The following is a 70166-nucleotide window of genomic DNA, read 5'->3' as shown; positions in this document are numbered from 1 at the left end:
ATGAGCTCCGCTTTTGCAATATGTATGAGCTAATTATCCGTATTATAAAGGTACACGCAGCCAAGGAATAAACGAGATTAGCTGATCATATGTCAATGACAGGTGTGATCGTTTGCTTTTCTCCCGCCGTTCGACAACAATTGGTGACCCCCGACGTGGCCTACCAGGAAGGATCGCAGCGGCGAAGGTATTCGGATCCTTAAGCAGTGGGGATAGCATGCACCAGGAAAAGAAGGTGCAGGTGCTCTACGTGACCTTACAGAAGGGCCTAGCCGATACGGGCCGACGACGTCCTTTAAGGCTGCAACAGCGTGCTGACAAATAGGTATGGGAAGGCAAGCGGTTTATGAATTATTTTCTTGCTTTTTTAAAAAAAGGTGTCAGGTATTTTCTTGTTTTTTGAAAAGAAAGCGTCAGGTTAAGGGGACAGACTTGCAAAAGGAACTCCCCGAGTTATTAGCGTATGGGTATGCTAAAGGGTTATTTCAGAATCTGCATTTAGTGTATGATCTTGCTGAGTGGCGTAAATTTGGAGATGCAATTTTTCAGGGAATATTAGATGGGGATAAAACAGCTAAAAAATGCGGGAAGTGGTGGCGTATGGTTTATAATGATTTGTTGCTACATCAGGCAGAAAAGGAAGCGGCAGAGCAAGCTAGTGCTGTGCAGGGGAGGAATAAGAATTATAATGAATGGTCAGATTGCCCGGTGCCCCCTGCTTTGTCCACCGTAAAGTTGCCGCCGGCCTCCGAGCCTGCATTGCTGGTGGCTGCGGAGCCGAGTGCCCCGTCTCCCGGCATGTCTCTATCAGACGAGCCGCCTGCATCGACCATGGTGCTACAGCCGGCCCCCTCGACCTCCCTTTGCAATGAGCCGCTCCCTGGGGCACAGAGTGACCTGGCGGAGGCCGTCGCGCGGGAGCGGAGGGGGGCTTGGGCTGCGCTGGCGCGGGCTTGTTTAGAGGCGGAAGACGGTGAGGCGTTGGAAGCGGTGCCACAGGCGGTGCTGTCGGTGGGGTATTCGCCTAATGCTGCAGGCGGGACACAGGCTGCTATCAGTGCTTTAGATTGGAGGTTGTTGTCACAATTGCGGTCTACGGTCAGTCAGTTTGGAGTAAAAAGTGAGCCAGCGAGACAGATACTGGATTATATCTGGAGTACTCAGGTTTTGTTGCCATCTGATTGTCGGGCTATAGCTAGGTTGATTTTTTTCTCAGCACCAACAACTGCTATTTAATGCTTATTGGGAAGAGATGTGCCAACAGAGCGTTGTGATAGTTAGGCAGCCCGGAGATCCCTTGTATAATGTAACTGTTGAAGAACTTTTAGGGATGGGTCCTTTCATCCGGACGGAGGCCCAGGCTTTATTAGGACCAGTTAAATGTAGGGAGTCAATGTATCTGGCCAGGCAGGCTATGGATAAGATCAAGGTGCCAGGTGGGCTGCCGTCTTATATGGGAATCCAGCAGGGAAGAAATGAGGATTTTGGAGCGTTTCTAGATAAGGTAGCCGGAGCCATAGAGAAGGCTGGAGTACCAGAGTACATGAGGGAAATAATGCTAAAACATTGTGCACTTCAGAATTGTAATGCTACAGCTCGTGGCATTCTAAGTACTTTGAGGAGTAACTGGACAATAGAGGAGGCGTTACACAGATTATCGAGTGTGCCCACGGGGGCTCAGGCTTTCATAGTTGAGGCTATTAAAGAGCTAGGGGCAGGATTAAAGGCACAGGCTGAGGCTTCCCAGAATCAAGTGTCAGCAGCTCTTGCACCCTTACAAGCGTCTGCGGTAACCAGTGCAGGCCCAAGCACCTCTGTTAAATGTTTCCGGTGCGGCATTAAGGGACATTTGCGACGGAATTGCCAAGCTGTCGGTGTGTGGTGCCAGAACTGCCGCTCGGACAACCACAACACCGTCACCTGCCGTCGCCGGTCAGATTGCATTCCTACAAGTCCAAAGGAACAGCTTGGGTGAGATGAAGGTGCCTTTCATACAGTTAAATGAAATCAAATCCCACAGTCTGAGACTCGGTTTCTCCATCTGCAAAATGCTATTGATATTTATGCTCTACGGTAAGACCTGTACAGCTATGTTGTACAACTATGAATTACTCTTGATAAACTTATTCAGTGTGCTTGAATGTGATACTTTGAAACCTGCAGTAAACTCAGAACAAGAGGAAAAAAGAGAGAGGAAACATTATGGCTTTCAAGTAAAGTCAGAAAACAAGTTACAAACAAAAAAAAGTACCTGACCCTTCCTGCCTTGAAGGAAAATCAAGCCTCCAAGGAGTTTTACCTATCTCTACCTTTCTGCTGAGGGTTTTAAAGTTTCCAGAGCAGTTCTAAAAGCCTCATTAGAAATATCAATAATGATTTATCACCGAAGCAGTAGCATGAACAAGCCAGAGAGAGAACAAAACAGTCTCCACCAGAGCACTCAGACTGCAGAGAGCTTTCTGCATGCCTGAGCTTCAAGGGTCTGGATGCTCCCCAAAGATGGCCAAGTATGATTCACGTGGGGAGCAACATGGGAGGGCATGTCTCTCTCTCTCCGTGTGCCCATTTCCCATGTACTCAATTTCTATTTAAATACAGCATCGGACATTTCCCTGCCTCTCCCCACCACATTCTCTTGGGACAAGTGTGCCTTCCACACACTGCACACCTGAACTGTGCAAACCATAGCTGCTGGAACACAGCCAGACATGGTTGACAATGGAGCCAGGCACCATTTACATGACAGCTTTTCTACAGTGCAAACCAGGCCCATTGTTACCTATGCAAAAAAAAAAAAAGCCCTAAATGGAAAGTTCCTGTCCCTTGACAGCCACCCCTTCAAGAGCAGAGAAGGGTCTAAACCAAACTCTCACCTCAACAACACCATGCCAAATGTCTGCGCAAAAAGCATCAGGCTCTCTCCACATTTGTCAGTGCCACCATCAAGCCAATGATGTAGGGCTGGGATGGAGGCAGCTCTTTTCTCCTCCAGAAAACACAAGAAAATGGGCTAACAAGTCCCAGGGGCTCACGGATTTAGTCAGCCTCCCTCTTTATCAATCATTTTGTAGCTCAGGCCCCTTTGGCCAACAGACACAGAGCTGCCCCTCTGTACTAATCCACAACACTGACAGAGCCGAGAAGGGCTTTAAAAGGCATTCAGCAGGCACCAATACTTGGACCACACACTTCCCAAGGTACTAACAGCAAATGCACCTGCTACACTTATCTGCTGGCAAACCTCATGAACGCGGACAAACCAACTGTATACTCCTTTTGGGTTTACCCTTAACCTAAGTAACTGAAGAACCACTGCATAGTCAGATGCACCTGTCCCCTGTCACCTCCATTCACAGACAAAAGCTGGTGTTATTTCATGCTGCATTAATTCCCTTCTGCAAGATAAACAAGCAGGTCCATGCCTGTCAACCAGTACCTCCACTTATTTTTTATCCTCCTACCAATTATTTCTGCACTGTGAGAGAAGTATGGGGAAATATTTCATGCCAGAAAGTTTTCAAAGGCAGCACTACTCACTAATGAGGTAGCTGACCTCAGCAGATCTAAGGGTTGTGGCTCTCATTTGCTCTATGATATTTCAATTCATTGAATGAAATTTCTATGTCCCTCATTCCACCCTCCTTTCTCTCCCCCCCCATCCTCCAGCTACAGCAGCTCAAGTTACCACCTATCAGCCCAGCTGTACTACATGCAAGTCTAAAGCCTTTGCAAAAAAACAGCAAATATGCAAAGTCAGTGCCAGAAGTAGCATCTGCCACAGAGCAACCTTAATATCAGCACATTGGAGAAAACAATACAGGATCACAGCTGAGCCCACACATTGTAGCCACAGAATGTAGGCCACCCCAACCCACAGAATGATACAGCAGTAAAAGTCTCCAGTGTCATGTTCGTTTTTATATTTACTTGTTGGAGTAAAAGCCCATTTTAAACCCTTGAGGTAATATAACACATGTTGATACTATCATAGCAGCACAACCACAAACAGAAACTATCTGTAAGCAAATGAAAATAAAACAATCACACAGGGGGTCTCTGAGCAGGAGGTCTGAATGGTACCTGATTCTGCTGCTTATTGAAGAGGGACCTCACCCATCATAGGGGTAACGGAACCAATACAAACACAGAATCACAGAATGTCAGGGATTGGAAGGGACCTCAAAAGATCATTTAGTCTAATCCCCCTGCAGGAGCAGGAACACCTGGACCAGGTCACACAGGAGTGTCTTGGCAGGGTTTGAATGTCTCCAGAGAAGGAGATCCCACAACCTCTCTGGGCAGCCTGTTCCAGTGTTCTGTTACCCTTACTGTGATGAAGTTTTTCTCCTGTGTTCCAGCTTGTACCCACTGCCCCTTGTGCTATCATTGGACGTCACCGAGAAGAGCCTGGCTCATCCTCCTGACACTCACCCTTAACATATTTATAAATACTAATGAGGTCACCCCTCAGTCTCTCCTTCCCTGTGCACAGGTGGCAAAGAAGGCCAATGGCATCCTGGCTTGTATCAGGAATGACGTGGTGAGCAGGACTAGGGAAGTCATCCTGCCCCTGTACTCGGCATTGGTGAGGCCTCATCCCAAGTACCATGTTCAGTTATGGGCACCTCAGCACAGGAAAGACATGGAGGTGCTGGTGCAGATCCAGAGAAGGGCAATGAGGCTCATGAAGGGCTTAGAAAATCAACCCTATGAGGAGAGACTGAGGGAGCTGGGGCTGTTTAGTCTGAGGAAAAGGAGGCTGAGGGGAGACCTTATCGCTCTCTTCCAGTATCTGAAGGGTGCTTACAGTGAGAGTGGGGCTGGTCTCTTCTCACTGGTGAGAAGTGACAGGACAAGGGGAAACGGCCTCAAGTTGCACCAAGGTAAGTTTAGGTTGGATGTTAGGAAACACTTGTTTACAGAAAAGGTAGTTAAGTACTGGAATAGGCTCCCCAGGGAGACGGTTGAGTTGCAGTCCCTGGATGTGTTTAAGAGCCATTTGGATGTGGTGCTCAGGGATATGAGTTAGCAGAGGGTTGTTAGAGTTAGGGTGCTGGTTAGGCTGTGGTTGGATTTGATGATCTTCAAGGTCTTTTTCAACCTGGGTGATTCTATGATTCTATGATTCTCCAACCTAAAGAGACCCAGCTCCCTCAGATCTGTAGTCCCCCAGGTTCTCCTTATGACCCTTCTTGTATATGGGAATTTCTTCACTAGCAGATTTAATCAGCAAGATCAGTGGAGATCGATTTCCACACACCCTAGATAATCCTTGGAAGGTAAGCAAAACTGCCTTACAGATGGGCAGGACTGGACTCTTGCCTGTCTGGGCCATCAGTGAGATGCAAACTCTCAAGGACACAAGAAATCTCACACTATCCTACCAAATGATGCATTGGTAAGGCACCAGAACAAGTAGTCGAGGGATGTGGAGTCACCATCCCCAGAGGTGTTCAAAAACTGTGAAAATGTGACACTGAGGGACATGGTTCAGTGAGCGTGGTGGGGCTGGGATGGACTTTTTGATCTTAGAGGTCTTTTCCTATCTGTATGATTCCATAACTCTAAATCAACCTGACCAAAAATCATCTAAACTACTTAGAGCAGCACGATTAGGCATGTTTCCAAAAGCAGCCACATACCTGCCAAGGGACAGAAAATGACTAAATTAACAAAGGCCTTAGGTATGTAAATAAAATAAAATGACAAGGACACAAAGAAAAAACTATACAGCCAATCTCAAGCAAAATACAAGCAGTCCTGGTGTTGGCTATCGAGATCACTGTGCATCCACATAAGTGTAGCACAGGCCAACTTCCAGTTCTTAACCAGGCTCTTTGAGAGATCAAGCCACACTTAAATTAGCATCATCAAAAGGATCAGCCAATATACTAAGTACAAAACTGTAGGGTTATTCAGCCCACTCACCACCCCAAAAAACAAACCCCAAGTTCATTCTGTACCCCCACAGCATAAATTATTTTAGCACTGCACCCAGTTCAGAAAGGATATATTAAAATTCCCACTTTTTTTTTTTTTTTTTTACTTGAACAAACCATTTATCTTTTACGAAACTCGCTCGCAGAGAGAGTCTTGAGTTAGCAAACTCATTTTACCAGAAGACAATCATTTGCTTTAATTTTGCAGGGCTTTTGTCCCCAATAACACAGAGACAGGAGGAATGCTGCAAAGATGTTTTTCTAGAAGAGAGGAAAAGTCATTAATTTGTATGTCATTGCACGTTGTTAATATGAAAGTGTTTCTGGTACTGATAAAAATTTCCATTACTGGATCACCTTCTACATTGTTGCTACATAGATTCTACATTTAGTATTTTGACATTGCCAGTCACCAATGCACTTTGGGATTCTTAGGTACTCAGCCCCTGCTGACAGCTTCAGTGTTAGAACAGTGGATTTCCACATGATGTGAGCCAGAAGAGCATCACAAGGGCTCTTGAACACAGCATACCAAGGCCTGAAATCATCACAGAACGGTGTGTGTTGAAAGGGACCTTTCTCCATCCAGATGAGGAAGAGAGCAGTCATCTGGGCTGAGGCCTGTCCAACCACAGCACTCAGTCCTGCACCTCTCAGACATCCAGAGGTGCTCTGGGTTTGTCTCAAAGTGAAACACACCTATTTGCCCTTACAGTCAACAGCACAAACCTTATTGCTGTGTTACAACTACACTGAAAAGAAATTCTATCTACCTTCCTCTTGAAAATCCCCCTTTTACAGCCCACGCCTTTTAACACACAGCATCCTCCTTGGAACCATGGACCCAATAGCACTCCAAAACCAATATCTGAGTCCAACTAAGGTCCTTCAAAAAGCTGCTAACATGTAGATTTTGGTGATAATTTGATGAATGGATTTGTTGAACAAATTGCTTTTACTGTGTATCGATAAAAACACAATCAAAGCTATTTTTATGCCTAGAAACCTAAATCTTTGGCATGGCTTCCTATGGTGGCTTCTCTGAGGTCTGCAAATGGTTAAGCTCACAGTACAGACTTCTCTACAATGAAGCAGCAGTAAAGGAATCCTTCTGCACTAACATGATACTGATGGAAATCAAGTAGATCCAATGCCACTGCTGTTCTCTCCAGCTTACCTGAAATGAGCTAACGAGCAGGTAAGTTCCTGCAGGAATGGATAGAACCACAGCAGCCACATAATCACAATGCCTAATTCCCTGTGGACATTCAACTAGAAACTAAATGGCCACCAGCCAACATGGGTTTGCATGATTCATATGTAGTGAAAGAAGCCCTGTGGCTGGAGTTAGAGATAACACACAGGATGTAAGGAAGAGTTGTTGGCTAAACTTTCAATGCCCAGCACCAAGATGAGTTTTAGCCCTATTTTCATTAACACCATGAATGACCTCTGAGTACTGTAAACAAATCAGCAGCTTCCAGGGCCTACACAGTGCAGCAGTAGCAAAAAAAGCCACTGACTTCCTTGTCTTGGACTCCCACCACAAACAAAACAGGGCTAAAACAAAGGTGAAGCTTTATCTACCAGCAGGGATTTCAGAGTTCATTGCAAGAAATGAGATTAGGATTGCAGGTGTTACATTTAAGGCACAGAGTGTTGAAAGACCAGCCCCTTACCCACACCGTATCACAGACCTCAAGCCTCACCGTGTACATAAGGATGTGCATGACATACCATGACACTGAGTCCTGAGCCTTCAAACACTCCTGAACACAAGAAGCAATCGCAGGGAGATTAGACCACTAGAACAAGAAGCCACAGAGAGAAAAGTGAAGGCGTTTTTTGAGTAGCAGCTACAAAGTGCCTGATTACTCCACTTGCTCCCCAAAGACTTGCTTCCTACACCCACACACCCCCTGCAGACAATGTTTAAATAACTACTGAAGAAAACAATCCCCAAACTCTTCACATAGTTCAAATACTTCACCTAAAAGGAATTTTTATTCTTACACCTCAGACTGCACCAGCCCTCAGCACAACACACATGTTTACACCGTGGTGCCTGAATTGTGCACACAGAAGGCATGGAGCTGCAGAGCTGCTCATGGGCCTGGGACTACAACAAGGAGATGTGCCAGCTCTGAGTATGTTTTCCTGTGAAAAATGCCATGCTGGTCCTCCACTTACTCTTTTAAAGTGCCTTTCCATAGTCTACATGAAAAAGAAGTCCTCCTGCAGCCAAGAGACACGTACCTGAAAACCTATGTTGCTTCTTTCCAGGACTGGAGCTCCAGAATATTTCTACCTTGCCCCAGAGAGACCATATTACTAACAGCAGCAGCCCCCCAGCAGTACTCAGTCAAACCAAGCAGAGAAGCTGTGTGGCTGAATGAGGTCTTCAGGGTTTTAGAAACATCACTCTCCAAAGAGCATCAGTTGCTCTCTGTTACAGTACTGCTATTTATAACCTGGAAAAGCCTTTCCATCCCAGAGAGCCATATCATCTCCTTCCAACAAATGGACTGCAGCCAAACTACTGCAGAAACCTTCCAAGAGAATAGATCAAGCCTTGCATTCCTCAGCAGTGATACTCAATAAAAATCCATTCATCTCCTTGGGATGCAGACAATTCATGTCTCAGATGAACATCCTTTGTGTAGGGTGGCAGGGTTGTATTTGTTTCCCCAAAGACCTTCAACTGCTCAAATGCAGCCATAACAGAGATGAACTCTGAAAGCCCAGAAGTACAGGAAAAACAAATGGCCAGGAACAATTATAACCAAATTATGCTACAAGACTTTCTCTTTCCCTTTCTTTCTAACACCTGACAATCCTTGTATAGGGGTAACAGTAGCAAAAAGAAGTGATCCATCATATAGAAAGAATTAACAGGCTGCACCATTGCTGCTCAAGCTCTCAGCACTGATCTCTGCAAAATATTTTGGGGAAACATAATGCAATTTGGAAAATGCTGCATCTTTCACTACCCCTTTTCATCTTGCTTTTCATCAACGTAACTTCTGAATGCCTAAAACTCTAACAGAACCACCATAGCAGGTACAGCCCTTTCCTGCAGCAGAACACGTTTCCTGTCCCATAAGGTACACTTAGTTCAACAAGACTGGGGACGTTTGCCTAAGGGACTTTGGGACAGTCCCCTACCACTGACAACTTGGGGTCATGAATATGCTCGTATTTCCACAGGGACTGGCCCTACGTGGGTTCCAGCATGATATGTTCGGTCTCATCTGAAGGCAGAAAATAGCATCCAGCCTTCATAGTAATTGTAATTGTGTGTTTCTTACTTAGTGGTATTGTTTTGAAACTTGCTGTGTTATAGAATCACAGAATCACAGAATTATCAAGGTTGGAAAAGACCTAGAAGATCATCTAGTCCAACCATTACCAATACTTCCTGGCTAAATCATATTCCTCAGCACCACATCCAAGCGTTTCTTGAACACTCCCATGGTTGGTGACTCCACCACGTCCCTGGGCAGTGCATTCCAATGCCTGACTACTCTTTCCGAAAAGTAATACTTCCTAATGTCCAGCCTGAATCTCCCCTGACGCAGCTTAAAACCATTCCCTCTAGTTCTATCACTGATTACACAAGAGAAGAGGCCAACCCCCAGCTCACTACAACCCCCCTTCAGGAAGTTATAGAGAGCTATAAGGTCTCCCCTGAGCCTCCTCTTCTCCAGGATGAACAATCCCAGCTCCCTCAGCTGCTCCTCATACGGCCTGTGCTCCAGACCCCTCACCAGCTTTGTAGCCCTCCTCTGAACGCGTTCCAGGGCCGCAATGTCTTTCTTGCAGTGTGGGGCCCAAAACTGAACACAGTACTCAAGGTGCAGCCGCACCAATGCTGAGTACAGGGGGACAATTACCTCTCTGTTCCTGCTAGTAACACTGTTTTTGATGCAAGCCAGGGTGCCGTTGGCCTTCTTGGCCACCCGGGCACACTGTCGGCTCATGTTCAGCCGAGCATCAATCAGTACCCCCAGGTCCGTTTCCTCAACACAATCCTCTAGCCATTCTGCCCCAAGCCTATAGCGCTGCCCAGGGTTGTTGTGGCCAAAGTGCAGAACTCGGCATTCGGTCTTGTTGAACCTCATCCTGTTGGCTTTCGCCCAGCTCTCCAGACTATCCAGATCCCTCTGCAGGGCCTCGCTACCCTCAGGCAGATTGACACTCCCTGCCAATTTGGTGTCATTCACGATCTTACTGAGGGTGCACTCAATGCCCTCATCCAAGTCATCAATAAAGATGTTGAAGAGGACAGGTCCCAGCACTGACCCCTGGGGAACACCACTCATGACTGGTCTCCAACAGGATTTAACTCCATTTACCACCACTCTCTGGGCCCAGCCCTCCAGCCAGCTCCTTACCCAGCCAAGAGTGTACTCATCCAAGCCACGGGCTGCCAGCTTTTGTAGGAGAACAGCATGGGAGACAGTGTCAAAGGCTTTGATGAGGTCTAAGTAGACCACATCAACAGCCTTTCCTTCATCTATTAGACGAGTCACAGGATCATAGAAGGAGATCAGATTGGTCAAGCAGGACCTGCCCGTCATGAACCCATGCTGGCTAGGTTTGATCTCCTGGTCATCCCACACCTGCCTTGTGATCTCCCTCAAGACAATTCGTTCCATTCCCTTCCCTGGCACCGAGGTCAGGCTAACACTTACAACCTTTCTTGTAAATGGGAGTCACGTTGGCAAGCCTCCAGTCTTCCGGCACCTCACCCGTTAATAGGGAGCGCTGAAAGATAACAGAAAGCGGCTCAGCGATCACCTCCGCCAGTTCCTTCAGCACTCTCGGGTGAATCTCATCCAGACCCATGGACTTGTGGCAGTCCAGTTGGAGTAGTAATTCCCTGACCGCTTCTTCAAGAATCACAGGGCGTTCAGTCTGCTCCCCAGACGAGACTACCAGGTCAGAGCGTGGGGAGCCCTGGGAAGGACCGAGACGACTTTTAAAGACAGACGTAAAGAAGGCATTCAGAACCTCTGCCTTTTCCTTACCCTCTGTAATCACATTCCCAGCCTCGTCCAGTAAAGAATGGAGATTCCCCTTTGTCCTCCTCTTACAGCTGATGTACTTGTAAAAGGGTTTCTTGTTTGTTTTTACCCCAGTGGCCAGCTTAGATTCAAACTGGGCTTTTGCCTCTCTGATTTTCCCTCTACACATCTTAACAGCCTCTTTGTATAGAGTTATAGTATATATATAACAAAGAGTTATATATATATATAACAAAGAGTTATATGTAACTCTTTGTTATAGATAATATTAGTAATAGTTTGACATAGTGTGTGATTTTCTGTTTTACCAATGCAGTCTCAAGAATTAGAGTTTTAGGCATTAGCTAGGATGTTGTGTGCTTCTTCTATTTTAGTAATAGATCAGATGTGTATTAAACAGGATTTGATGTAATCCATGCTAGAATGTACAGGAACAGCTCTCTCGGTGTTTTAGTACTGTTTGGTTACGATGTTATTATCCTATTAATTAGCTTTTCTTAATTTGCAAAGACAAAACCTGGATAGGAATCCCAGACAAAGAGATGACCCTGTATCATAGAATAGATACCTCTCTTACATCCAACTAATTGGGACTTGAAAATATAACCATGCATCATTTTAGACAAAAGTGCACGCTAATAGAACTAAATTTGATAGTTTATTCTGTTTTCCAAGCAGGTGTTCCACTTGGGCTCTATATCATGCACTGGCCATGCGGATATGGTGTACAACTGGAAGAAATCCTTCAGACCCTGAATGCAGGAGAGAATCTGTGATGGGTGAGAGAGGAAAGGTGCACTTTGAAGCAGGGGACGCCCTGCTGGCACTACCTGTCGCATCCACCACCAACATGGTTTGCTGTTTCTCAAGGGTCAGTAAGTAATAATGCCCCTAGTGATACTCTAGTACATTTTTCCTCTAAAATTGGTTCTATTTGACATGCTATTCCATTAAATTGCATGATCATTAATCAATTATTAGCCCGGATAACTCAGTCAGTAGAGCATGGTTATGAGCATCTTAAAAGCATTTATTGCACAAATTTTAGTGGTCATTAAAAAATCAATGTATCAGAGTATATGAAAATTGAAGACTTTTCCAAATCAGTTACAGATTAACACAATGGGACCCTCACAGATTTATTTTCAGGTTGCAGAAACTTAGGTTGCAGTACAAACATATTTGTTCTTTTTAGTGGGTTTAACAGTAATGTTGTTATGTTGTATTTGACTTGTCTCTTTTTTCACTTTCAGAGTATTGTCAATCAAGGCCTTGATTGAGTTATCATAGTTATGTTATTAATATAAGTAGTGTTGTTATTCTATAGGCAGTATCTTGAAATTGTTGTAATACAAGAAGAATTTATGGAGCAGCAGCCATGGATCAAGATAAGGAGTTCACAGAGCAGCAGCTACGGGGCAGGATAAAACTACATGAGAACTAATTGAACAAATGAACTGAATTGCTTGTTAAATATGGTTAGTCGGTCGGTAAACTGAGCCTTTTCAGCCTAAAAGAAAACGGGGGAAATGTAGAGAGTGTTTTTTACAGCTAGTTAGCTGAGAAGGGTCGTAAACACGGTGCAGTTAATCAAGCAGCCATACCACCTGCAAGGACAGTGAGAACAACAGGATGCCCTGGGATGGTGAGAAACTAGCCATGGTTCTGTGAACTCAGCAAGGGAGTAGCTTTCAGGATGATAACAAGAAGCTGCAAAGATACTTGGGGATGGTATGTAATTGGGAACCAATGATGAGCTCCGCTTTTGCAATATGTATGAGCTAATTATCCGTATTATAAATGTACACGCAGCCAAGGAATAAACGAGATTAGCTGATCATATGTCAATGACAGGTGTGATCGTTTGCTTTTCTCCTGCCGTTCTGCAACAGGTGCTGTTCTTTAGAAAGCTCTGCCTGATTATGCACATCTCTCTGCATAGAGTTGGGCTTCTTTTGACAGAGGGCCCTATTACAATCTTGAAAAAAAACACAGAACATGATAACTGGAAAACTCACGTTGTAAAGCTAGATAACACCAATTTTTAACAAAGCTTGCAGCTGCACTTCCCCACAGAGAGCATGGCAAAGCTTTGATGACAGGGCTTAACAGACTTAGGAAAACTCACTGCAAGAGACTGAATGTGTCTCACTTTGTCCATTCTTCATAGGTGCCCTGCCCGCAGCAGGAGCAGAGCAAGAGGAAGACTGAATCTCCCCAGTACTCTGAGGTACTTTCTCTGAAGGATGTGCAGGGACCCCTGTTGGCTTGCTTACTTCTTGGCTTGCTTACTTCTAGGCTTGTCACCTCTGGACCCACCTCCCTCTGCTGCTGCCTCTGCCTTATGCTTCTGAACAATGAGACCTTGAAATACTTAAGCTCTAGGCCAGCTGTTCAAGGTACATAATGCTGCTAGCAGGCCTGGGTGCTTTTCACAAGCTGGAGGGGCAAAGCAGTGTGTTAGAAACAGCCTTCTAGTGGATACACAGAAACACTTTGCTCCCCCTGCAGGTTTCTGCACTGAAGCTGACATGAACCTAACAGTGGATGAGCAATGGGTATTTCTGAATTCTCCCCATCCCTGATTCTAGGAGGAGCCCAAGCTCCTGCCTTCGATGCCCAACTGTGAATTGGCCCTTTTGCTAAGCTTGTGCCACATGAAAGACTGCAGCCATATTGGGGATGTTTAATGTAAACAGGCACCAAATTACACGACAACACAAGCCATATACTCACATCAAAGCTCTGGACTCTGAGGTTTCTCCATGTCCGTCCTAAGTTTCCACGTAGTTCCCAGAGAGTGGTGCTCAGGTCTTTGCTGTAACAACCCAGAGTGGAGAGCTGATTCCTTCTCTGGGACATTTCTGTAGCTCAGGATGCTTCAGCGTGCACTCAGCTATGACAGTGACTGGGAAGGAATGGGGCTGCTGCATTCCGTGTCTGCTCCTATGAGCAGCTTAAGGTTACAGTGGGGGCATAAGCTCAGGTTGCTGTAGCACACTGAGCATCGTTTCAGCAGGGTAGATTCAGTGATATGAAAGTTGGTTGCCTTGTTTTACTAACCTGTAATTAGGAGGGCTGCCAATCAAGAAGTTGCTTTTTCCATGCTGGGAGAATTGTGTGCATGTTCCTTTCAAAAAGCTATTTTTTGAATTCTAATAGAAGGGAATGCAATTAAGTAACGTGAGTTTTTGAAAGTAGAAGTTGTCAGTTTCCCTCCATAAAGACTGCTCTTTCAGAAGTTGTGCTCTTGTGAATGTCCACAGCAAGGCCTGTCTCTCTTTCAGGCTCAAGGCTGGAAGTGACAGACTGGAAACCACAGCTCAGCAACAAAGCAAAACGAATGAAGCCCCTCAGGACAACCTTCAAGCCTTTGCTTCAGTAAGCTAGTTAAAAACCTCTGTGGGTTTTGCAAGCTCCTGAGACTAGTTAAGTAATTCTGTGAGGAAAATGCATGATGACATTTTCCTGGAGGGCCTAGGAGAGCTGAATTCCCAAGCTGTGCTGACCATAGGCTACTCTGAAAATCCTGCCATTCGTTATTTCCCCATGTTTGTGGTTTTGAGACTTGCCACGATGCTATGGCAAGCCGTAGTTAACACTAGAGAAGGTAAGGGTTTACACTAACATGCTGGTGTAAGTATTTTCAGGTTTAGATCTGCTTTAGTTGTGGTATCGAAGACCTCAGGCTGCACGTTAGACATTCCTCCTGCATTAGAGGTATTTGCCAAGTTTGTAGAACTGCACAGCACTGCATTAAAGTGTCTCACTGTCCTTAACGTGGTTAGAGTTGTTATAAAATAGTATTTTCATCTGAGGCCTATGAGAAGCAAATGATTCATGGATTTGGTCTGGGGAGGTAGGGAGGTGACTGCAGGCCCTGTGCTGTACTGATACTGGCAAGAGTGGCAATAAGGTGTGAACTTCAGGAAGAAACACTGCATATACAAAATAACAAAACTTAATTTTTAGTCTTTATTATTAAAGCATGTAAAAAAGAGACCAAAAAACCCACAAAACTAGTGGGATATGTGATCTTGTTTCTGTGAAACAACCACATGAGGCTGCTTTAATGGCAGTGATTGCCATTCTCAGTGAGAACTCCAGGTTTTTATCACAGTTTTGATGAAATTTTACTCTTCCTGTGCTTCAGCCTTGAAAAACAGTCACTCACAAATGTATTTACTGCCAGAAGCGGTGACACAAGTAAGAAGGAGGATATTTCTCTCTGGTAAAATGAGACTTGTAGAGGTCTGGTAGAGAGACATGATCAAACTTTTAGTTGCAACTCCATATATTCCATTTGAAAATCTGCAAGTCATGTATTTATGTCAACTGAAAATGGAGTCATAAAGAAAGCAAATAAATGATATATTTTTTTTTTTCAATCTTGAAACCTATTCTTAATTTTCATTGTTAAAATGGGAAGCATAGCTGCATCTTTTTCATTTAGAGTAAGCCAAAAGGAATTCTTTCAGCATTATCAATAGAAACTAGCTGTTAATCCAGCTGAGGATTAACAGACCATGTGCATGAGATACAGTGTGAGAGCTTCAGACTGGACCAGGAACAAGCAAAACTGTATTTAAGCATACACATTGGCTGCATAGGGAAGCAAGAGTGTAACATCAAAAGCACCACCTCAGCTCCAGCTCTCCAACCTAGACAGAGCTGGAGCTGCTATAGTCTCTACCTGCAACTGCCCAGTTCTCTTCAAAGCCCTGGAGCAAGCAATGCAGAAACATGCTATCTGCCCAGCCAGATTTCCCAGCTTGTAAACACATCAGCTGCAAATCAGGCGTAGTAAATCACCTGTGGATACTGATAGGACAAGGGGAATGGTTTGAAACTAAGGCAGGGGAGGTTTAGGTTAGATATTAGGAGGAAGTTTTTCACACAGAGGGTGGTAACTCACTGAAACAGGTTGCCCAAGGGGGTTGAGGATGCCCCATCCCTGGAGACATTCAAGGCCAGGCTGGATGTGGCTATATCCAGGGGGGTTGAAACTAGATGGTCATTGTGGGCCTTTTCAATCCAGGCCATTCCATTCTATGATTAAAAGATTCTATGACCAGACAACACGCAGCACACAAGCCTTTACTGCCATTGTTACTCTTCAATAAGCAAAATACACACAGTGATTTAATAGGGGAAAAATAAAGACTGCAAAAAGAGAGCTTCAGACTGCCATTTTGTACCTCAGAGCTGCAAGGATTGTGAGCTAAATTATCCAGCCGTATTGTTATGTCAAAGGAAAGGTGAGTCTTTAGCAGACTAACCCAAATGCCAATGCTTACGCAACACTTAAGCCACACTTAAGCCCTTACTTGAAAATCTTACTGTGCTACGTGGATCTAGTACTGGGTAAGAGAAGAGGAATCACCTCATGCAGACAGCAACAGGAATAGCAATTGCTCAATGGTTCTTAGAGAAAGCTCCAGATTATCAAAGAGAACACACTGAGAATATGAGGAACTGTGACAGGAAATACCAATTTCTGAAGAAAAATAAAAATTAAATGGAACTATTTGTTTTTAACAGGAATGAATTAAAAATATTATTCAAAATCACCCATATTAAAGATTTAATAAACAGTATGAACAAAGGTGGAGGGGGGGAGGGGAAGATGGGAAAACTGAAGACAGAAAGCTGACAACTGGTTTAGTAACAGGTTAAAAACGCGTGCTTTGAGATCCCTATTAAATAATACCCACAAGTAGGGCAAGAAATAACCCTGCAGACGGTTATCCCCGTGACTATTCCAAAGGCAACGGCCCCAGGACACACCGTTGCCAACCGCTTTCTGAGGCAGCCGAGCCTACAGACGCGCACACTCCTGCTCTCCGCGGGTGTGTATCCTCGATATCGCTTCATATCGCTTAGTAGCGCTTCATATCGCACGTATAACGCATACGTGGGGCTCCCGGCTCCGGCTGGGAGCCTGAGGCTGCCCTGCAGCCTGTGGGTTGGGCCGCGGCTTCCTGAGCGTGCGCCGTGTTTCCGCGTCCTGCTCGGGGCTCGGCCCGGCAGAGTTTTGAGACGACATGAAGAAGATACTCAGCTTCGTAAAGAAGAAAAAACGGGATCCGCCGCCCGGCAGCGCCGCCTCGGCGTGCTCCGCCGGTGCGTACGAGATCCGCCGGAAGGAGCTGACCAAGCTGCACCGAGGGGCCGCCGCCGGAGACCTGGCCCTGGTGCAGCAAGGACTGAAGAAGCACGACATCGACGAGCGCGACAGGGCGCAGCGGTAAGGGGGGCGGGCCGGGCCGGGATCCCCGCTGCATGACCTGGGCACAGAGGGCTGCTGTTAACGGGGGCCGCGCATGGCTGGGACGGCCGGTAGAGGCCGCTCCGATGTGCCCTCCCGGCCTGGATCCCTCGTAGGGCTGCTCGGCATTCCTCCGAGCTGAGAGCTCTGTTGGGGGCTGGTGAGAAAGGGCAGCGATAAGGCTGCTGGCTTCATGAAGGCTTTATTGCTTGCGAAGCTGATGGTGGTTCCTTTAGGTTGTCATATTCCCCAGTGCTTGGTAACGGCTGCTTTTGGGTGACGAGGGGCTCCTGCACAAAGTTGTGTTTGTTACAGTTACATTACTCATTCGAGCTCTTTGCGGTACACTGTGCTAAATAAATAATAAATACAGTGCTCAGATCAATATTGTCAGGCTTCTATTCAGAGGTGAAGGATCTTGTATACTTATTTGGGAATTTCTCAGTGGGGACAGTCACCCTTGAGTTGTTCCATGTCTGTGACAAGGCATGATGAGTTATTTGACGTTCTGCCTGTTATTTCGTCCTCATCTTCTCTGCCTTGGAGGAAGCTGGTCTTATGGAGGGTACTCATCAGCCTGCCCGTGATGGGAGCTGTTAGGACAAGAGGGAACAGCCTCAGCTTGCACCAGGGGAGGTTCACATTGGATGCTAGGATAAGCCTCTCCAGAGAGTGGTTGTGCACTGGAATGGGCTGCCCAGGTTGGTGGTAAAGTCACCGTCCCTGGAGGTGTTCAAGAAACATGTAGATGTTGTACTAAGGGACATGGTTTGGTGCACGCTGGTAATGGAATAAGCTTGTTTTTATTTTATTTTGTTTATTTTGGGAGGTAATTGGGATAAAGAAATGCAATTTGCCCTGTTCATGTACCACAGAGTGAAAATATTTATTTAGCTGTCTGTTTCAATTTACACGTTTCACTTTTAGGACACCACTGCATCTTGCTTGTGCAAATGGACGTGAGGATGTCGTTACGTTTCTAGTAGAAAACAAGTGTAAGCTAAATCTTTTTGACAGTGATAACAGATCTCCACTGATGAAGGTAAGTAGAACATACTATGTTGCTGCAAGTAGGAATTATTGATTATGTATTAAATGATGTCTTTCCAGATTCTTTAAGTAAGTCTGTGTAGAAGCATGCATGCTGTAATCAGTGTGGCTTTGGCGTGCGCTAGCTAATCTTGGCAGATGCTTTTATATTCCAGGAATGGGAAGTTGTAGTAGTAGTGACACAGTGAAATATGACTGCTGGAAATTTTACCTTTTTTTTTGTGTGTGTGTGTGTGTTGTTTCCAGGCAGTACAATGCCAGAAAGAAAGATGTGCAGTGATCCTGCTAGAGCATGGTGCTGATCCAAACCTGGCAGATGCTGGTGGCAACACTGCCCTTCACTTGGCTGCTGTAACTCCTAACACATTTCTAGCAGGGATGTTAATTGAGCACAGTGCCCGTATCAATGCTCAGAATAAGGTACATTTCGATATTCAATAGAGAAGTTCAAAAAGTTGCATTGATATTTTTATTGTAGATTTTTTGTTTGTTTCTTTTGATTTTTAACTTGAATTATTTCTGTTCTTTCAGGACGGATGTACTCCTCTTACTCTTGCTATCTCTGAAAATCACAAAGAAATGGTAGAGCTCCTTCTTAAAAAAGGAGCTGATGTTCACACTCGAGATCCGTGTGAAAGGTGAGGAGATGGTCTAAACTCTGCAGGTCACCTTAGTTGTCTTCAGGTTGGACTGATGGGAGGGATGGGAATGAGCATTGAAGTAGAAAGACACAGAGAAAGAGCTCATTGAGTGACTGGCGAAAGCAGGTCTCAGCTTGGCAGGTGACATGCATTATTGCATGTTTTCTGCATTGAGAACTGCAAGAAAACATTGTTTCTGGTAGCCGCTGTGGCAGGAAAATTGCTGTTGTGCCAGCAACATTGCTGTTATGCCAGAGAGAGTTTTTCAAATTGATGCCAAGTTTGTATGCAAGTGTTGTTAATATAGAAGCTTTTTTTTCTGTTCATAAAGTGATTTTATTTTTCTTTGAGATTGAGCAAATGGGAATTAAAATAATTACAATGTCTGACTAAGTTGTATGGTTTGTCTTGTATTTTGGATGCTGTAGAACCCCACTTATGACTGCAGCGGCCGGTGGGGAGCTTAAGTTGGTAGAAATGCTTCTTCGCTATGGCGCTGAAATTTTCCATAAAGACGTTAATGGATGGACAGCTGAGGACTATGCTATTATTCATGGAAATGCTAGGTAAACTTTTAAATTTATTGCTAGGTTTTTAGTTATCAGTGTTGAGTTTGAACCTTTTTGGTAACAGCACCAAGTTTAACGGTGCTATTTTGAAGATGTGTTCATTGACATCTTCTCACGTATACTGTTCATGTGTCTGGTGTTAATTTGAAAGTTGAGAAAAGGGCTTCTGCTCAAAATTCTCTGTAAGATTTCAAGTGTTTGTTTCTAAGCTGATGTCTGCCTGCTATACACTATTAAAATGTGTCTGTAGCCCACAGACGCAGAAGTTCAACTTGAAAAACTGAAATGTTTGTAAATTCTTCTCAAAACAGAACCCTTGTTATTACTGTCTTCAGTTCCACTGACCAGGAACCACCTGTTTTGTTTCAGAGGAGATCTAGCTGTTATTTCTTTTGTTAAATTACTAAACAGTTTAACTCCTCCTACACATAAGTATTTTACCCATGGGTGTTCATTCATAAGAGTGGTTGTATTTGTAAAAACTGGACTGCAAAGGGTACCGAGCAGAAGTAAATAACTTCATAGATCTGGATGTGCATCTATAAAATAGATGTGTCCATTATATTTGAGTATGTTACGGTTTGCAAAAAGTAGAGTATGTTACACTTACTGAATATGAAAATTGTTTTGGCTATGGTTATGTTTAGGATGGATAGTATAAGGCTCTTATTATCCCATTAAGTGTTTATGTAGCTATGGGATTATTTTTCCCAAATGCATTTCCTTTTTTGCTCTCCATAGTCTTAGTAAAACATTGGCAGAATATGCAGACCATGAGAACGCAGGGGAAGCTTCTGCAGGTGCTAAAGGAGGCATCCCTGTGCCAGTGACTCCTCACCAGGCAAGAGCTGCTGGCTTTACGTTGGGTGCAGCTGCTTCGAGCAGAGGAGGTAGGATACTTAACTGTGGTAGAGCTAATGGGCAGAATCGTGGTGGCCCCTTCCTTAGGTTGGTTTGCATCTTTTAAATTCACCGTGCTCAGTGTGGACTTCAGTGGAAGCATCAGGTGGACTGTAATAAGAAGTGTTATGAATGTGTTTGCTTGCTTCTAGTTTACACTGCATCTCCACAGGCTGTGGGGACAGTTGTGATTTGTGTGCACTACATCCATCTGCTCATACAGTTGTCACTTTCAGCACATCAAGTTGCCCATTTATTTAAATTGTCCCTTTAGCAAGGGGGAGGAGGGAAGAGAAGAAACAAAATAGGTTAAAGTAGCCTTGTTTTATGGGTGTGCAATTTTTCTTAGAGATGCTCATTTAGATTGTTGTTCAGAAAATCCAATTGCAAAAGCTGTAGTTTCATCCCAAATAGTAGTTTTATCTTCTGTAGCAGCGAAGCAGCAGATGAATTGCAAGAAGATGCATCTTTTGTTGATTACCACTGGATTTCTGTCACTTTGTTTTAATTTTAATAGTTTCACCTGCATAAAGCTCCTTTTTTGGGAGACATAATTTCTCACCTTCAATTACAATTGCTTTTGTTTGTGTTGTGGAGACGTAACAAAAATTGTCTTGGAAAAATAACTTCATAAGCAACAACAGTACATTGTTTGTATACACCGTATCTTTTTGGACATGGTTTGATTTATAATCAAATAATGTTTTTTTCAATTACTTTTATTTAAAAAAGAAAAAAAAAAAACAACTGAGAAAGACTTTGTGATCCAGAAAAACTGTTACATTTTCTCATTGCCTTGTAAATAAAAGAAATACATTCCTTCAATGAATTTGTAAAATCCAGGCAGCGTTTATAAGCTCAAATTGCCCTAAATGAATCTTAGAAAGTTGCTATTTTAGTATGAATGAGATTGCCTTGCAGTTTACGTTTCAAGCCCCAACGTACGAGGTTTTATTTGTTCCTTATTTTTAAGGATTTTGTGAGAATCATGTGTCAGATGGGCAGCAGACTGTTCAAACACAAGTCATTACTTTTTTATTATAAAGACTGAGAAATATGATCAAAGAATACATGGCATATTTTTTCTTCCTGGACTTATCCCAGATGGAAGTATAGATTTTAGACCCAAGTGATGTTGCCTTTGACTTAGGAGCAGTTACTTTGAACTAGAGAGTGGTTGAAAAAGTTTCTTCGTAGCTTGGTTTTGAAGTTTTGTTTGCTTGTTTTTCAGTGGGGCTCGATACAGTTGGTTTAATCATTGAAATACTTTTTTTTATCCAAATCCACTCAGTTGCTACCTTCCATGCACATAGATAGTTGCTCTGGTACCCCATTGTAAGGACTAACAGGCCTGGGTTAATTTAAAATATGTGATTTGAGGGTTTCTTCTTCCAAGTAGAGGGTACATTTAGACTAGATATCAGGAAGAAATTCTTTACTGTGAGGGGGATGAGACACTGGAACAGGTTGCCCAGAGAGGTTGTAAATGCTCCCTCCCTGCAAGCATTCAAAGCCAAAGGTGCATGGGGCTTTGAGCAACCTGGTCTAGAGGGAGGTGTCCCTGCCTATAGCAGGGAGTTGGATTTAGATGATATTAAAGGTCTGTTCCAACTCAAACCATTCTGTGATTCTCCCTGTGCTCAGTCTCTTAAAGATGACACCAGCATGAGGAGTAGGAGGGAGCAGAGAGAAAGTTCAGTAGCGTAGTAGAAACAATATTGGAATTAATTCTGCAGTCTCTGATTGCATCCACACCCTGAATCATGAGAGTCCTTTTAATATGCCACAGTAACAGTCTTAAAAGTGTCCTTTAGAGAAGCCGGGATGTTGAGAGAGAGACCAGAGAAATACCCACTTTGGAATTCTTTTATTGTCTTTTGCTCTTCTGTTTTATTTTTCTGCTATCTAAAATTTTGACCTTATCCTTTCTGCTACTTTTGTACTTTCTAATTAGAAGAGGAGATTCTGAAGAATGTTGAACAGGTCAGCATTTTTCAACAAGTTTGCTCATGATTATTTGGATGTCAGAACATGAACCCTTTTATTAATCACGTACAGATTGGCTTCCAGAACATATTGAATGACCGATCTCTTAGATTTTAAGTAACAATTTCTTTTTGAGGAAAACAGTAGTTGTGCTATTTCTGTTTCTAGTATGTTTGCAGTGACAGTATGTTTGGCCACTGCAGCACATACTAGTGTATTGTTCAGCGTTTCCCTGAGTCATTTGCAATTGGACTTGATAATCTTTTCCAACCTTAGTGTTTCTATGATTAGAGGAATTGTCTCAGCATTGTAAAACTCTTTACAAAAGTAAATTATCACTTCTGTGTGATTTTTATCTCCTGAGGTCAGATAAAACTTTTCCTGTATTCCCTCTTAAGGAAACAGAGAAAAGCCAGAAGGGATGAGAAATCATCTTGAGGTTCTTTTCAACCCAAGCCATCCTATGATTCTTTTAAACTTTCTCTTAAGTGTATGTTTCTGATAGTAGCTGTTTTTCCACAGCACTGCATGTGTATGTGATAAAATCCATGTAAGTAGGACAACCTTCTGCTCCAGAGAAAAGTAACAGATTTATTGTGAAAGAATTTGATGTCAAGGTAGTGTTCCACAGTTTCTCTTTTGACACACAGATGTACACATGCACACAAATGCATGTCATAGTCACAGCGCATTCTCCCAGTGCTGTAGCTTTGTGTGTGTGCTTTTTGTATTTTCCAAACTTGTGAGATTCCGCATTTATTCTGATGTCATTGTTGTCTGTCCTTTCCATGCCTTTCCCTTAATGGATATAGAAATGCAACGGTCCCCTGAGCAGACTCTGAGAACAGGAGAATCGAGTGAAGGTATTCATTCTGCACAGCAGTATTTTAAATACCACACATGTCTTGTGATACACAAATACTTATTCATCATAGGTGCTTATTATCTTGCAGATCTGTATCTTGATGATTTAAGATCTATGAGTTAGAGTGGATTTGGGGCAGCTTTTGTTTCTTTGCATGTTTTGCATGAGTCCCTTATTACTGAATTCAGCATTTGCTTTTATCACTTGTGATAGTGTTGGTTTTGGGGTTGTTTGTTTTGTAATCTGTTCTCCTCTTGCTCAGAAATGGTGATATAGGCTTCAGTTAAAGTGCAAACGGGTCCCTGGAGACTAGATCTCATTTCTGTGTCAGTGCATCATGGCTGTGGTTTTGGTCTAGCTGAAAGCTATCTCATCAAATTCCTGTCTCGCCTTCTAAAGGATAGCAGGATCATTGGCAGTATTTATATGTTGAAAGCAAAAGTGTAGGTAATTTAATGAGCTGTTTTCCTTACTTCTAGTGGTACTCATTGAAGATGTAACTGAAGTCGTTCGTCCAGAGTTTAACTGTTCCACACAGCAGCAATTTTCTGTTCTGTGTGGAAAGTTAGCAGATAGAGTCATAGTACTGAATTAGTTATTTAGCTTTACATACAGCAGGATTCCATTAGCATTTAAGAATATTCTGTGTTTTCTGTAGTGGAAAACATCAAAAATCAGATTGTTAGCATTTGAACCATTTAAGATGCCCTCAGATGGGAAGTTTCAGCCTCTAGCTTTTTTCTCCATGAGATTTCTTTGAACATTTATACTGTACTGCATCTCAGAAAGCTGTGTTCAGATCAGGGAATATTCTCGCATACTGTGTTTAGGAAAGGCAAAATTTGTACACTCATTTGTAGGTTGTTAGTAGTAACCCTTCTTTTTGTTATAATATTTAACAGTTCAGAAACTTCAGGAATTATGATTTCTATGTGGAGATCAGATATGTCTGTTTTCCCTTCTGTGCTGGGAATCAGAAAGTCCTTCTATTATGTTTTAGTTGTTAAGAGGTGTTAGCGCTTCAAAAATTGTGTTCCTAGACTGCAGTTTTCATTAGAACGGTGACCTAAAGGATTTACTGCAGGGCGCTCTCATCAGGGTTGCTAATGATCTGAAGTAAGAGCGATTGTTGGATATGCTTCAGCACAGAGCTGGCATTCAGAGGGACTTCAATGAGCCAGGGCAATAGACTGGCAGGCATCTTAAGAAATCCATCGGGGGCAAATACCAAGACCCATTTGGGGTGAAAAAGCCCCTTCCTACAAAACATGATGGGACTGCACGGCAGGGGAGCAGCTCTGCTGAGAAAGGACACAGACCTGACAGAAGGCAAGCTGAGCATGAGGCAGCAGGGTGCTCTGGCAGCTAAGGGCTGCAGCTTGCACTGTGCTAAGAGTAGCAAAGCCAGGAGACTGAGAGAAGCGATTGTCAGCCCCTGTTTAGCACTCACTTGACTGTGCCTTGGCTGTAATTTTGAGTTCCTTCTACGTGAGAGGTTGATGGATCAATAGCAAGCTAATTCTCTAGGGAGCCATCATATTTGTGAAGGAGTATTTGCCCTGTGAGAGAGGGCTGAGAAAGTGGACTTACTCAGCCTGAAGAAGAGGCAGCTTTGAAGGGCCCTAACTGCAGCGTCCAATGCAGATGAGAAGACAAAGCCAGATGCTTCCCTGTGATACTTGACAGGAAGCGAAGATGGCAAGAGGTATAAATGGAAGCAAGATGGTTTCTAGCTGGAGATGAAAAGTGTTGCCATGATAAGGATGGCAAAATAGAGAAGTTGTGAACCTTCTCTTGGAGGTGTTCAAGACTAGACTGAATAAAACCCTGACCAACTTTTCCTGACCTCAAAGCTGAGCTGGCTTTAAGTAGTTGGCTGAGAGACTTCCAGAGATCCCTTTTGACCTGACCTATCCTATAGTCTTAGGTGTGAGTTACTACCTTCACTGAACTGATAAAAACTTGGGGGTGTAGTATAGCATGCCCTGCTAATGCTCCTTTTGTCTCAAGTATATCATTTTTTGATTCACTGTAGAGAAATGCTGGTGATTCTTCTAGCTAGGGATAACCTATAGCTCCTGAGTATGCTTTTTGATTTTCTTTGTATTTATAAATATACTTTATATTTAGTTATAATCCATAGCAAGGTACGGCAGCAAAAAATGGTAGATATTGTAGATATGTCTGATTTGTTTTTCAGTATAATTTGAAAAAGCATTTGTTTTGTAAATACTTTCCTTCATGCTGTTCTTATTGAATTGGCCACTTCAGCTTCTGTACTCTTATGAGCTGTTTTCATGTTAAATGTCTGTATTGGTTAATTTTTAGTATGCAAAATCTAATCTCAACATGTCGATTTATATTTGAACAGCAATGGATGACTTTTTCGAAGGATACTCAACAAGGTGAGTCTTATAAAAATACCAAATGCTTATTTGAGGAATTATTTGAGAGGACCAGTACTTACTTTTCGTTGTTTTTGAAGTTCTGAAAAAGAGGGCAGTAATGGCACCTGGAATAATTCTGAGGAAGAAGAACTGGATTTTACAGCCAAGGTACGGTGCCTTTATGGGAAAATAGTTGTGTAAAATAAGTGATTTGAAGGCAATTTCCTATGAGATAGAAGGAAACTCTTTTTCCAGCCAATTCTTTGTTTTTGTTTTTTTTTTTTTTTTTTTCCTCCTTAAGAAGAGTCTCTCATCTGCCAACCTTTCTTCTGCTGTAAGTTTTTCCTAAAAATTGTTGCTTTGGCAGAACATGCAGTAGATTTGTGGTTTGAGGCAAAAGAGTAGATATTAAGATAAACTACCACATTGTATTAGTTGTTCATTGAGTGAGATTTGCCAACCCTAGGAATTGATAAGTTAATAAATAACCTGTTCTGTTCTCTTTCAAACTTCACAATTGTTTCCCCTAATTTACATGATAGGATGATTAATGAAAAAGAACACGATAATGAAAAAGAACATTTATTTATCAAAATCTAGTGAAATTGTTCATCACCTGGTTCTCTTTCCTTCCTCACTAGGTTCCTCAAGTGTTCGATACTTGAGTTGCTCAAATAATTATTCTTTCTTTCTTTTTTCCTTCTGTGGGATGACATTCCGTGCTTGTATATAATCTCACACTGCATGACTATCTTCATTTTTTGAATATTTGGATATTTCTCTTTATAAGCTCCATGTGCTTATCCTGCTGTTTTTATGAATGTTCCAAAGGATTACCAGTTTTTTCAATGGCGTCTGGAGTATTTAGTCTGTTGCACTGGGATTCTGCAGTGATTAGGAACTTTAGTTTGTTAGTTCAGCACACTCTGTAATGCTGGAGATGTAAGCATGTGTACTTTAAAATTTTTTCTATTTTCTTACATTGATTTTAGGGGAAGTGATTCAAATTTCTAGCATTATTTTGAAATTTACAGATATTTCACTAAGTGGAGTTATATTAACTAATTTATTCTTCAAGCTTCAGGAACTTTAATTGATACTTGAGTTGTGCATACTTACAAGTAAGTAATCGCGAGTGTAGTTGTATTTTACCAATGGATTAAAATACCTTTTTAGAATTGTTACGCATTTACAGATAGTTTTGAATAGTCACTGACTTGTACACAAGAGGAGAGGAATGTTTGTGTAATTAAAGTTGAAGGATCTAGCAAGTATCTGAGTCCTTTCAAAATACAACAGCCTGGTTGTATTTACTGTTCAAGATTTGATGTAAGTAAAGGATTTGCTTTAAAACAAAAAAGCAAACAAAAACAGATCAAATAATTCTTTTAAAACGTGTTTTTATTTGCAGAAGCCACAGAAGCCAAACTTGACATCGTTAATGAATGTTCCCCAAAAGTTCAGAAATACTGGTAAGTTATTTGGAAAGTACTTCATAATACAATGACATACAAAAGTAAACTTACTAAGTAATTTCATTTCGGTTTTTGTTGTTGTTGTTTTCACTTGGCTGTAGTAATTGAGGAAAGTAGTGTTATAAGAACAGAACAGATGGTCATGTCAGAATAAAATAAGTAAGATAATGGAAATGACCATACTGAGTCCCCTCCTAAGCCTTTGTGTCTGATGTGTCCTTCTCCCATCCTGCCCTTACCTGGCTTCTTTTCCATACAGTCCCAGATGACTACTTTCCTGTGTTTTTAATGGGTAAAATGCCTGCTGCTATTTATATAACCCATTTGATTCATATTCCTCTTTCCCTTTCTCATGCTTTAAGGTGGTGGTGATAGTTCTAGAATTGAAATTCCTAAGTCACAGAAGAAAAGCCTCAAACAAAAAAAACCAACAGGTGCAAATCTGAGCAGAGGAGAATGTGGAGAGTTGTTGAAACAAGATGTCTCAGATTCAGGCAACCTTGAGGAAGATGAATTGGTGGAAGAGGAAGAAGGGCAGTGCAAAGAGGTACATAATAAATTCCATGAAACACTAAAACAAGAAAGTGAAAACCTGGGCCTAAATAGATATGAGGAAAATCTATGGGCAGCATTTCCCTCAAGCACAAAAGTAAGTGTACAGGGATGATTCAATTGGAAGAGTTTGTTAAGGGTAATACAGGGAAGCGACAGTAAACTATTTTCCTGTTAATACTCAATCACGTATCTGTATTCAATCATTGTATTTTGATACTGAAAACATCTTGTTCATAGCCAAACTCAGACATTATTTTCAATATTTTTATTATGAGATTGGAGAGTTTTGGAAGGAGAAAGACAGGAAACTTCATTCTTTCTGGAATCTGTGCACTTTCTGTTATGTAAAACTGAGGGAATGGATAATATCCATTAGAAGTTGTAGCCATTTAGTAGAATTCATGAGGTAATGACTGGAAATGAAGAAACAAAAGGAAGTTTTGAATGAAATTGAGGGCAGGAAACTAGTGAAATTGTGAGATATGTAGGCAGGAAGAAGACTTTCTGAATAATATCAATGAAACTGCATTTAGATTGACACAAGGAAGTGCTTCTCAAAGCCAGAGATGAAGTTTACAACATGAGGCACTGCAGTTTAATTGTGCAGATTCCCACTAAAAATTGTAGGCCTTTAGAAACCATGTTGCACTTTGCTTCATTTAAGTCTTACCCAAGAAAACCATTTTCCAAGTTGTTAATGGGTGGTGAAGTAGATATTGATTTCTGTGCTTTTCAGCTGTTTTGGTCAATCTGTTTTAGAAGGAGTCACCTAAATGGAAAGAAGAACAGGAGAAGGAAGATACTAGAAGGAAGCTGCAAACGACAGTTTTGGGGGATGTGAAACATTCTGTTTCTAGTAATAAACATCAAGTCCGTAAAGTTTCAGAAGACACAGCTTATGCGAGAAGTGAGTTTAAATATGATCCTGATTGCTCCTCTATAAGTATTAATGTTCAGTAAATAAAGTAAAATGATGATTATCCTCAAAGATGATAAACTTTCCTGTTACCTGTGAACCCTAGCCTGCTGTGGTAGAGAAGGTCTGCAGCTTTTGTTTTTTTTCGTTCTTACCTAACGGTCACAAATGGTGGTGCTGCATTCCTAATGATTACGTATGATGCAAGTTTCTTTATTAATTTTGTTGCTGTATTCTCCTATATCTGAACAAAACAAGTAGGTAGTCTAGTGTGTCTTGTGTGTGGCACTGCTGATTCCCTTTAGAATGGGTACTGTCAGATTGAAAAGCTGTGGTTTTTCAGGGCTTCAGCCAAGAGCTGACCTGATTCAAACTCAGAGAAGACTCTTCCAGTACCTCGACTTGTTCAGTTGTAGAATGTAGGAGATCTCTCCTTTGCTAAACCTTTGTGGGCTTGAGAGCATGACCTGCTCAGAGAGAATTGGGTAATTTGGAATAGACCCCAGGGTGTGAAAGCAGAAGATACTATTTCCATTGTCTGACTCCAGAGCACTGCTTGTTGCAGTAGACTTCTTCAGAGCATTTGTAGCTATTGGTCAGATGCTGCACGGAACATTGTCCAAACATGGTGAACGTAGCCATGTCAGCTGTCCTGCTTGGGCATCTTCTGCTGGAAAACAGATGAAGAGGAGTGAAGAGAATACTGTGATGTGACTGGATGTAAAGTTAGCCTTGAGTGGGACTCACTGTTTGGTTTGTTCTTTGCTGTAGAATTACTGCTCGTCTTTCAGATCCTTTATTTGACTGATGGGGTATAAAAGTGTAGTGCAGTATATTTCTCAGTGTCTGTATTTCTCCTTTTTTTTTGTAGAAGCCCAACCCACAGTAGGAGCAGAGAAAAAGGAAGAGTCTGATTCTCCCTGGGATTCTGAGGTACTTTATGTGAAATGTGCATCTCCCCAGTCTGTGGGAGAGCCAGATGAGAACTACGTGAGAGCTTGCCTTTGCGTTGAGCCCTGCCCCTGGTGAGGCTTATTTACCCCATATTGCTGCTGCTCTATGTCCTGTATCTGAGGGTCAACAAAATACTTGTAGTGTAGGTTCTGTGTGGAGATATTACTGGAACAAAGTTAGGTTAAGCTTCTTGTATCGGCCCTTTGGTTGCAGGCTTTTGAGTTGATTTTCTAGCACAGTAGTGAAACAGAATAACTACTTCCCCTCTAGCCTTTGTTGTTGGGAAAAAAACTAATTCCCCACTCCTTTCTTAAAAATACGAGACTTTCTAGATAGCTTAATCGCTATCAGCTTTGCCTTTTTGGCCTTTAAGCAAATCAAATCTTGCTTTTGCAACGTAGTGATGCACTCACTCAACATTGTGGGACATGTGCCCCAGCAACGTAGGCTGATATTTGAATGCCAGGTGCAAATTTGATGCCAATGTTCAATCAACACAGAGCTGCAGCTTCTTGTTCACAATCAACATCTTGATTTCCTGTGTTAATTTCTTGTGTGGCTCTGTGATTTGCCAGCCTTAATCAACATTATGGAATAGTTTAGATGAATTGTGAGGATTTTTTTGCCCTTTTATTTAAAATGCAAAAGCCTTTGTTAGATTTTATTTTAAAAAAATTGTTTTGTACCAATTCTTACCGTATGTACTGTATTATACAGCCGTGTTCTGAAGGTTCGAGGAAAGCATCTCCTCCTGTGTTTCTCCCACCTGCAGTTGAACATGGAGTACGCTTGCAGAGTGTTTCAGGGGAGCACAACAAGGGTAACTATCTGATAGATTGGATTTGTCTGTGTTTATAGACAAGTGAACTTTTTCTTTTGTTTTCCTTGTCAGTCCTGTTGTTCAGTGAGTATGTGCTGTAGCAATGAAGTTCTTGGCTGATGTTAATTAACAGCAGTGAACACTGAACTTGCTGGCCTGCTTGATTAGTCCAGGCGGTTCTTGCGTTCATTATGTATACTTTTTGGATATGTGTTTGTTCGGGTGTTTTTCTTTGCTTTAAGTGGTTGCTTAAAGTGGTGGGAGTGGTATCTGGTTTAAGATTTAGCTGTGAACCCTAGCCTGCTGTGGTAGAGAAGGTCTGCAGCTTTTGTTGCTTTTCGTTCTTTCCTAAAGGTCACAAATGGTGGTGCTGGGTTCCTAATGATTATGTATGATGCAAGTTTCTTTATTAATTTTGTTGCTGTGTTCTCCTTGATCTGCACAAAACAAGTAGGTAGTCTAGTGTGCCTTGTGTGTGACACTATTGATTCCCTTTCTAATGGGTGCTATCAGATTGAAAAGCTGTGGTTTTTCAGGGCTTCAGCCAAGAGCTGACCTGATTCAAAGTCGGAGAAGACTCTTCCAGTGCCTCACCTTGTTCAGTTGTAAAATGTAGGAGATCTCTCCTGTGCTACTCGTTTGTATGCTTGAGAGCATGACCTCAGAGAGAGGTGGGTGCTTAGGTACTCACCCCAGGGTCTCAGAGCAGAAGATAGTATGTCCGTCTCCAGAGGATATCTTGTTGCTGTAGATGTTTTCAGAGCTCGTGTAGCTATTGGTCAGTTGCTGCTCAGAAGGTGTGGAAGCAGCACTCACGGTGCATTCAATTTTCTCTTAGTGCATTTTATGTGCAAAGAGTTTATTTTGGAAAAGCATGAATAGTCAGCACTCAGGCTGGAATCAGCAGTTATGGTTTTCCAGAGTGGACGCCATTGCTCCTGTCTGGCTCATTCCTGTAAATTTTCCTTGCGTTTCTGTGTGAGTCAATCCTGAGTTTGTTTTACATAATGGAGTAGCTTAGAAGAGAGAACTGACTGTGGTCTGCTCTAGATGGGAGTTTGGTGGTCAGAAGATACTAGACTTTGAAGTGATAAGATTTAAAATGCTTGCAGTGTTCTGGACTGTATTGGAGCTGTGAGCTTCTGTTTCATTCCTAAATGTCAGTCCTTATGTATGTACCTGGTCAGAAGTTGCAGGATTATGAATCATGGTCAGGTGAGGTATCCCTTGATAGCACTAAGCAAGGAGCCGTGTGTGTTGGCAGCTTCCTCTTAGTGTGAGGTTGTTTTGTATCGTGCTTTTGTGGTATGTCCTGTAGAGTGGAATGTGATAGTAAGTGCCAGATGATGGAGGTGTAGGCAAGAGGGAAGATGACTCAGGGTGTCCATATGCTGAGACTGAAGCGTGCTGGAGTTTCTTCCTTAACGTTGTCCCAACACGAGGGACATTGTCATGTCAGCCACCATTCTTATGCATCTTTTGCTGGAAAAGAAATGAAAAGGAGAAAACAGAATACTGTGATGTGACTGGGTGTAAAGCTACCGTTGAGTGTAACTCATTTCTTGGTTTGTCCTTTGCTGTAGTACTGTTACTCGTCTTTCAGATCCTTTGTTTGACTGATGGGGTATAAAAGTGGAGTGCAGTAAATTCTCAGTGTCTCTCTTTGTCCATTTTTTTGTAGGTGCTCTGCCAGCAGTAGGAACAGAGAAAAAGGAAGAGTCTGATTCTCCCTGGGATTCTGAGGTACTTTCTGTGATATGTGCATCTCCCCGGTCTGTGGGAGAGCCAGATGAGAACTACGTGAGAGCTTGCCTTTGAGTTGAGCCCCGCCCCTGGTGAGGCTTATTTACCCCATGTTGCTGCTGCTCGATGTCCTGTATCTGAGGGTCATTGAAATACCTGTAGCGTAGGTTCTCTGTTGAGATAGTACTGGGACAAAGTTATGTCAGACTACTTACGTTGGCCTCCTGGCTGCAGGCTTTGGAGTTGATTTTCTAGCACAGTTTTAATACAGCAGTTTATTGCTGCTTTTAAACTTATGAACTTCTCAGGCATATTTTTGTGAGGATTTTTTTTTTTTCCTACTATTCAGATCTATTCTGCTGATCCAGTCAGAGTTTAATGGATGCCAATACATTGAGCAACCCAGACATTTAGATTTTTCTGTATAGAACCTCTGTCTTCTCTAGATAGACTTAATCCGATTTTGAAAATCGTGTTCAGCAGACACCAAGTGTGCTGGCTGTGTTTATCCTTTCTGTCTGATAATTCTCAAGATGAGAGTGAGCAGGGTCTGTAGCTACTTCCCCTCTAGCCTTTGTTGTTGGGAAAAAAACTAATTCCCCACTCCTTTCTTAAAAATACGAGACTTTCTAGATAGCTTAATCGCTATCAGCTTTGCCTTTTTGGCCTTTAAGCAAATCAAATCTTGCTTTTGCAACGTAGTGATGCACTCACTCAACATTGTGGGACATGTGCCCCAGCAATGTAGGCTGATATTTGAATGCCAGGTGCAAATTTGATGCCAATGTTCAATCAACACAGAGCTGCAGCTTCTTGTTCACAATCAACATCTTGATTTCCTGTGTTAATTTCTTGTGTGGCTCTGTGATTTGCCAGCCTTAATCAACATTATGGAATAGTTTAGATGAATTGTGAGGATTTTTTTGCCCTTTTATTTAAAATGCAAAAGCCTTTGTTAGATTTTATTTTAAAAAAATTGTTTTGTACAAATTCTTACGCGTATGTACTGTATTGTACAGCCGTGTTCTGAAGGTTCGAGGAAAGCATCTCCTCCTGTGTTTCTCCCACCTGCAGTTGAACATGGAGTACGCTTGCAGAGTGTTTCAGGGGAGCACAACAAGGGTAACTATCTGATAGATTGGATTTGTCTGTGTTTATAGACAAGTGAACTTTTTCTTTTGTTTTCCTTGTTAGTCCTGTTGTTCAGTGAGTATGTGCTGTAGCAATGAAGTGCTTGGCTGATGTTAATTAACAGCAGTGAACACTGAACTTGCTGGCCTGCTTGATTAGTCCAGGAGGTTCTTGCGTTCATTATGTATACATTTTGGATATGTGTTTGTTCGGGTGTTTTTCTTTGCTTTAAGTGGTTGCTTAAAGTGGTGGGAGTGGTATCTGGTTTAAGATTTAGCTGTGAACCCTAGCCTGCTGTGGTAGAGGTGGTCTGCAGCTTTTGTTGCTTTTCGTTCTTTCCTAAAGGTCACAAATGGTGGTGCTGGGTTCCTAATGCTTATGTATGATGCAAGTTTCTTTATTAATTTTGTTGCTGTGTTCTCCTTGATCTGCACAAAACAAGTAGGTAGTCTAGTGTGCCTTGTGTGTGACACTATTGATTCCCTTTCTAATGGGTGCTATCAGATTGAAAAGCTGTGGTTTTTCAGGGCTTCAGCCAAGAGCTGACCTGATTCAAAGTCGGAGAAGACTCTTCCAGTGCCTCACCTTGTTCAGTTGTAAAATGTAGGAGATCTCTCCTGTGCTACTCGTTTGTATGCTTGAGAGCATGACCTCAGAGAGAGGTGGGTGCTTAGGTACTCACCCCAGGGTCTCAGAGCAGAAGATAGTATGTCTGTCTCCAGAGGATATCTTGTTGCTGTAGATGTTTTCAGAGCTCGTGTAGCTATTGGTCAGTTGCTGCTCAGAAGGTGTGGAAGCAGCACTCACGGTGCATTCACTTTTCTCTTAGTGCATTTTATGTGCAAAGAGTTTATTTTGGAAAAGCGTGAATAGTCAGCACTCAGGCTGGAATCAGCAGTTATGGTTTTCCAGAGTGGACGCCATTGCTCCTGTCTGGCTCATTCCTGTAAATTTTCCTTGCGTTTCTGTGTGAGTCAATCCTGAGTTTGTTTTACATAATGGAGTAGCTTAGAAGAGAGAACTGACTGTGGTCTGCTCTAGATGGGAGTTTGGTGGTCAGAAGATACTAGACTTTGAAGTGATAAGATTTAAAATGCTTGCAGTGTTCTGGAATGTATTGGAGCTGTGAGCTTCTGTTTCATTCCTAAATGTCAGTTTCTTATGTATGTACCTGGTCAGAAGTTGCAGGATTATGAATCATGGTCAGGTGAGGTATCCCTTGATAGCACTAAGCAAGGAGCCGTGTGTGTTGGCAGCTTCCTCTTAGTGTGAGGTTGTTTTGTATCGTGCTTTTGTGGTATGTCCTGTAGAGTGGAATGTGATAGTAAGTGCCAGATGATGGAGGTGTAGGCAAGAGGGAAGATGACTCAGGGTGTCCATATGCTGAGACTGAAGCATGCTGGAGTTTCTTCCTTAACGTTGTCCCAACACGAGGGACATTGTCATGTCAGCCACCATTCTTATGCATCTTTTGCTGGAAAAGAAATGAAGAGGAGAAAAGAGAATAATGTGATGTGACTGGGTGTAAAGCTACCGTTGAGTGTAACTCATTTCTTGGTTTGTCCTTTGCTGTAGTACTGTTACTCATCTTTCAGATCCTTTGTTTGACTGATGGGGTATAAAAGTGGAGTGCAGTAAATTCTCAGTGTCTCTCTTTGTCCTTTTTTTTGTAGGTGCTCTGCCAGCAGTAGGAACAGAGAAAAAGGAAGAGTCTGATTCTCCCTGGGATTCTGAGGTACTTTCTGTGATATGTGCATCTCCCCGGTCTGTGGGAGAGCCAGATGAGAACTACGTGAGAGCTTGCCTTTGAGTTGAGCCCCGCCCCTGGTGAGGCTTATTTACCCCATGTTGCTGCTGCTCGATGTCCTGTATCTGAGGGTCATTGAAATACCTGTAGCGTAGGTTCTCTGTTGAGATAGTACTGGGACAAAGTTATGTCAGACTACTTACGTTGGCCTCCTGGCTGCAGGCTTTGGAGTTGATTTTCTAGCACAGTTTTAATACAGCAGTTTATTGCTGCTTTTAAACTTATGAACTTCTCAGGCATATTTTTGTGAGGATTTTTTTTTTTCCTACTATTCAGATCTATTCTGCTGATCCAGTCAGAGTTTAACGGATGCCAATACATTGAGCAACCCAGACATTTAGATTTTTCTGTATAGAACCTCTGTCTTCTCTAGATAGACTTAATCCGATTTTGAAAATCGTGTTCAGCAGACACCAAGTGTGCTGGCTGTGTTTATCCTTTCTGTCTGATAATTCTCAAGATGAGAGTGAGCAGGGCCTGTAGCTACTTCCCCTCTAGCCTTTGTTGTTGGGAAAAAAACTAATTCCCCGCTCCTTTCTTAAAAATACAAGACTTTCTAAATAGCTTAATCGCTATCAGCTTTGCCTTTTTGGCCTTTAAGCAAATCAAATCTTGCTTTTGCAACGTAGTGATGCACTCACTCAACATTGTGGGACATGTGCCCCAGCAATGTAGGCTGATATTTGAATGCCAGGTGCAAATTTGATGCCAATGTTCAATCAACACAGAGCTGCAGCTTCTTGTTCACAATCAACATCTTGATTTCCTGTGTTAATTTCTTGTGTGGCTCTGTGATTTGCCAGCCTTAATCAACATTATGGAATAGTTTAGATGAATTGTGAGGATTTTTTTGCCCTTTTATTTAAAATGCAAAAGCCTTTGTTAGATTTTATTTTAAAAAAATTGTTTTGTACAAATTCTTACGCGTATGTACTGTATTGTACAGCCGTGTTCTGAAGGTTCGAGGAAAGCATCTCCTCCTGTGTTTCTCCCACCTGCAGTTGAACATGGAGTACGCTTGCAGAGTGTTTCAGGGGAGCACAACAAGGGTAACTATCTGATAGATTGGATTTGTCTGTGTTTATAGACAAGTGAACTTTTTCTTTTGTTTTCCTTGTTAGTCCTGTTGTTCAGTGAGTATGTGCTGTAGCAATGAAGTGCTTGGCTGATGTTAATTAACAGCAGTGAACACTGAACTTGCTGGCCTGCTTGATTAGTCCAGGCGGTTCTTGCGTTCATTATGTATACTATTTGGATATGTATTTGTTCGGGTGTTTTTCTTTGCTTTAAGTGGTTGCTTAAAGTGGTGGGAGTGGTATCTGGTTTAAGATTTAGCTGTGAACCCTAGCCTGCTGTGGTAGAGAAGGTCTGCAGCTTTTGTTGCTTTTCGTTCTTTCCTAAAGGTCACAAATGGTGGTGCTGGGTTCCTAATGCTTATGTATGATGCAAGTTTCTTTATTAATTTTGTTGCTGTGTTCTCCTTGATCTGCACAAAACAAGTAGGTAGTCTAGTGTGCCTTGTGTGTGACACTATTGATTCCCTTTCTAATGGGTACTATCAGATTGAAAAGCTGTGGTTTTTCAGGGCTTCAGCCAAGAGCTGACCTGATTCAAAGTCGGAGAAGACTCTTCCAGTGCCTCACCTTGTTCAGTTGTAAAATGTAGGAGATCTCTCCTGTGCTACTCATTTGTATGCTTGAGAGCATGACCTGATCAGAGAGAGGTGGGTGCTTAGGTACTCACCCCAGGGTCTCAGAGCAGAAGATAGTATGTCCGTCTCCAGAGGATATCTTGTTGCTGTAGATGTTTTCAGAGCTCGTGTAGCTATTGGTCAGTTGCTGCTCAGAAGGTGTGGAAGCAGCACTCACGGTGCATTCACTTTTCTCTTAGTGCATTTTATGTGCAAAGAGTTTATTTTGGAAAAGCGTGAATAGTCAGCACTCAGGCTGGAATCAGCAGTTATGGTTTTCCAGAGTGGACGCCATTGCTCCTGTCTGGCTCATTCCTGTAAATTTTCCTTGCGTTTCTGTGTGAGTCAATCCTGAGTTTGTTTTACATAATGGAGTAGCTTAGAAGAGAGAACTGACTGTGGTCTGCTCTAGATGGGAGTTTGGTGGTCAGAAGATACTAGACTTTGAAGTGATAAGATTTAAAATGCTTGCAGTGTTCTGGAATGTATTGGAGCTGTGAGCTTCTGTTTCATTCCTAAATGTCAGTGTCTTATGTATGTACCTGGTCAGAAGTTGCAGGATTATGAATCATGGTCAGGTGAGGTATCCCTTGATAGCACTAAGCAAGGAGCCGTGTGTGTTGGCAGCTTCCTCTTAGTGTGAGGTTGTTTTGTATCGTGCTTTTGTGGTATGTCCTGTAGAGTGGAATGTGATAGTAAGTGCCAGATGATGGAGGTGTAGGCAAGAGGGAAGATGACTCAGGGTGTCCATATGCTGAGACTGAAGCATGCTGGAGTTTCTTCCTTAACGTTGTCCCAACACGAGGGACATTGTCATGTCAGCCACCATTCTTATGCATCTTTTGCTGGAAAAGAAATGAAGAGGAGAAAAGAGAATAATGTGATGTGACTGGGTGTAAAGCTACCGTTGAGTGTAACTCATTTCTTGGTTTGTCCTTTGCTGTAGTACTGTTACTCATCTTTCAGATCCTTTGTTTGACTGATGGGGTATAAAAGTGGAGTGCAGTAAATTCTCAGTGTCTCTCTTTGTCCATTTTTTTGTAGGTGCTCTGCCAGCAGTAGGAACAGAGAAAAAGGAAGAGTCTGATTCTCCCTGGGATTCTGAGGTACTTTCTGTGATATGTGCATCTCCCCGGTCTGTGGGAGAGCCAGATGAGAACTACGTGAGAGCTTGCCTTTGAGTTGAGCCCCGCCCCTGGTGAGGCTTATTTACCCCATGTTGCTGCTGCTCGATGTCCTGTATCTGAGGGTCATTGAAATACCTGTAGCGTAGGTTCTCTGTTGAGATAGTACTGGGACAAAGTTATGTCAGACTACTTACGTTGGCCTCCTGGCTGCAGGCTTTGGAGTTGATTTTCTAGCACAGTTTTAATACAGCAGTTTATTGCTGCTTTTAAACTTATGAACTTCTCAGGCATATTTTTGTGAGGATTTTTTTTTTTCCTACTATTCAGATCTATTCTGCTGATCCAGTCAGAGTTTAACGGATGCCAATACATTGAGCAACCCAGACATTTAGATTTTTCTGTATAGAACCTCTGTCTTCTCTAGATAGACTTAATCCGATTTTGAAAATCGTGTTCAGCAGACACCAAGTGTGCTGGCTGTGTTTATCCTTTCTGTCTGATAATTCTCAAGATGAGAGTGAGCAGGGCCTGTAGCTACTTCCCCTCTAGCCTTTGTTGTTGGGAAAAAAACTAATTCCCCGCTCCTTTCTTAAAAATACGAGACTTTCTAGATAGCTTAATCGCTATCAGCTTTGCCTTTTTGGCCTTTAAGCAAATCAAATCTTGCTTTTGCAACGTAGTGATGCACTCACTCAACATTGTGGGACATGTGCCCCAGCAATGTAGGCTGATATTTGAATGCCAGGTGCAAATTTGATGCCAATGTTCAATCAACACAGAGCTGCAGCTTCTTGTTCACAATCAACATCTTGATTTCCTGTGTTAATTTCTTGTGTGGCTCTGTGATTTGCCAGCCTTAATCAACATTATGGAATAGTTTAGATGAATTGTGAGGATTTTTTTGCCCTTTTATTTAAAATGCAAAAGCCTTTGTTAGATTTTATTTTAAAAAAATTGTTTTGTACAAATTCTTACGCGTATGTACTGTATTGTACAGCCGTGTTCTGAAGGTTCGAGGAAAGCATCTCCTCCTGTGTTTCTCCCACCTGCAGTTGAACATGGAGTACGCTTGCAGAGTGTTTCAGGGGAGCACAACAAGGGTAACTATCTGATAGATTGGATTTGTCTGTGTTTATAGACAAGTGAAATTTTTCTTTTGTTTTCCTTGTTAGTCCTGTTGTTCAGTGAGTATGTGCTGTAGCAATGAAGTGCTTGGCTGATGTTAATTAACAGCAGTGAACACTGAACTTGCTGGCCTGCTTGATTAGTCCAGGCGGTTCTTGCGTTCATTATGTATACTATTTGGATATGTATTTGTTCGGGTGTTTTTCTTTGCTTTAAGTGGTTGCTTAAAGTGGTGGGAGTGGTATCTGGTTTAAGATTTAGCTGTGAACCCTAGCCTGCTGTGGTAGAGGTGGTCTGCAGCTTTTGTTGCTTTTCGTTCTTTCCTAAAGGTCACAAATGGTGGTGCTGGGTTCCTAATGCTTATGTATGATGCAAGTTTCTTTATTAATTTTGTTGCTGTGTTCTCCTTGATCTGCACAAAACAAGTAGGTAGTCTAGTGTGCCTTGTGTGTGACACTATTGATTCCCTTTCTAATGGGTACTATCAGATTGAAAAGCTGTGGTTTTTCAGGGCTTCAGCCAAGAGCTGACCTGATTCAAAGTCGGAGAAGACTCTTCCAGTGCCTCACCTTGTTCAGTTGTAAAATGTAGGAGATCTCTCCTGTGCTACTCATTTGTATGCTTGAGAGCATGACCTGATCAGAGAGAGGTGGGTGCTTAGGTACTCACCCCAGGGTCTCAGAGCAGAAGATAGTATGTCCGTCTCCAGAGGATATCTTGTTGCTGTAGATGTTTTCAGAGCTCGTGTAGCTATTGGTCAGTTGCTGCTCAGAAGGTGTGGAAGCAGCACTCACGGTGCATTCACTTTTCTCTTAGTGCATTTTATGTGCAAAGAGTTTATTTTGGAAAAGCGTGAATAGTCAGCACTCAGGCTGGAATCAGCAGTTATGGTTTTCCAGAGTGGACGCCATTGCTCCTGTCTGGCTCATTCCTGTAAATTTTCCTTGCGTTTCTGTGTGAGTCAATCCTGAGTTTGTTTTACATAATGGAGTAGCTTAGAAGAGAGAACTGACTGTGGTCTGCTCTAGATGGGAGTTTGGTGGTCAGAAGATACTAGACTTTGAAGTGATAAGATTTAAAATGCTTGCAGTGTTCTGGAATGTATTGGAGCTGTGAGCTTCTGTTTCATTCCTAAATGTCAGTTTCTTATGTATGTACCTGGTCAGAAGTTGCAGGATTATGAATCATGGTCAGGTGAGGTATCCCTTGATAGCACTAAGCAAGGAGCCGTGTGTGTTGGCAGCTTCCTCTTAGTGTGAGGTTGTTTTGTATCGTGCTTTTGTGGTATGTCCTGTAGAGTGGAATGTGATAGTAAGTGCCAGATGATGGAGGTGTAGGCAAGAGGGAAGATGACTCAGGGTGTCCATATGCTGAGACTGAAGCGTGCTGGAGTTTCTTCCTTAACGTTGTCCCAACACGAGGGACATTGTCATGTCAGCCACCATTCTTATGCATCTTTTGCTGGAAAAGAAATGGAGAGGAGAAAAGAGAATAATGTGATGTGACTGGGTGTAAAGCTACCGTTGAGTGTAACTCATTTCTTGGTTTGTCCTTTGCTGTAGTACTGTTACTCATCTTTCAGATCCTTTGTTTGACTGATGGGATATAAAAGTGGAGTGCAGTAAATTCTCAGTGTCTCTCTTTGTCCATTTTTTTGTAGGTGCTCTGCCAGCAGTAGGAACAGAGAAAAAGGAAGAGTCTGATTCTCCCTGGGATTCTGAGGTACTTTCTGTGATATGTGCATCTCCCCGGTCTGTGGGAGAGCCAGATGAGAACTACGTGAGAGCTTGCCTTTGAGTTGAGCCCCGCCCCTGGTGAGGCTTATTTACCCCATGTTGCTGCTGCTCGATGTCCTGTATCTGAGGGTCATTGAAATACCTGTAGCGTAGGTTCTCTGTTGAGATAGTACTGGGACAAAGTTATGTCAGACTACTTACGTTGGCCTCCTGGCTGCAGGCTTTGGAGTTGATTTTCTAGCACAGTTTTAATACAGCAGTTTATTGCTGCTTTTAAACTTATGAACTTCTCAGGCATATTTTTGTGAGGATTTTTTTTTTTCCTACTATTCAGATCTATTCTGCTGATCCAGTCAGAGTTTAACGGATGCCAATACATTGAGCAACCCAGACATTTAGATTTTTCTGTATAGAACCTCTGTCTTCTCTAGATAGACTTAATCCGATTTTGAAAATCGTGTTCAGCAGACACCAAGTGTGCTGGCTGTGTTTATCCTTTCTGTCTGATAATTCTCAAGATGAGAGTGAGCAGGGCCTGTAGCTACTTCCCCTCTAGCCTTTGTTGTTGGGAAAAAAACTAATTCCCCGCTCCTTTCTTAAAAATACGAGACTTTCTAGATAGCTTAATCGCTATCAGCTTTGCCTTTTTGGCCTTTAAGCAAATCAAATCTTGCTTTTGCAACGTAGTGATGCACTCACTCAACATTGTGGGACATGTGCCCCAGCAATGTAGGCTGATATTTGAATGCCAGGTGCAAATTTGATGCCAATGTTCAATCAACACAGAGCTGCAGCTTCTTGTTCACAATCAACATCTTGATTTCCTGTGTTAATTTCTTGTGTGGCTCTGTGATTTGCCAGCCTTAATCAACATTATGGAATAGTTTAGATGAATTGTGAGGATTTTTTTGCCCTTTTATTTAAAATGCAAAAGCCTTTGTTAGATTTTATTTTAAAAAAATTGTTTTGTACAAATTCTTACGCGTATGTACTGTATTGTACAGCCGTGTTCTGAAGGTTCGAGGAAAGCATCTCCTCCTGTGTTTCTCCCACCTGCAGTTGAACATGGAGTACGCTTGCAGAGTGTTTCAGGGGAGCACAACAAGGGTAACTATCTGATAGATTGGATTTGTCTGTGTTTATAGACAAGTGAAATTTTTCTTTTGTTTTCCTTGTTAGTCCTGTTGTTCAGTGAGTATGTGCTGTAGCAATGAAGTGCTTGGCTGATGTTAATTAACAGCAGTGAACACTGAACTTGCTGGCCTGCTTGATTAGTCCAGGCGGTTCTTGCGTTCATTATGTATACTATTTGGATATGTATTTGTTCGGGTGTTTTTCTTTGCTTTAAGTGGTTGCTTAAAGTGGTGGGAGTGGTATCTGGTTTAAGATTTAGCTGTGAACCCTAGCCTGCTGTGGTAGAGGTGGTCTGCAGCTTTTGTTGCTTTTCGTTCTTTCCTAAAGGTCACAAATGGTGGTGCTGGGTTCCTAATGCTTATGTATGATGCAAGTTTCTTTATTAATTTTGTTGCTGTGTTCTCCTTGATCTGCACAAAACAAGTAGGTAGTCTAGTGTGCCTTGTGTGTGACACTATTGATTCCCTTTCTAATGGGTACTATCAGATTGAAAAGCTGTGGTTTTTCAGGGCTTCAGCCAAGAGCTGACCTGATTCAAAGTCGGAGAAGACTCTTCCAGTGCCTCACCTTGTTCAGTTGTAAAATGTAGGAGATCTCTCCTGTGCTACTCATTTGTATGCTTGAGAGCATGACCTGATCAGAGAGAGGTGGGTGCTTAGGTACTCACCCCAGGGTCTCAGAGCAGAAGATAGTATGTCCGTCTCCAGAGGATATCTTGTTGCTGTAGATGTTTTCAGAGCTCGTGTAGCTATTGGTCAGTTGCTGCTCAGAAGGTGTGGAAGCAGCACTCACGGTGCATTCACTTTTCTCTTAGTGCATTTTATGTGCAAAGAGTTTATTTTGGAAAAGCGTGAATAGTCAGCACTCAGGCTGGAATCAGCAGTTATGGTTTTCCAGAGTGGACGCCATTGCTCCTGTCTGGCTCATTCCTGTAAATTTTCCTTGCGTTTCTGTGTGAGTCAATCCTGAGTTTGTTTTACATAATGGAGTAGCTTAGAAGAGAGAACTGACTGTGGTCTGCTCTAGATGGGAGTTTGGTGGTCAGAAGATACTAGACTTTGAAGTGATAAGATTTAAAATGCTTGCAGTGTTCTGGAATGTATTGGAGCTGTGAGCTTCTGTTTCATTCCTAAATGTCAGTTTCTTATGTATGTACCTGGTCAGAAGTTGCAGGATTATGAATCATGGTCAGGTGAGGTATCCCTTGATAGCACTAAGCAAGGAGCCGTGTGTGTTGGCAGCTTCCTCTTAGTGTGAGGTTGTTTTGTATCGTGCTTTTGTGGTATGTCCTGTAGAGTGGAATGTGATAGTAAGTGCCAGATGATGGAGGTGTAGGCAAGAGGGAAGATGACTCAGGGTGTCCATATGCTGAGACTGAAGCGTGCTGGAGTTTCTTCCTTAACGTTGTCCCAACACGAGGGACATTGTCATGTCAGCCACCATTCTTATGCATCTTTTGCTGGAAAAGAAATGGAGAGGAGAAAAGAGAATAATGTGATGTGACTGGGTGTAAAGCTACCGTTGAGTGTAACTCATTTCTTGGTTTGTCCTTTGCTGTAGTACTGTTACTCATCTTTCAGATCCTTTGTTTGACTGATGGGATATAAAAGTGGAGTGCAGTAAATTCTCAGTGTCTCTCTTTGTCCATTTTTTTGTAGGTGCTCTGCCAGCAGTAGGAACAGAGAAAAAGGAAGAGTCTGATTCTCCCTGGGATTCTGAGGTACTTTCTGTGATATGTGCATCTCCCCGGTCTGTGGGAGAGCCAGATGAGAACTACGTGAGAGCTTGCCTTTGAGTTGAGCCCCGCCCCTGGTGAGGCTTATTTACCCCATGTTGCTGCTGCTCGATGTCCTGTATCTGAGGGTCATTGAAATACCTGTAGCGTAGGTTCTCTGTTGAGATAGTACTGGGACAAAGTTATGTCAGACTACTTACGTTGGCCTCCTGGCTGCAGGCTTTGGAGTTGATTTTCTAGCACAGTTTTAATACAGCAGTTTATTGCTGCTTTTAAACTTATGAACTTCTCAGGCATATTTTTGTGAGGATTTTTTTTTTTCCTACTATTCAGATCTATTCTGCTGATCCAGTCAGAGTTTAACGGATGCCAATACATTGAGCAACCCAGACATTTAGATTTTTCTGTATAGAACCTCTGTCTTCTCTAGATAGACTTAATCCGATTTTGAAAATCGTGTTCAGCAGACACCAAGTGTGCTGGCTGTGTTTATCCTTTCTGTCTGATAATTCTCAAGATGAGAGTGAGCAGGGCCTGTAGCTACTTCCCCTCTAGCCTTTGTTGTTGGGAAAAAAACTAATTCCCCGCTCCTTTCTTAAAAATACGAGACTTTCTAGATAGCTTAATCGCTATCAGCTTTGCCTTTTTGGCCTTTAAGCAAATCAAATCTTGCTTTTGCAACGTAGTGATGCACTCACTCAACATTGTGGGACATGTGCCCCAGCAATGTAGGCTGATATTTGAATGCCAGGTGCAAATTTGATGCCAATGTTCAATCAACACAGAGCTGCAGCTTCTTGTTCACAATCAACATCTTGATTTCCTGTGTTAATTTCTTGTGTGGCTCTGTGATTTGCCAGCCTTAATCAACATTATGGAATAGTTTAGATGAATTGTGAGGATTTTTTTGCCCTTTTATTTAAAATGCAAAAGCCTTTGTTAGATTTTATTTTAAAAAAATTGTTTTGTACAAATTCTTACGCGTATGTACTGTATTGTACAGCCGTGTTCTGAAGGTTCGAGGAAAGCATCTCCTCCTGTGTTTCTCCCACCTGCAGTTGAACATGGAGTACGCTTGCAGAGTGTTTCAGGGGAGCACAACAAGGGTAACTATCTGATAGATTGGATTTGTCTGTGTTTATAGACAAGTGAACTTTTTCTTTTGTTTTCCTTGTTAGTCCTGTTGTTCAGTGAGTATGTGCTGTAGCAATGAAGTGCTTGGCTGATGTTAATTAACAGCAGTGAACACTGAACTTGCTGGCCTGCTTGATTAGTCCAGGCGGTTCTTGCGTTCATTATGTATACTATTTGGATATGAATTTGTTCGGGTGTTTTTCTTTGCTTTAAGTGGTTGCTTAAAGTGGTGGGAGTGGTATCTGGTTTAAGATTTAGCTGTGAACCCTAGCCTGCTGTGGTAGAGGTGGTCTGCAGCTTTTGTTGCTTTTCGTTCTTTCCTAAAGGTCACAAATGGTGGTGCTGGGTTCCTAATGCTTATGTATGATGCAAGTTTCTTTATTAATTTTGTTGTTGTATTCTCCTATATCTGAACAAAACAAGTAGGTAGTCTAGTGTGTCTTGTGTGTGGCACTGCTGATTCCCTTTAGAATGGGTACTGTCAGATTGAAAAGCTGTGGTTTTTCAGGGCTTCAGCCAAGAGCTGACCTGATTCAAACTCAGAGAAGACTCTTCCAGTACCTCGACTTGTTCAGTTGTAGAATGTAGGAGATCTCTCCTTTGCTAAACCTTTGTGGGCTTGAGAGCATGACCAGCTCAGAGAGAGTTGGGTAATTTGGCATAGACCCCAGGGTGTGAAAGCAGAAGATACTATTTCCATTGTCTGACTCCAGAGCACTGCATGTTGCAGTAGACTTCTTCAGAGCATGTGTAGCTATTGGTCAGATGCTGCACAGAACATTGTCCAAACATGGTGAACGTAGCCATGTCAGCTGTCCTGCTTGGGCATCTTCTGCTGGAAAACAGATGAAGAGGAGTGAAGAGAATACTGTGATGTGACTGGATGTAAAGTTAGCCTTGAGTGGGACTCACTGTTTGGTTTGTTCTTTGCTGTAGAATTACTGCTCGTCTTTCAGATCCTTTATTTGACTGATGGGGTATAAAAGTGTAGTGCAGTATATTTCTCAGTGTCTGTATTTCTCCTTTTTTTTTGTAGAAGCCCAACCCACAGTAGGAGCAGAGAAAAAGGAAGAGTCTGATTCTCCCTGGGATTCTGAGGTACTTTCTGTGAAATGTGCATCTCCCCAGTCTGTGGGAGAGCCAGATGAGAACTACGTGAGAGCTTGCCTTTGCGTTGAGCCCTGCCTCTGGTGAGGCTTATTTACCCCATATTGCTGCTGCTCGATGTCCTGTATCTGAGGGTCAACGAAATACTTGTAGTGTAGGTTCTGTGTGGAGATAGTACTGGGACAAAGTTAGGTTAAGCTTCTTGTATCGGCCCTTTGCTTGCAGGCTTTTGAGTTGATTTTCTAGCACAGTAGTGAAACAGAATAACTACTTCCCCTCTAGCCTTTGTTGTTGGGAAAAAAACTAATTCCCCACTCCTTTCTTAAAAATACGAGACTTTCTAGATAGCTTAATCGCTATCAGCTTTGCCTTTTTGGCCTTTAAGCAAATCAAATCTTGCTTTTGCAACGTAGTGATGCACTCACTCAACATTGTGGGACATGTGCCCCAGCAATGTAGGCTGATATTTGAATGCCAGGTGCAAATTTGATGCCAATGTTCAATCAACACAGAGCTGCAGCTTCTTGTTCACAATCAACATCTTGATTTCCTGTGTTAATTTCTTGTGTGGCTCTGTGATTTGCCAGCCTTAATCAACATTATGGAATAGTTTAGATGAATTGTGAGGATTTTTTTGCCCTTTTATTTAAAATGCAAAAGCCTTTGTTAGATTTTATTTTAAAAAAATTGTTTTGTACAAATTCTTACGCGTATGTACTGTATTGTACAGCCGTGTTCTGAAGGTTCGAGGAAAGCATCTCCTCCTGTGTTTCTCCCACCTGCAGTTGAACATGGAGTACGCTTGCAGAGTGTTTCAGGGGAGCACAACAAGGGTAACTATCTGATAGATTGGATTTGTCTGTGTTTATAGACAAGTGAACTTTTTCTTTTGTTTTCCTTGTTAGTCCTGTTGTTCAGTGAGTATGTGCTGTAGCAATGAAGTGCTTGGCTGATGTTAATTAACAGCAGTGAACACTGAACTTGCTGGCCTGCTTGATTAGTCCAGGCGGTTCTTGCGTTCATTATGTATACTTTTTGGATATGTATTTGTTCGGGTGTTTTTCTTTGCTTTAAGTGGTTGCTTAAAGTGGTGGGAGTGGTATCTGGTTTAAGATTTAGCTGTGAACCCTAGCCTGCTGTGGTAGAGGTGGTCTGCAGCTTTTGTTTTTTTTCGTTCTTACCTAACGGTCACAAATGGTGGTGCTGGGTTCCTAATGATTACGTATGATGCAAGTTTCTTTATTAATTTTGTTGCTGTATTCTCCTATATCTGAACAAAACAAGTAGGTAGTCTAGTGTGTCTTGTGTGTGGCACTGCTGATTCCCTTTAGAATGGGTACTGTCAGATTGAAAAGCTGTGGTTTTTCAGGGCTTCAGCCAAGAGCTGACCTGATTCAAACTCAGAGAAGACTCTTCCAGTACCTCGACTTGTTCAGTTGTAGAATGTAGGAGAACTCTCCTTTGCTAAACCTTTGTGGGCTTGAGAGCATGACCTGATCAGAGAGAGGTGGGTGCTTAGGTACTCACCCCAGGGTCTCAGAGCAGAAGATAGTATGTCCGTCTCCAGAGGATATCTTGTTGCTGTAGATGTTTTCAGAGCTCGTGTAGCTATTGGTCAGTTGCTGCTCAGAAGGTGTGGAAGCAGCACTCACGGTGCATTCACTTTTCTCTTAGTGCATTTTATGTGCAAAGAGTTTATTTTGGAAAAGCGTGAATAGTCAGCACTCAGGCTGGAATCAGCAGTTATGGTTTTCCAGAGTGGACGCCATTGCTCCTGTCTGGCTCATTCCTGTAAATTTTCCTTGCGTTTCTGTGTGAGTCAATCCTGAGTTTGTTTTACATAATGGAGTAGCTTAGAAGAGAGAACTGACTGTGGTCTGCTCTAGATGGGAGTTTGGTGGTCAGAAGATACTAGACTTTGAAGTGATAAGATTTAAAATGCTTGCAGTGTTCTGGAATGTATTGGAGCTGTGAGCTTCTGTTTCATTCCTAAATGTCAGTTTCTTATGTATGTACCTGGTCAGAAGTTGCAGGATTATGAATCATGGTCAGGTGAGGTATCCCTTGATAGCACTAAGCAAGGAGCCGTGTGTGTTGGCAGCTTCCTCTTAGTGTGAGGTTGTTTTGTATCGTGCTTTTGTGGTATGTCCTGTAGAGTGGAATGTGATAGTAAGTGCCAGATGATGGAGGTGTAGGCAAGAGGGAAGATGACTCAGGGTGTCCATATGCTGAGACTGAAGCGTGCTGGAGTTTCTTCCTTAACGTTGTCCCAACACGAGGGACATTGTCATGTCAGCCACCATTCTTATGCATCTTTTGCTGGAAAAGAAATGAAAAGGAGAAAACAGAATACTGTGATGTGACTGGGTGTAAAGCTACCGTTGAGTGTAACTCATTTCTTGGTTTGTCCTTTGCTGTAGTACTGTTACTCATCTTTCAGATCCTTTGTTTGACTGATGGGGTATAAAAGTGGAGTGCAGTAAATTCTCAGTGTCTCTCTTTGTCCATTTTTTTGTAGGTGCTCTGCCAGCAGTAGGAACAGAGAAAAAGGAAGAGTCTGATTCTCCCTGGGATTCTGAGGTACTTTCTGTGATATGTGCATCTCCCCGGTCTGTGGGAGAGCCAGATGAGAACTACGTGAGAGCTTGCCTTTGAGTTGAGCCCCGCCCCTGGTGAGGCTTATTTACCCCATGTTGCTGCTGCTCGATGTCCTGTATCTGAGGGTCATTGAAATACCTGTAGCGTAGGTTCTCTGTTGAGATAGTACTGGGACAAAGTTATGTCACACTACTTACGTTGGCCTCCTGGCTGCAGGCTTTGGAGTTGATTTTCTAGCACAGTTTTAATACAGCAGTTTATTGCTGCTTTTAAACTTATGAACTTCTCAGGCATATTTTTGTGAGGATTTTTTTTTTTCCTACTATTCAGATCTATTCTGCTGATCCAGTCAGAGTTTAATGGATGCCAATACACTGAGCAACCCAGACATTTAGATTTTTCTGTATAGAACCTCTGTCTTCTCTAGATAGACTTAATCCGATTTTGAAAATCATGTTCAGCAGACACCAAGTGTGCTGGCTGTGTTTATCCTTTCTGTCTGATAATTCTCAAGATGAGAGTGAGCAGGGTCTGTAACTACTTCCCCTCTAGCCTTTGTTGTTGGGAAAAAAACTAATTCCCCGCTCCTTTCTTAAAAATACAAGACTTTCTAGATAGCTTAATCGCTATCAGCTTTGCCTTTTTGGCCTTTAAGCAAATCAAATCTTGCTTTTGCAACGTAGTGATGCACTCACTCAACATTGTGGGACATGTGCCCCAGCAATGTAGGCTGATATATGAATGCCAGGTGCAAATTTGATGCCAATGTTCAATCAACACAGAGCTGCAGCTTCTTGTTCACAATCAACATCTTGATTTCCTGTGTTAATTTCTTGTGTGGCTCTGTGATTTGCCAGCCTTAATCAACATTATGGAATAGTTTAGATGAATTGTGAGGATTTTTTTGCCCTTTTATTTAAAATGCAAAAGCCTTTGTTAGATTTTATTTTAAAAAAATTGTTTTGTACAAATTCTTACGCGTATGTACTGTATTGTACAGCCGTGTTCTGAAGGTTCGAGGAAAGCATCTCCTCCTGTGTTTCTCCCACCTGCAGTTGAACATGGAGTACGCTTGCAGAGTGTTTCAGGGGAGCACAACAAGGGTAACTATCTGATAGATTGGATTTGTCTGTGTTTATAGACAAGTGAACTTTTTCTTTTGTTTTCCTTGTTAGTCCTGTTGTTCAGTGAGTATGTGCTGTAGCAATGAAGTGCTTGGCTGATGTTAATTAACAGCAGTGAACACTGAACTTGCTGGTCTGCTTGATTAGTCCAGGCGGTTCTTGCGTTCATTATGTATACTTTTTGGATATGTGTTTGTTCGGGTGTTTTTCTTTGCTTTAAGTGGTTGCTTAAAGTGGTGGGAGTGATATCTGGTTTAAGATTTATCTGTCTGAGGATTTGGATATTTCTGGATAATCAGCAGAAGAAAAATATCATTTGGTTAATCTTTTTGTTTGTTTATTTAATTTTTTTTAGTTTCCTATTTTTCTTTAAGAACTAAAATATGTGGGCAAATTCTTGTTATGTTTCTGCGGGTTTCCACCTGCAGCTCATGGCAGTTGCTTTATGACCATCCTGATTGATCATAAGTGTGCTGGAAAATTTTGCTATTGGAATAAATCTTTTATCTTTTTGAGAGTGCTTTGGCAATATGGCTTATAATATGGATTCAATGACATAGCCTAATAGGCAAGTCCAATTTTATTTTTGTAAGCAGACACTAAATCTTAGCAAGCTTCTGGAATCCATAAATCAACTTACCAATTGTCTTTAATGTCTGCTTCATATGATTCTGCTAAGCTTGAAAACAGTGTGGGAGGGGGGAAGAGGTGACTGTGGTAGTCTTTCTAATGTATTTCCATGTTACTTGACCACCTAGTGTTCGAAAATCAAGTTTTGATGATTTGTTTTTAGTATTTATTTAAATCTAAAAATTATTTTGTGGAACAATTCGTAGAAGCATTTTGTATGCTTGTTTCATGAATGGAGTCGTAAAGTATAAGATGACTGCAGCACAGGGCAGTAGGTTGTGTGAGTTAGGAAATAAGATTTGACACTAAACTTGAAAAAGATTTGGAATAACGCACATGTTGTGCATTACAACCAAGCAATGTTTGTATCATTTATTTCCTTGCAAACTGATCCAGAGAGGTCAGTTGAGAACCAGATTGTTTTTACCTCATTGAATGATGTTTGTATGAGGTTGCTGTGTCTGTACCCTTGCTCTCCATAAGCTGTTAATGAGAAAGTAGCCTCAACATTATGCACTGCTAGAATAGAAGTAGTCATAGTTCTGCTGGGTTCTTTCTTGATTGGTCATTAAGAAGCCAAAGCTATCTGCTCTAATTAATTTTTCCAGAAAGCAGAATTCAGCTTCCAAAAGGAACAAAATATTTTAATCTTGTTCTCTTAATAGACATGACTTAATGCTTCACATGAATTGTTGTCATTCTGTGATTTGATTCTTTTTTTTTTTTTTAATAAAAGTTGGATGATGGGAATTACTCTGTATTTCTTATATACTACTACAAGTTCTGTGTGATAAGATAATTGGATATTAGCTATTTCACTCTCAATGAAGTAATTTGTGCAAGAAACAATTACAGAGCCTACTAATGTTGTAAAGAATAAAAGATATCTTCAATTAAATAAAATAACGCTTTCATTTTTCATCTCCAGGCTTTTCAGAGAAACCCAGTAATTTGCAGGTAAATGCTTTTCATTGAAATCTACTTGTCCTGCTCATTAATGAATATGTAGTTACTTTCAATGTATGGGTGTTTATTTTTCATTGGTTTGTCTTTCATAGTTAAAGGTTTCTGCAGTTTTAGAGATGAATGAAACATCTTCAAAAACAGAAAAGCAAAAATCAGGTAATGATGTCTTTTATATTCTGATTTTAGCTTCAAAATCTTTCTGATAAGCATATTTAATTAAGCATTTGATTCATTTGTTTTGCAGATCCACAGGAGAAATTGAGTGTAGATGATATTGAAGGTATTTATAAATAGTTGTTGTTTTTTTTTTGTCATGTCCCTTTGTGGGCAGATACATTGTAGTTGTAAATTCTTCATATTAAATTAATGTTTTGCTAGCAAGATGTTATTTCAGCAGCAGATTTAATGAAATATGGCTCTATCTTTGGGTGTTTTCTCCACTACAGCTCCATTCAACATTTCTAAACATCCTTCTACAGTGTAAGGTTCCTCCAGCATACCTGCTATCATCACCCCTTGTCAGGCAGTCCACATTTACTCATTTCCTTCTCATTGCCAAATATACCAATCTGCAGAGGAGCAATAGGGGTCATGTCCTGTGTCTGATTCCTGGCTAGGGTCTGCAGATGGAGCTGTCCAGGAGCTGCAGGTGGGACAGAATGGGTGATTCACAGGCTTATGCTTCATTAGCATGATTGATTATTTACCTGGCTTTTTCTTTGCCTCTCTGGCAGTTGTATGAAAACATGTATTACATATGCTCTTCCAAAGCCATCCTCTCATGTTTTGTTTAAACTGGCCACTGAGTTTAGAGCTAGTGGAAGGACATGGGAAAGAGAGTGTAGGTGGGAGGTAGTGAGTGGAAGTATGTTGGCAGGTATTCCTTTTGGTTGGGAAAGATAAATAAAAGTGAAGCAGCTAGATCATTTGTTATACATGGGAGAGAGTATATCTAACCTCAATGGGTTCTTAGTTTCTTAATTCTGATATATGTGAATTTAAGTATTTGTTAGCGAGATACAAAACAGTTCCCTATTAAGGTCTTAGAATTTCTACAACGAGCCCTGAAAATTACAAATCAGGTGAAAACCTATATAAGCAAGCATATGAAGTAGATGATTAGATAAGAGTTCAGAAAACTATTGCAACTTCTAAGTATGGAATGGAAATTGCTCCAAGCTGTTTGACATCCATGTCTTGGGAAAAAAGGTACTGTTTCTTTTGATGACAATAGAGGTTAAACTTCTTTCTAGAAAAAAAATGTACGTGTGTTTGCATAAAGAAAAGGAGATTCTCTACTGCAGTGATATTGTTTCTGTAAGATGCACAAAAGGTGGTTAGAATCATTGAATTATAGAATTGGGCTGGAAAGGACCTTTAAAAATCACCTAATTGAAACTTCCCAGCTGTGGGTAACCTGTTGCAGTGCCTCATCACCCTCATCAAGAATTTATTCCTTATATCTAATCTGAACGATCTTTTAGTTTAAAACTGTTACCCTTTGCTCTGTCACTACAGGCCATAGTTAAAAGTCTTTCGTGTAAGCCCCCATTAATTATTGAAAGGCCATCATACGGTCTCTGCAAACTCTTATATTCCCCAACTCTGTCAGCTTTCCTCATAGGAAAAGTGTTCCAGTCCTCAAATTGTTTTTTGAGACCCTTCCCTGGACCTGCTCTAGCCAGAGATTTTTTGTGCTGGGGGCCCCGGAGATGAACTCGGTGCTCCTGGTAGGGTTTTGAAAGAGTGGAGTAGAAGGGGACACCACCTCTCTTGGCCTGCTGGCCATGCAGTGCTTCTTTTTTTGTGGCCCAGGGTGCAATTGGCTTTTTGGACTGCAAGCATGCATTCTCAGCTTATATGTAATTCTTCATCCAGCATTATCCCCAAGTCCTTTTCCACAGGACTGCTCTCAGTCTGTTCATTGTCCAGCCTGTGCTGAAGCTGATGACTTCCCAACCCAGGTGCAGGATCTTGCGCTTGGCCTTGCTGAACATCATAAGACCTGCTTCTGTAGGCTGTCAGTATCTGTCTGAATGCGATCTCTTTTCACTAACATATCAGATACACCACTTGGCAGCACTTCCCTGTCTACCAAAGAATCCATCCATGATATTTCTCCAATTTAGAGAGATGAGCTCTCTAGGTAGCTAACATCAGTTGCTATTTCTTTATCCTCCACTCTAGTCACTCCATAATAGAAGGTTGTCTGGGCCTTGGAAAGTACCTCCTTTCTTAAACTCTTTAAAAACAAGTGTGATGTTTCCCTTTCTCCTGTCACTAAGGGTTTTACCTGACTGCCACAACTCTTTAAATATGGTGGATAGTGACTTAGCAACCTAATTTACCCATGATCTTGGAGGTCTTTTCCATCCTTTGTGTTTCTGTGATTCTGTGAGTTCTTGTTTTGTCTGTTTTATGTAGTCATGTGAAATGTAGTCCAGTGATGGTGTGGGACGTGGCAAAGTTAGATAGGAAAAACAGTCGTTTCATAGATCATTTTATGTCATCATTTCATGTATTTTCTGTTCATCCTTCCTCGTGTCTGTTTTTTTTCTATAATCCATGTATTTGCTCAAAGATCAGGTATTAAGAAATATATGTGAAAGTTTGTCTCAAACTCCTATGTTTGGGTTTCAGCAAGCTGTATTTCTTCTGCAGAGTGTTATAATTCCTATGGTACAAGTATTTCTAACTCTAAAAGGGTTAAACGAGACCCTTTGTGGCACAAAAAAAGGAGAAATGAAAGTAGCTAGAGGAATCTAGCCGATTGCTGTCTAGCATACAGTGTGTCATGTATGTATAAATATAGTTCTACATGTAAACCATTTGAGATTCTTAAAGGTGTATTTCTGACTGATTTTCATCAAATTTCCCTTAGGAATGAAAGGGAAAATGCCCTGAGAGGGATTAGTTCACACAGAGGCATCTTCAAACTGTTTTGTAATATTATGTTCAAATCGTAAATAATCATACGCTTGAGAGGCTGTGTTAGTTTGTGCTATTTTCTCACAAATGCAATGATTCAGGATGTACTCTAGGTATAATTAATTTGTAATAAGTCATGTTCGTTATAAAGATGTAATTTTTTCACTGTAGGTGAGCGCTCACAATCTACCGTTCATGTGTCGTCATCAGCTAAAAAAGAGATGGTCAAGGATGCCACTGAAAACTTTGGGAGGCAGGTATGTGAAACCAAATATTGTGTTTTTCCTTGCGTGCAATTCTGAGAAACAGTGCAGTCATGTGGTGGGTTTTTTGTTTTTTCCTATGCAAAATACATACTCATTTGGGAGCAAAATTTTATATCATGTGATTATTTCTTTGACAAAACACGCCAGATTTTCCTCTGTGTATTAGAAAGATTAAGTAAAAACCTGAAATATGATCTGTCAGTGCTTTCTCTGCCTCTGCAAAATATCTCCTTATCTGATCAAGTTAGTAAGTGTTCGAAAATATTTTTTGAAGGTCATTATGGAGGAATATAGGCTAGGCGTCCTGTTTGTATTGAGCATACAGGACTGGGTAGGGATCTTCATTGAGTGTCTGGAGTCTTCTGTAATACCTCAAGGGAAGTGGAGGAAGTAATATCATCATACATCCAAGGCACTGTGGAAGAGGGATGTGATTCATTTCAGCAGGTAGAGAGCGGAACTTAAGTATTGGAAGGTGGTAGCGGATGTGCAAAGTGAATGGAGCTTGGAAATGAAGTGGCTGAGACAGGTGGTGACTGAGATGCTCTCCATTGTGAAAGATTTTTGTGGAGTTACGATGTGGAAGGAGAAAAGGGCCTCTATAACCAGAGTAAGAAGGACAATAGTTGTGGTTCCTTGGGATGCCAAGGCTGCAGACCTTGTTCAGAAGGGAACACAAACCAAGGGCAACTTTGCAGGGACTGTGAAGTCAGAGATAGTGAGAAGGCTGGAGAGAGGAGCTGGTCAGTGAGCTTGAGGCATGGTACCGTTTGGATAGATGTCTCAGTTCTTGATTTTGGGCTGAGGGCAGGAATGAACAGGTATTCCTTGTAAATATTTGTCTTGGGAGCTTGGAATAGAATTTAATAATTCTGACTCTGAGGAGCATAGGTGATTGTAATGTAGCCAGTCCCTTGTGGTGGTTAGTAAAAAAGCTTGTTATGATCACTCACGCTTGTTATGAACGCTCACCAGCAGGGGGTTTAAAGGGACAGTCAGTAGAAAGTAATGGAGTATGGGAAAATTTGGGCAGTTGTGTTTTCTGTTGTTACTGATTGGTTTTGATCTGTTTGATTGGTTTATGTTTCTAAACTAGATCCTTCTGTTTTGAGGAAAAAATAAATAAGGTATCTTTGTTTTGTTGTTGTTGTATGATGGGATGAGTTTGCAATGTAAATTATATGGCTTAACGGTAATTTCATTTTTCTTGGTAATTTTTCTGTCTTTACCTGCTTACTTAAGGATAAATATGTTTTAGAAACTACCAACTTGATAGAAAATACAGCACATGAAAAGCAGACTGACAAAGCAGAAATTTCTCATCAGGAAGCCCTAGCAGAAAATGAGGAATCCCACAGTGCTGACAAGCAGTTAAGTCTAAAGCTGTGGGAAGAAAGATACAAAAAATGTGGATTGAAAAAGAGAAAAGGGAGTTGAAAAGAAATTTTACAAACATTACAGCAGAGCTGAAGCAGCTGTTTGGTGAAATTAATGAATCTGAGAAAGCTCCATCCCTTGTGGCAGAAGTGTCAGAAGATGACCTCATTGAAGAATTGAAGAGTCTTTGTGTTTCGTCTTGTGTGACAGAATCAAGTGATAAGTTAGAAAGTAAAGGTGAATTTGGAGATGTGAAACTTAATGTAGACCTAAAAGAACCCAAACCTGAAATAGTTATTCTGAGTCTCTGTGTCCTTCCTGATCACAATAACTTAAATGCGAGCATGGAAAATACCTGGAGAATACCAGATGAAGAAGGCTGCACTAATTACACAGATAATACAAAAGTACATCTATCAAAAGCAGAGGAAATGGAAGAGAATGAGAATGGGATTAGTAGAGATGTAGAGGGAAGTCCTGAGTATTCCCTGAGACATTGTTTAAAAACAAATATTTGGGATGACATTTCTAATAATCTTCCTAATATAAGACCTGTTTGCACAAATGGTGAAAGTACACTTGGCTTTATAAGTGAGAAGAAAATTGGCAAGGACATCTGTCTTAGTGACAGTGTTCCCAGAGACTTCCTTATCAAAAACAAGGAAATAGGAGAAACAGAAATCGAAAATCTTTTCCCGCATGCTCAGCAACCTTGTGGCATGCTGAAAAGGAATCTGGATGAAGAACTAAAACAAGATGTGGAAAGATTTAAGAGTAAGGTAGGAATGCTGCAAATGGTATTCCTGGCTTTGGAAAAAGAGAAGGTAGAGCTACAAAAAGAGGTAGAAGTTCACCTGCTTTTCCTTATTCTTTAGTCTTTCTCAGTATTGGTGGTCCTGTTCATGTTAGCTATTGATCATTAAAAGAAGGTGCTTTGTGCAAATTGGTTTTTTTGTCTTAAGAGAAGAACGTTACTCATAAATAAGGAAAGCAGTGGAGAACTGTGCTTTTCCCCATAATGTAATCAGAAGGTTTTGAGAAAGCAAAGTGTATTGTTTCAGTTTGACAATAGGTGGCAGTCATTTCCAGTGTAAGTAGTTATCACCTCATTACCATAAAAAGAAATTCATACAAGTACACCAGTTTTGATTGTCGATCAAGGAATGAAAATAGCTTCTGAACAGGGTCTTGATTTATCTCTTCATTTGCTGTGGTTTGTGCATGGTGTGCCTTCATTGCCTCTCACTAAAATTCCCGATTGCTGTGAAGCTGTTTCTGCTTTTGAGTTCAGTTTGCTTTTTTCCTCATCATTAAGGAAGTACGACATCATACATCCACTCATACTTTGTGTTTCTACAACTACTGTTGTGTAGTCCATCTGATTTCTTATCCATCAGTAATGCTTCTATTGTTTGTTTCCTTAGGGCTGCTTTGCTTTTTTGTTTTTGTTTGATTGTTATACTTCAAATCAAGAGTGAATTCAGAGTATATTTGTTGACTTGGTACATTTTGTAGAGTAATTTTGGGGGATAATCTTTTTTATTTTACATTATTTTAAAAGTCAAGCTTAGATTATTTGGTCTTGGATCTCCTTTAGAATCAGAAAAATATATGAAGCTTAATTTTCTCTTCATAGGTTGAGAAGGAAAAAAGGAAGCAGAAACATTTCAAAATACGAGCAGTGGAGAAACAGGAAAGTCTTGATAAATCAAATACACCAGTGGGCAATATTACCCATCAACCAGTAAAAGAAAAGCTTGCTCTAAGGAAGAATGAAAAAATGATAGAAGAAAAACACACAAAGAATTCGTCATCTGAGGAGAGACCAAAATTACTTGAAATGCCAGTAAAAGGGTAAGCTAATAAAATAATCCGTAGAATTAGATTGTTTTAAATCTTGTAATTGAAGCACTTTCCTCGGTATTGAAAGCTATGCTGAGTAGTCCCCTGCTCCCCAAACTGTTTTAAAAGTATATTTTTCAAAGAACTAAATGCACAGTGGAGGTTCAGATTAATTTTGCTGGAGGTGATAGAGGTCTTAATCACAGAATCATAGAATGGCCCAGGTTCAAAAGGACCACAATGATCATCTAGTTTCAACCCCCCTGCTATGTGCAGGGTCACCAACCACCAGACCAGGCTTCCCAGAGAATTTCTTCCTTAACACTGACTCTAATCGTGTCTTTAGAATCTTACCTCCTATGCCTAATAAATTAATCAAGAACGAATTCAAAGCCCTTGCACGTGGGAAGGAGGAACCCCTTGTGTACACAGTGAAATGCTCTGGCTGGTGAGCTGATTCGCTGAGAAGCCTCTGGGGGCTTTGGCAGAGATTAAGTGCAACATGAGTCAGAATGATCTTGCAGCTGAGAAGGCCAGCAGCATCCTGGGTTGCAGAGTCAAGAAGCTGAAGGGAGGAGTCCATCCCTACTTAGCATCTAGTTGGTCTGTGTCTGGAGCACTGGGTCCAACTTTTGGCCTCCAAGTACTTGTGTGCATTTCTTTTTATGGCCTTCAAGAGATCGTAGTCAACATGTGTGAGTTCAGTAGAGGCTTTCCAGGCTGATCACAGAGCATGAAACTCTGTGAGAATAAGCTGAGGGAAATAAACTTCAGGATGTGCCAGCAGTCTCCCAGTACGTGGAAGGGGATTGTAAGTAAGACAAAGCCGTTCCTGATTTGGCCTGGATTTGATTCTAAACATTTTTCAGAATTCCCAAACATCTGTAAATAGAAGGAATAAATTTTTTCTTCTATGTAAAATCTCAAAACAGTATTAGCTATACATGAGTAAAAGCTGTACTTTTTGGGAAGCTAAAGACTACATGTAAATCTTTCTCCTTTAGAATAAGCTGCTTCAATACTGATGTTACAGCCAATGTTTTGAACTACTTGTTAGTGGTTGCTGATATTCAAATCTTTTTTTGAACACTATCCTTATCCTTTAATTTATTAAAAGAAATGAAAAGGTTCATCCGCACATGGTAAGCAGTTGTTATAGTCTAAGGAAGGCTTCTTAAAAGTTTTTGATTTGTCTTAGATAAGTGATGTGATGTTTTATCGGTATTCCTTGCAGTCATTATGAATCTGTACTATATAGGTGATGATCAACTTATTAAAAACAGTGTATTTTTGTTAGTAAAAGTTCATGGTTTACTGTTCATGTTTACCTATGTCGACATGGAAATACATGATGAATTTTGTACATCACTTAAGGGCTTATTTGTCAGTCTTGTGCAGCTCATGTATAAGGTGTCTTCCACCACTAATGGAATGAAATTAGAGTGATGTTAAAAGTTTCAAATTGCAGAAAAACTTCTATATTTGAAAAGGTGTGACATTTCTACAGTTTTAAGTTGTTTCTCCTGGTTCATGATGTGGCATATTTACTTTTTTGTCAGTGCTTTAATTCCTCAAATACTCTCTTTTAAATCCCAGATTTTCTGTGAAACAAGAAGAGGAAAAGAGACATAGAGCTGAAATGCGATATGAAAAAACAAGAAAGCAACTAAAGAGGGAAAAGGATCAATATTCTAGAGAGACAGAGGAAAAACAACAACTTGAGTTTCGTGTAAGGAATTTAGAAACAGAGTTAATAACGCTGAAACAGCTCAAGAAACAGGTATATTAAATATATATCTTCTGTTTTTCTGTTTCTTTCAAACTGATATTTTATGCTAGTATGTTCAACTTGTTGGTGAAAGAGACATTAGGTAATTATCTTGGTGCATTTTGAGGACCATTGTCATGAAACCAGCGTGAACAAACAAGTTCATGATACCTTTTCACATTTTTCAGAATTATAGTTTGGTTTGTGCTTCAGGCAAAGCTTCTCTTTGAGTTATTTTTCCTAATTACTACAGAACTCTGTGCGCGTGTGTGTATATGTATGTCTATATCTATATATCTATATATATATTATATGTGTATATATATATATATAAAATATATATATATTATATATATGTTTTATATATTATATATATGTTTTTATTATTGTTTTTTTTCTTCAGAAGGAAATTACAGTTACTGTTTGTAGTATTCTTTCAAGTATACTTACATGAATTTAAATTTAGGCCTAAATGTTACTGTTTACCTGATAATCTGTAAATTGCCTCAGTTGCTTAAAATCAAGACTGAATCCAGAAAAACTCTCACCTTTATTTTTATTACAAGTTTAGTGGCTTATTTAATGCAATTGAGATGATGATGTTCTCACTGTACACAACCTGCATGAATTCTTCAGTTCTTACATACAGTTTTGAGGGTCTTTTCACTGGCCTTTACCTACTTTTCAGCATTCCTGTCATGGTTCTACGCAGTTTGAAATATACCTCGGAAATTCGGTCTGTTGTGTTGTATTTTTCCCCATAAATAGTAAGCCTCAAATTTTCAGAACTTGTATTTGCAAACATATTAAGAACGTGTGAAAGTGGTCATTAAGGATCCTCAGTGGCCACGTTGCTCTGGCAGAAGCAGTAAGTAGTTAGCATCACCTCTTTCAGTCTGCCTGGATTTAACAGGGACATCATTGGCATTAGTTTACCTCCTGGTCTGCTGTTCAGCTGGTCAGTCCTCTTCTGTGTCTCACTTCATTAATAGCCTTTGGAAATCTCATACAACTCAATTTATCCAGCAGTATTGCTAGATTTTGGTAAACTGAAAATGGATTGGCACATTTTCTGAAGCATTTCTAAATATCAGTAGAAGAGATGTAGACTTAAGACCTTGCAGTGGGGTAAAGTAAGTGTAGATATTGTGCTTTTGGAAATCTTAGTCATTTGTTTTGTGCAGTTCTTAGTGTTAGTGCTCATATTGATGAATAGATGTTTTTAAATCTTTGACTGTAAGCATATGAGTGTCCATCTCTGGTTTTAGTATATATATATAGTTTGTTAGAAAGATAACTTGGGTTTCTACTTAAACTCTGTATGTTTCCAAGAATAGTAGTTCTAGTTTGTTTGTTTTTTTCTTGTGTTATAGAGGGAGATTCATTAAGTATAAAACTTCTATGATGCTGATTTGTGCAAAGGACTCACACTATCCTTATAACTTTCAATTCAGATAAATCTAAAGATGTTTGTTTGCAAACATGGAAAATTGATATGCAGGTCATTCTATGATTTTATGATAAATGACTCTTAATAGAATTAATAGAATGTAAGAATAAAAAGAATGAAATAGGAAGGTATTGCTAATTCTGATTTTGTTCAAGATTCACAAGTTCAACTATATTACTGTAGGTTGAAGAAGAGCGTGATGAAACACAGAGACAGCTCTCTAATGAAAGGAGTGCTAGAGCTCTGCAAGAAGGAATTTTGAGCAACCACCTGTGGAGACAGAAGGAGCTGGAAGAAGAGACAAGAAAAACTATTGGGAAAAATTCAGAGGTAAGCAGTTCCATTCCTAATTAATTTGGTTATACTTCACTGTGCTCATTCTAAAACCTTAAGAAAAATAACCTTTTGTGCCTTTTCGTGGATTATCTACAGTTTATCAATATAACCAAATTTTGTTACTGTTGTCTAAAAACTCTGAATAGCATCATCAATCCCACATAGACCTGAATTGCATGTGGAAGTAGGAAGCCACTGGAAAATAAGACATTGTGTTCCCAGTCTCTTAAACTGCCTGCTGTTCTTCACTGTATAGTTGTCACAATCATTTCTAAGGTTTCTACCCGTGAAATGTCCAGATATCTGGAGATTCACTAGGAAAGAAGCTGGCTGAGGCTGTTTGTGATCCTATTACTTGGCTTTTGAATTCGTTATTATACTGTCATCACTTTCTTGTTTCCATGTCCTTCATCTTTTTGCTTAATAAATTATTTTTATCACAGCCCATGTGTTCTGTTTTGTTTCCTGTTCTCTCCCTCATCCCACTTAGTGATGAGAGTGTGGTGCCTAGCTGCCTGATGGGTTAAACCTGAATTTATTTCCCAACTAACTATTCATTATTGTCCTTTATCACACAGAAATCTGACACTAATGACAGAGAAAAGGATTTGCTACACAGAAATCAGTTACTGCAAGAAGAGATTGCTATGCTAAGACTAGAACTCAATCAAGTAAAACTTAAGCACCAGGAGGATGAAGGAAAATACTTAGAGGAAAATGAGTCTTTGAAAGAAAAGAATGATTCTCTTCAGAAGGAACTTAAACTGAGTGAGGAAACCTTAACACAGACAGTATTTCAGTACAATGGACAGTTGAATTTACTCAAGACGGAATCTGCAATGCTAACTTCCAAGCTTGAACAGAAAAAAGAAAGCAAAGACAGACTGGAAACAGAGATTGAATCATTGTGTTCCCGCTTGAATGCAGTGGTTCAAGATCTCGAACGTCATCAGTCATTGAAAAGTGATGCCGAACGAACATTTCAGAGAGAACGTGATGAATGGCTTCGTTTACAAGACAAGCTCCATCGTGAGCTCTCTGAGGTGCGAGAGAGCAACAAGAGCTTGTCTCAGCAGCTGAGTCAAACGGAAAGCAAAGTTAATAGTCTAGAAAACGAGCTTCACCAGTTGGAACAAACACTTCGAGAAAAAACACTGCTTTTAGAAATGACACAAAAAGACTTAAATCAAGCCCAGTGTCAAGCAAAAGAAAATGAGCATGCGTGGCAACTTGAGAAAGATCAAGTCAGTAAATTTATGATAAAGCATGAATCTATGCAGGAACGATTGGCCCAGCTCCAAAGTGAAAACCTTTTACTCCGTCAGCAGCTGGAAGATTTGCAGAACAAGGAGATCATCAAAGAAAAGGTTGTGAATGATGTCCAGAACAGATTTCATGATATGTTCAACAAACTCAGAGCTGACAGTGAAAAGCAGGTTTACCTCATGGAAGAGAGAAACAAGGAATTAAATACCAAGTGTACTGATTTAAAGGAACAAGTCTTTAAATATGAGACTGACAAAGTAGAAAGAGAGGTAAGCTATACAATTAGAATAAATTAAAATGTTTCAATTCATAAAATGATTTTGTATTTCTAAAATGCATCAGGTGTAAGTTTTACATATAGGACCAAATTGTGTTGTTTTGTTGTGGTTCATTGTTTTTTCTCTTAGAATTAAGGAGGACCGGTAAATGACTGAACTGTATAATATAGTCAGTTTAAAGGAGTAAAGTCAAGTTTCATGTTTTTCTTCATGTTTATCTGTTTCCTTAGGGTTTGGTCAGACAGCTGCAGCAGGAGCTTGCTGATGCTCTTAAAAAGCAGTCTATGTCAGAAGCTTCCCTTGTAGTAACTACATGCTACCGCAGTGACCTTGAGGAAGACAAATTGCACTTGCAGAAGGAACTGGACAGGATTAAAGCTAAGGTACAGAGAGGCTGTAACTTACACATAAAATCTGAGGGTGATTTTTCCCTGTTTCTGGTGAAGAAGAGAAAAATAATGTTCTGAGAGCAAGTACCAGAGAGAGCTAAGGAGGTTAGCAGTGATACCCTGTCATAATTCACGAAGCTGGTGAAATCTTTGCCAGCTGGCCTCCTCCTCTGTAGTGAAAGATAAGTGTTACTAGAATCATCAAAAAGCCAATTAGTTTCTTTTGCAAGTAGGAGCCGTTCTTCAGCCCCACAGCTAAAGTTCTTCTTGTGGCTCCAGGGTGTTGTAGCAGTGTTCTTTCTTTTCCCAACTTACTTCCCTCTCCTGGTGTCAAACACAATTAAGAATTTATTTGTGGATGGGATGTGTACAAACTACCAACTATCTGAAGCAACATTACACAGGTGCTCTGAATTTACAAATTGTTTTTCTGTGTCTTATAAGGTTGGTTGTAAACACTATAAGGTGGTCTTTATCCCCTTAGTCTTCTCAACTTGCCCCTTGTCATCTGTGATCACAGTCATGCCTGTGCCAAATCAGAGCAGAGAGTTCAAAGTATAAGCAAATGTCCTCCTATCCTAGAAATAAATTCAGGGGTATAGATTTAAAGACAAGTATATGAACTGCATTGTTCTGTGCACTTGGTGTCCATGACTGGGTGGTCTTCGACACGAAGTCATTATGTCTTTAACTGGAGAAGATCTGTATTTGATAAGCTGCTTTGCAAAATGACCTGGTGTCTCAGCAGGTTATCGCTTTTGGTTTGGCCAAGTTTGGTGTCTGATTTCTGAGAAAAAGTAGAAATACTGGACAGCTGAATTTGAGTTTTTCTTTTTTGCTCTCTGTGAGAGTTGTGGGTTTTTTCTGAAACATCTACCATAATAACGTACTAATGAGCTGTGAAATCACTTTAGGAAAAGGATGAGGTTTTTTGGTTAATATTTTCGATAGAATAGCAAACAAGTAATTTCAGGATGTCACAAGTCACTGGGAAGGTAGGATTGGCAGTGTCAATGCTCATAATGGTGTTATAGAAAATCCTTTGTACAGATGGGAGAGGCCAGTGTCACAGATGATGAAATATCATCTGTTATTGTTCATTTGCTAAGAGAAATGAAGGCTTGAATGAATTGGAAACGATTCCAGTACTTTGGGTAGGGGGTGTATGTAGATACATGCAATATCCAAATTCTTCAGTGCTCACTGAGCTCTCTATACTGAACCTAACCTGGCTGCTGAGGATTCTCATTGCTACTTTACAGTTACATGACTCTGAACAACAGCGTATTCAATATGAGCGTTGCATTCAAGATTTGAAGACTGACCTAGATAATAAGGAAAGACAAATATCAGCTTCTAACCAAAAAATGAAAGACCTTCTGTTAGCAGCTTCCAGAAGCAGTTCTACAATAAAGCAGCTGGAAGAACATGTCCAACGGTAAGAAAATAACAGAGTGAAGCAAGGTTTTGCTTTCTGGGATTCTCTGAAAACATCAGAATTGCCTTGTTGCATCATCAGGGTAAAACATGATTTTAAAAGAAGCTCTTGCTTTAAATAGCATTCTTTCACACCATTCTTTTGCAGTGTGCGCTATTATGGATTTGTCTAATAAGATCTGTGCTTCTCTTTAAGGCTTGAAATGGAAAATGCCAGAGTGGAAGCTGCTGCGCAACACCAGGACAAGAGAACTGAAGCCTCAGTAAGCCAGTCATAAACTTCCCTTTTATTTATTTATTTATTATTTTTTTATGTGAGCTTCTGAGCCTATTTAGATATTTTTCGTGGGGAAGTTATGTGGTTTTCCTGGGGATCATAGGGGAGCTGAGTCATCTGAGCTGTGGTGTGACTGTAGGGTACTCTGAAAATCCTGATGGTCTATTCTCCAGTTTTGAGAGTTTTCCCATAAGGTAAAGGTTGTAAATCTCCACCTTTCACTGCTGCCATTTCTGTCTTTGCAGTAGTATGAAAATGTTTGTGTTAATCAGCATGATTCTTTTGATGGATAGGACGGACAGTGTCAGCAGGAGGGAGATGTGTGGTTGAGATCTGGGAGGGGAAACCTGGATGTGAGAAATCTATTTTATCTTCAGAGCTTTGTCATAGTTTCCACCTGAGCTCATTAGGTTCTTTTTCCATTTGTGAATATGTGTTGGTACTTTACTGCCCCGCAGGGGGCTGAGGTAAGGAAAGAACAACTAGGTGAAGTAATGCTGTGCAGTCAGTGGCAGGCAGCTGGGAAGTAGCTGGTGCGCATGCATGGCTTAGCATCTTGTGTAACCTTGGAATATTCTTTAATTAGTTTGCTGTTGGAAAATTAAGCTGCTATAGGGAGAATAAGAAGCATCTAGTGGAAGGGAAAAGCTGTTGATTATCTGCACCAGAAAAGTCTGAGTTCTTTTCCAGGTTCCTTTTCTGTCATCTTCTTTTGGTGATATACCAATTAGAAGGTTTTTAGCATTTTTAACACTTCTGTATTTTACCCATACATTGTCACATAGGGAGAACCGACATTTAACATATCCTGTAAAGACACATGAGGAAGTTTTATGAGTTTGTCATATAAGCCTTTAAGCTCAGGTTTTTATGTCCTTCTGTACGTCAGGGATGTCTCTCTTTTTCTTAAAATGTGCTATTCAAAGCATGTAGGCAACTTTCATTCTTTACAAAGGGAACTGAATAAGCAAACTTGTTTACACACAGATGCATCTGTGATGCAAATCTTTGCTCCTTTGTGTAAAAGGATAAGTAACATTGCTGTTCTGAAAACATTTTCTTGCTCTGAGGAGATCTGCGGTTATTTCACAGTCAGTAAGTGTAGGGAATTTTAAGAAAACTGTGAGTTAATGTTGTATGTGTGTCTTCTTATCTCCAAATGATGTAACCTCATTTTATCGTATAGAGAGCATTCACTTTTTCCACTAGCATTAAGTGCTATTCTTGACAGTGCTTCTTAAGCCATCTTTTATAAACTCAGTGTAACATTCACTATAGATCCTTAGTGGTGAGAGCTTAGCCCTGCCTCCATTTGAGTTACTAGTTTATAATGCAGTTCATGTGCAGTGTTGTCTCTCTGGTTATCTTGGCATTCCCTTTGTCATTGTTGTTTCCATAGATACAAAATCAGAATATGTTGGCTATGACATCCAGAGGCTCATGCATGATGTGCGAGGAAGATCGAAAGTCGAGAGCCCACCTTGAAGACCATATTGCTAAACTGAGTAGGGAAAATGCTGAGCTTTTAGAAGAAGTGAGCCCAGAAAACAGTCCCTAACACCTAGCCAATACCCAGAGCAATGCTGACATTTTCTTGAGTTCTTACATACTCTGATTTTATATCCCTGCTACTCAGGCCCTGAGTACTATTGTGATTTGGGTGTCATGAAGGAATTGAATAAAAGCCAAGAGAATATCTCGGAGTTGTGCTGTCAGAAAGACGGTGTGGTTTGATACCAGTTGAGCACATGGAGCAAGGCAGCAGTTCCTGTGTTCTTTATTTGATTTCCTTCTGGTTATTGTCTGACCCCTTGATTTCCAAGCAGGATTAAAACACCCCTTATTTTCAGTGCAGTGTACGGAGGAACTGCTGCATGTTTTCAGAATAACAGGAGCTTAAAACCCTTGCAGAATAAATAAGGTGCAAATGCAAACTACAGAACTAGTTGCCAGTTCTCCTGTAGTTTGTCTGAAAAAACACCATGAGGAACAGCAACTAAATTAGTAAACACCCACAAATAAGATATGGAAGTAATGACTGAGAAGACACTGGTGAATTCCAGAAAAGCAGACTCTTCCACAAGAGCCTGCTGGTCATTGGAATGAATGCTGTAGAGTGTGCAGTGTTCTCCAGGGCTGTGGCTACCTGTGCAAGCTGACCTATTAGCAGAGGAACTGCGGAAGCTGTTCTCTAGCATCTTTTTTCCAGCTTTTTGGGACGAAGCCCAATAAGGGGGCAGAGGAGCATTTGCTTCAGCAGGGGCGTTAATTGGTATCCCTAGGTCTTGGCCCGCTTGTGTGAAGCCTGAAGTGATTTAAATGTTTACAAGAATCCTGTGCCTCAGTGTTCTGCTGAATGTGGCAAAAGGATGGATATGTGCTATCTGCAGTTGCTATGTGTACTGTCCTGTGCTGAGTGTATCATGTATTTTTGTTTGTTTGTTTTTTGAAAGTGTGAGAATGAAAGAAAGAATGTGAAGAAGCCGATAGAATTGAAACGACCACTTGAAGCATGTCTTGTCCAGGAAAGGGAAAGAAATACTGAACTGCAGAAGGAATGTGACAGGTATGGTTCACTAGTACTTGAAAGAGAGCTCATGTAGGTTAGAAGTCAGGCTTTAAGGAACTTGCATGTAAAAGTAGGTGTGTTTAACTCTGAACAAATTCAGATCTCACATCAGTTCTTGCAAGACAGTTCTGGTACATGAGCCTATGATTTTCTGTAGCTGCCATAAGAAGAGCAAATGTAGGCTGCCTTGCACTTCTGGGAGGGAAGTCTTTTTTTCCTCTGTTGAGGTGAAATGTGGACCCTCCAGGTGATCTATTGCATTGAAATGCTGGTTTTTCTTATTAACTTTTGGCCTGTTGAGCATGTTAAAAATGAAGCAAGCCATAGCTATGCTTTTCTTGTACAAGCGTGACAAATAGATACCTAGTTCCTTTGCTTATTTTCTTGACTGATTTGTTGTGCAGGTTCAAGAGCCTTTTGAAGAAAGCTGTGAAAAAACTAAAGATGCATGAAGCCAAAGAAAGAGACTCCCAGTTCAATTTCCAGGGAGAAATGAAGAACAGGTATTCTGAAATGGTGAATGAAGTTGAAAAATCAAGAACAAAGGCAAGTTCTTGTTGTTTCTTTTTGGTTTTTTTGGTGGTTTTTTTTGTTGTTGTTGTTTGTTTGTTTGTTTGTTTGTTTGTTGTTGTTGTTGTTGTTTTGTTTGGGTCATGTTAATTTCTAGAGACTTGTAATATTCTTTTCAGTAGGTATGGAAAAGTTATATTTCTGGGAGAGAAAATTGGCTTCACAGTTGACCTTGGAAACTACTGAAACATCTCATATTTTGTACATATTCTTGCAACCAGACACTGGATTTGACCTAGAGAGAAAATACCTTCCTTTACCACTGCTGTGGAAGCTGCTTTTTGAAGCACTGTTTACAAAGCTTTCAAGAGCAATGGCAGGAGGAGTACTTGTTTCCTGTGCCTAGTTAACTCTGTACTGGAACATTCCCCCTGAAGCATGATAGGCATTCTTTCTGCTGTCTGGGTAGAGTGGTTTGATTTCCATCGAGCAGTAGAGCAGTGCACAAAAGAATGGCCCTAGTGCCTTTCAGCACACTCCCGTAAGTGAAATTCTGCTAGTTTGCTACTTGTTGATCTTTTACTTGCTGCAGAACTGAGGAAGGTTGTAAGTCAAGGAACCCTATTGGCAAGAACTTAAAAGTTGTTCTTCCCTTAAAAGATGATCTTGTCTTTCCTTTGACTCGGGTACTGAGTCAGCAGATGACAGTTACAGACTTGATGGTCTTCCCCTTCATAAATTTTCAGAGAATAATTTTACACCCCTCTAAGTTCATTTTATTACTGTCTGTAGGTTACTGAACTTTCTCATCAGCTGGATTTAGAGTGTAAAAAATGCGTCCAACTACAAGGACAAAACCATTATTTGCAAGAACTGCTGGCTCTAAACATGAAAAAACATGAAAAACTAGAGAAGACCAGATGCCAGCTGAAAGAAGAGGTGGCAAACCTGAGACAACATCTGGAGGCTGTCCACAATGTGCACATGATGACTTACAACCAAATCGGACGATACAAGAAAGAAGTGGAAGAGCGAGCTGCACAAGAAATAAATCAAAAACTTCAAGAAGTCAATTTGTTTTTGCAGGTAAGTGAATTTGTTGTGTATGTCTGTAGTTTTTATTATGTAACTTCTTTTTGCCATTTCTTGTTCGTACTTTGGTTTTTTGTGTTAGTGCCATACTTCTATATTTCCTGAAGGGAAGTGGAAGAATGGAAAATTGTTTGGCGAAAGTGCTTTTGTGTGTGTAATTTGCCTGCAGGTCCCCAAGCTAATAGCCGTCCCTTGACAGACTTCTGTTTTGCAGTTCTTAGAAGAAGCTATGGCCATCTGGTCATCTTGTTATTGCTGTTCATCACATGAATGCTATAACTTAGAGATGGCTTGGCCATACGTACAGGTTATGTTTTATCATTGTACAGGATAAAATGCTCAGGGAAGAAGTCACTGAAGTTACCGTGGGGCAGAAAGAGTGGGGATGGGATTCTCATAATTTCTTTGTAGAATCCTTTTTGTGTGCCCTGTCCTTCAACCATAGCATTCTTTTAGTAGCTGCTCCCATAAGTAATATTGCTAAGAGCAGATCTGTCTGGATGAAAACAGTTATTTAACGTGTTGGTTCCAGGGTTTTGCCTTGATTGCTGATAGTAGTGAAAAGGTCCAGTTGACTCAGTTGAGTAAAACTGGGCCCTTTAAATTGGTTATGGGCAACCGTATAGGGAGATGCAGTTCACTTTTTCTTTGCAATGGTTGAAATTGTATTATCTGCTTCAGGTCCAGGCAGCCTCACAAGACAAGATAGAACAAATCAGAGAAAATCATCATGCCTCGCTGAGAGACCAGCTGAAGTGCAGAATAAAAGAGGTTGAATGTGAGTTGGACAAAATAAAAAATACCAAAGACAATATTTTTCAAAACGAATCTATGCTTGCGGAACTGGGAAAATACAAAGAGCTGCATCGTGAAGAAATGAAAATGAGAATAAGGCTAGCAAATAAGCTGGAAAGGTAAGTGCGTGCTTTTTTGGAGTGGTAACAAGACGTGAAGTAGCAGTAGCTTGCATGAAAAACCTTGTACTGTTTCCTCCTAAAATCCTTTTTCTGTGTCTTGTCAGCACTATGGATGTAAGCGTAACCCTCTAAAACCTTTCCCCTTTATTTTTGGAACCACCATCATTTCACTTCAGTGTTCTAGCAGTCACACCACTAGTTATGGCATCACTGGCCCATGTTTGAAGTTGATAGCATTTTAACACATGGCCTTTGGGCCCCTCTCATTTTGGACTTCTAATGCCTTCTCTTTTCAAAAGCTGAATAGTAGTCAAAGACCTGGAAG

General features: G+C 41.1%; 3 protein-coding genes and 1 long non-coding RNA gene across 8 annotated transcripts in view; all 4 read left to right on the top strand.

The window, feature by feature from the left end:
* The first annotated feature begins 16864 nt into the window (after positions 1 to 16864).
* On the top strand, positions 16865 to 18474 carry LOC146757074 (ankyrin repeat domain-containing protein 7-like). The gene is made up of 2 exons (XM_085523438.1): positions 16865 to 17213; positions 18162 to 18474. The coding sequence occupies exons 1-2, from the start codon at positions 17011 to 17013 to the stop codon at positions 18316 to 18318; spliced, it is 360 nt and encodes a 119-aa protein (XP_085379564.1). The 5' UTR covers positions 16865 to 17010; the 3' UTR covers positions 18319 to 18474.
* A 339-nt stretch (positions 18475 to 18813) lies between these two features.
* LOC146757073 (uncharacterized) lies at positions 18814 to 25801 on the top strand. Of its 3 annotated transcripts, XR_014937016.1 has the most exons (4): positions 20236 to 20384; positions 23193 to 23243; positions 25617 to 25650; positions 25731 to 25801. It is a non-coding gene; the product is annotated as an uncharacterized LOC146757073 (long non-coding RNA). The 3 variants fall into 3 exon arrangements; XR_014937017.1 differs by lacking the exons at positions 20236 to 20384; positions 23193 to 23243 and adding an exon at positions 18814 to 18922; XR_014937015.1 differs by lacking the exon at positions 23193 to 23243.
* Positions 25802 to 27047: 1246 nt separating this feature from the next.
* LOC146757072 (uncharacterized) lies at positions 27048 to 30372 on the top strand. The gene is made up of 4 exons (XM_085523434.1): positions 27048 to 27104; positions 27470 to 27654; positions 28422 to 28569; positions 29450 to 30372. The coding sequence occupies exons 1-4, from the start codon at positions 27074 to 27076 to the stop codon at positions 29605 to 29607; spliced, it is 522 nt and encodes a 173-aa protein (XP_085379560.1). The 5' UTR covers positions 27048 to 27073; the 3' UTR covers positions 29608 to 30372.
* Positions 30373 to 50971: 20599 nt separating this feature from the next.
* Positions 50972 to 70166, top strand: part of LOC146757071 (ankyrin repeat domain-containing protein 26-like) — a 23846-nt gene continuing 4651 nt past the window's right edge. The window contains exons 1-15 of one of the 3 annotated variants that reach the window (XM_085523418.1): positions 50980 to 51130; positions 51232 to 51295; positions 51384 to 51419; positions 54239 to 54324; positions 57347 to 57564; positions 59149 to 59332; positions 60954 to 61100; positions 61685 to 62641; positions 62881 to 63033; positions 64302 to 64477; positions 64673 to 64739; positions 67207 to 67319; positions 67727 to 67868; positions 68625 to 68918; positions 69606 to 69838. In XM_085523418.1, the coding sequence (XP_085379544.1) occupies positions 51256 to 51295; positions 51384 to 51419; positions 54239 to 54324; positions 57347 to 57564; positions 59149 to 59332; positions 60954 to 61100; positions 61685 to 62641; positions 62881 to 63033; positions 64302 to 64477; positions 64673 to 64739; positions 67207 to 67319; positions 67727 to 67868; positions 68625 to 68918; positions 69606 to 69838 (2846 nt within the window). In that variant the 5' untranslated portion in view covers positions 50980 to 51130; positions 51232 to 51255. Of the gene's footprint in view, positions 51131 to 51231; positions 51296 to 51383; positions 51420 to 54238; positions 54325 to 57346; positions 57565 to 59148; positions 59333 to 60953; positions 61101 to 61684; positions 62642 to 62880; positions 63034 to 64301; positions 64478 to 64672; positions 64740 to 67206; positions 67320 to 67726; positions 67869 to 68624; positions 68919 to 69605; positions 69839 to 70166 lie in introns of all 3 variants that reach the window. The other 2 variants (XM_085523420.1, XM_085523419.1) reach the window with 2 other exon arrangements.

The sequence above is a fragment of the Coturnix japonica genome, chromosome 24 (genome assembly GCF_054131305.1).
Source record: "Coturnix japonica strain WE chromosome 24, WE-NBRP24, whole genome shotgun sequence".
Lineage (NCBI taxonomy): Eukaryota > Metazoa > Chordata > Aves > Galliformes > Phasianidae > Coturnix > Coturnix japonica.
Note: the sequence above shows the minus strand (reverse complement) of the source record. Positions and strands in the feature narration are given on the sequence as shown.

Bases quoted from the DNA above. Each gene is read 5' to 3' on its own strand.
- LOC146757074 (XM_085523438.1), top strand. From the start codon at position 17,011: ATGAAGAAGATACTCAGCTTCGTAAAGAAGAAAAAACGGGATCCGCCG. The intron at 17,214-18,161 runs GTAAGGGGGGCG...TTTCACTTTTAG, and splicing joins GAGCGCGACAGGGCGCAGCG to GACACCACTGCATCTTGCTT.
- LOC146757072 (XM_085523434.1), top strand. From the start codon at position 27,074: ATGAATGTTCCCCAAAAGTTCAGAAATACTG. The intron at 27,105-27,469 runs GTAAGTTATTTG...TCATGCTTTAAG, and splicing joins CCAAAAGTTCAGAAATACTG to GTGGTGGTGATAGTTCTAGA. The intron at 27,655-28,421 runs GTACATAATAAA...AATCTGTTTTAG, and splicing joins AAGAAGGGCAGTGCAAAGAG to AAGGAGTCACCTAAATGGAA.